This window comes from Amblyomma mixtum, chromosome 1, assembly GCF_055824585.1.
Source record: "Amblyomma mixtum isolate Tamu chromosome 1, ASM5582458v1, whole genome shotgun sequence".
Lineage (NCBI taxonomy): Eukaryota > Metazoa > Arthropoda > Arachnida > Ixodida > Ixodidae > Amblyomma > Amblyomma mixtum.
The window spans coordinates 93,663,188-93,733,572 of NC_143012.1; the positions used below are offsets into that span (position 1 = coordinate 93,663,188).

Genomic DNA, 70,385 nt, shown 5'->3' on the forward strand with positions numbered 1-70,385 from the left:
ATGGGGATAGATAGATGTGGAGCTTCTGTGGTCGGTCTTCCCTAGTCCAGGATCCCGTTGGCCTCCGCCGCCGCTGCCTTAGCCCTCGTCACCAGCATAAGCTGTGGGCTCGGGTCGGAGTCAGTCAGGAGGGCCTCCCACTGTTCTAGACTAGAGCTATTTGTCTTTGTTAAAAAATGGCTTTTTCCACAGCCCCAGGTGGCGTGGTGCGTTGTAGTGGGGTCGTGCGGGGACCCTGGGGCGTGCCCCGAATTCCTGTGTAAATAAAGTTTTTTTTCTCTCTCTCTTCTGGCGTAGCCCCCACACCACACGCACTCTTTCGCGTATCTGTTCGGCCACATTTTGTGATACATGGCTCTGCTTGGGTAAGTGTCTGTTTGTAGTCGTCTGAGCGTGGTGGCCTGCTCTCTGTTGAGGATATTTACCGGAGCCGAGTACTCCTTGCGCGCTCCCAACAACGCCTTCATTGCCACCCCGTAAGATTCTGGCGTGCTGAAGGGTTCTACCGGCAAACCCGCCCTCCGGTTCGTGAACCCTCGGACAACGGTGTTTACCATGAGATTTCCCTCAACCCAAGAACCCCAGGTGGGCCGTGTCTAAGATTGAGCAATCGAAGAAGAAAAAGAGAAACATCGAAAGCCGTGTCGAACGCCATCACGGCAGTTCAGAGTATCGTGTCAGGTTGTCAAAATGCGCGATGACCAAGCGGTGATGACTGGAAGACCGCAGAAAAGAGCATAGAAGGTCGATGCCTCCCTACTTTGATTGCTTGCTTGGGGGAATTAGAAAATCCGCGATGGTGTTGAAGCTTGGAACATTTAGTGTGAGGGGGAGGCGCAAAATCCTCCCGTCAGGCTCCCGCTACGAATGCAGCTCGCCGACTATATCGCAAAGTAAGCATGCCTCTGTATTTTTTACAGCTTACTAAGGTCACCTTCTAAACAAAAAAGTTGTTGGCTACATGGCACAAAGCTTTGAAAAGAGCGCGCCAGGTATCAAAGGGAATTACAAACAAAGTGGATTCGTAAAAGAAGCGAAGAATGTTTAACGCTGAGAACAATCGTTTCTCTTCTTTGAGGAGGCGCCTATTAGAAATTCCGTTTCACCAGCTGGGTGTGTCTGTGTCCACAGCGGTTGTTCTTTCCTTTGGCGCTAGTTCGCTTGGACGAAGCAACAGGAGTGCGCGCTGTGCTGTTCAAAAGTTTCTTCTAGAAACACAGCGACTCCCATGCTAATATTATTTAATTTATTTATTTCTCTTTTTGTTTTCATTTTTCTGATTATCAAACAGTTCATTTATAATTTATTTTTATTTTCTCTCTCTCTCTCAGTCAATACAGAATTGAACCATTCCATGTGTTGCATTCGAATTTGCACATAAAGCCGTCGTCCCATCTTCGATCTCCCAGCTAACAGGACCCCGGTCGTTGCGTTGTCCAACCTGTCAGCCTATACCCTATTTATTTATTTATTTATTTACAAAATACTGCAGCCCGAGGGCCAAGCAGAGTGGGCAATTTAACAACAGCCAAAGATCACACCAAACTACAAAAAAGAAAGAAAGAAAACAGACAAACACTACAAAACACCTGAATGATCAACATAAAGGCAGTCAAAAGTAAAAGGTTGCTGTATGAACAACATTGTCAAAAAGAAAAAAAAAAGCAGGAAGAAATATTATAAAACACCAGACGTAGGATTACAAACAGAACTCAGATGATAGGGGACAAGCGTTCTTCAAAATCATGAACATTACGCGCAGAAAAGACGAGAGCTGGCAAGCTGTTCCACTGAGCGATAGTGCGAACAAAAAAAGAGTTTTTAAAAAGGTTTGTACGGGCAAAGAACGGCGTAAGGCTGTGGTCATGAACGTTCCTAGTATGCCGGGTTAAGCGTGGGCGCAGGTAGTCCTTGGAAGAGAAATTGAACTGTTGGTGATAAAGTGAAAAAAGAAATTTTAACCTAGCGAGTGCTCTTCTTTTTTCCAAGGATGGAATATTATTTACAGACATGATGGCGGACGGTGAAGCATTCCGATGATAACTGTTGAAAATGAACCGGATTGCTTTTCTTTGTATCATCTCTAGTGAATGTATATCTTTTTTGAGAAATGGATCCCATGACACACTAGCATATTCAAGTTTAGGTCGAATGTACGTGTTGTATGCCAATAGCTTCACGGACTGTGGGGAAGACTTTAATTTGTGGCGGAGGAAGCCAAGTTTCCTTGCAGCAGCAGCGCAAATTTTGTCGACGTGACTGGTCCAACTAAGGTGCTTATTTAATGTTACGCCGAGGTACTTGTAGTTGTCAACTTGCAGTAGGTTTTCGTGGTTCAGTGTGTATGTAAACTGGAAGGGATTCTTCTTTTTCGTGACCCGTAGGAGAACAGTTTTATCAGTATTTACTTCCATTAACCATTCCGCGCACCAATCTGCAACTGCATTAAGGTTTATCTGTAAGCGTGCTTGATCCTGGTTACTATTAACAGACTTAAAGAGAATGCAGTCATCTGCGAATAACCTAATACTTATAGCTGCAGTGTCAATGGCCGAAACGATGTCATTGATGTAGATGAGAAAGAGAACCGGGCCAAGGACGCTACCCTGGGGCACTCCAGAGGACACCGGTAGAATGTGAGAGGAGCAGCCCTTTACGTGAACAAACTGCTGTCGGTTGGAAAGATAAGAACGAATCCAATTAACAAGATTATCGGGGAGGCCAATGTTTCGAAGCTTAAATATCAGTTTACTGTGACAAACGCGGTCGAACGCTTTACTAAAATCCATGAAAATTGCGTCAATCTGTTCGCCCTTATCTAGTGATGAAGCAAATTCATGAAGAGTGGTCACGAGCTGCGTGGTAGTTGATAAGCCTCTTCTGAAACCGTGTTGAAAGGGTGAAATAATTTTGTTTTCCTCAAGGTACGAGACGACGTAGTTTGATATGATATGTTCAATAAGTTTACATGTACTGGAAGTAAGTGAGATAGGTCTGTAGTTACCAATATTTAAACGGTCACCTTTTTTAAAGACCGGAACCACTCGAGCCACACGCCAGTCATTTGGAAGAATGCCTTCGGTGAATGACAAACGGAAAAGGTGGGTTAAAATGTGAGCGAGTGGTTCAGCGTAGCGGTGCAAGAACACATTAGGTATGTTGTCCGGGCCGACTGAGGATTTAGTTTTGAGTTTGAGTATCATGTTGAAAACGCCTTCATAAGTTATGAAATTGGCTTCAATGTCAGAGGACGAGTTTACATGCATTAAATCAGCAATCGGGAGAGAGAAGACAGATTGAAAGTAACGGTTGAAGTGCTCGGCCACGTCAGATACGTCGTCTACAACGGACCCGTTTATTGATATTTTATCTACCTCATCACTTGAGTCACTAAGGTAGCGCCAAAATTTATTAGGGTTACTTTTTAGGAACTGTGGAAGGGAATAACTAAAATACCTTGCCTTAGCTTCAGACAATTTAGATGCAAGCTCACATCTTAAGTGGGCTAGGTTTGAAGGATGTTTACCGCTTTTTCTAGCGCGTTTACGTCTTCGACGAATATGTATGATTTCCCTAGTCACCCATGGGTTGTTTTTGTTCACTCTAACGCGCTTATTAGGAACAAGTGTACTAATGCAATTATTAATGGTTGATTTCAGCATATTCCAAACTAAGTTGGTGGTTTTCGGAAGGTTGTCGCAAATGAACCAAAGACGGTCAAGAATGGATTGGTCGTCAGCTTTTGAATAATCCTTCACAGATTTGTAATGCTGATCCTTGTGCATTTTGGCGTTTCCGAGAAATAAGGACAGGTGAACACTCTTGTGATCAGAAATTCCGTCATGAATGGACACAGAATAACAAGACAAACTAGAACTGATGAAGAAAAGGTCAAGTATAGATCGGGTACTGTCCGTGATTCTGGTGAATTCTGTGACAGTCTGAGTTAAATCACACATTAACATGATATCGCCAAGAGGATTAGAAAGGTCATACACAGAACGTGGATCGCTCCAGTCAACACCAGGAAGATTAAAATCACCAGCCAGAATAATGTTACCATCCTTAAAAGAAAATAAGTGATCGTGTAATTTCAACAAAAAATCAGGAGTAGAAGATGGAGGCCTGTAGACCGCACATAAAGTGAATAAATGGCCCCAGCAGTTGACCTTAACGAACAAGCTTTCGTGTTCATCTAGTTGATTCAAAAGGGTTCCTTTAACTTAGGGGTTCCTTTAAAATGACAGCAACGCCACCACCCCGGGAAGGGCGGTCACGCCGAAATATCTCATAACCTGGAGGAATAAGAACTGAGTTGTTAATACCGTCATGCAGCCAGGTTTCCGTAATAACTGTTATGTGTGGATTATAGGCTAAGAGCAGGTATTCCATTTTATCGGTTTTATTTACAAGGCTCTGAGCGTTCACGTTCAGCAGTCTAAGCTCTTTTGGTGCGGTACGCAACTGAACAGAATGTCAAAAAGCACGCGTCGTCCTGGAAGGAAGTGCCACTCGTTCATTCTTTGCGTCATCCCATATAAATAATGTATCGTTAACCTTTAGCTTGTCATGAATTAAAGACACACGTTTCCTGTTATTCCTATCGGCCCTCGCACTTTCCCAGAGCAACTTTCGCTTGCGTAAAGTGGGTTGGCTGTAATCGTTTTGAACAAAAAAGTTAGTATCCTTCAATTTTCCAGAGTTCATCAAGACAGCCTGTTTTTCGTTGTAGTCCTGGAAGTAAGCAATGCAAGGCCGGCGGCTTCCCTGGCGGCCAAGGCGGTGAATGCGTGCAATGGACTTGCATTTGACGCCAAGACGCTTTTCAAAAACATTGCTAATGACGCTTTCCTTCAGGGAATCCTCAGTTTCATCAGGCGGCTCAGTAATGCCGTAAACTACGATGTTTGAGCGCCGACTGCGGTCTTCAAGATCAACTAATTTACTGCTATGTGACGCCATCACGCCATGAAGAGACTCTGTTGCCTTCATAATGGATGCTATTTGATGCGAAGAAGCGTTGGGCTGTTTAAAGAAGACTTCAAAGGAACGCAACCGAGAATCAATCTCAAGTAGGATTTTACGATCAATATTCCAACTTGCTTTAAGTTCAGCTACTTCTTTAATAATATCAGCCTGCCCATGGAGGAGAGCGTCAAGAATTTCAATGGTTGTGGGACCCGGATTTAGTTCAACATCGCCACAAACGAGCAGCCTACATACAAGGTAGCACTCGTAACAAATGCACAAAACACTATGTGGGCACGGCACAACAATCAAGAATATTTCTTTCCCAGACCTTATTTTGGAAACGGAAAGACTGAAAGACTGAAAGACGGAAAAACGGAAAGACGGAAAAAAATTAATACTCCTTTTCCTCTAAAACTGCTAATCATTCCAACAGTTCACCGCCTGTGTCTTGGCCACTCCCCCGTAGTGGGTATGTACCATTTTACTTGAGACCAACCAACCAACCAACAATCGTTTAGAAGGCAATCACATGGACGACGAAGACAACTCGTCTTGTCGAAACGTTGGCATGCTCCCTGAGACTTTCGACTCCCTTGTTCACTTTGGCATTGCAAGAATCCCCTGTTTACCCTCTGTTTATCATCGAATCGTTTAGAAGGGTGCTACGGTAAGAAAAGCTTCAATAATTCTACTGTTATTGCAGCTTTTCTTACCGCAATACCCCTCTAAATGAAGTGTAAATGTAAAACCTTTGTAGAAGATGATGTGATGTTATTTTAATGATGTGATGTTTCATTATGCGATGCCAAAGTGGTGGTATTTTAATGAGGGAAAAAAGTTGGGCGAGTTGGTACGTATTCATTGTTCACAACAGTGCAGGAAACACGGACAAAAGGGGAGAATAGACAAAACAAGCGCTATTTTACTTCGTTTACGTCATTATCTTTGTCTTTTTTCTTTTCGAAAGTAATACTTCCAGAATGTTTTCCGCGGCAGGCTTTTACAAGGTGATGAGCTGTTGCTCTAAAAGGGCACTTGTTAAGAAATAGTCATTCCATTTATTTATTTATTATTTATTTATTTATTTACCCTCAAGGCCTAGGAGGCGTTACAGAGGGGGTGGGTACAGGGGTTGAACAAAATTTCAGCAAAGCAATTTGGAGAAAAAAAAAAGAGAAAGCACACGCGTACAGGCACTCCTGCTTGGGCAGCACTGCTGCCTGCAGTATTTGAAAAAAAAATAAAAACTGAAGCATATGTTGCAGGGCTTACGAAAAGAAACAAAATGCTCCAGACACAGCAAACAAGTGACAAGAAAAAACATGAAATAAGCAGGCTAGACAGTCAAACAAATTTTTAGCGCGTTTTTGAATGCCACAGGGTCTTGAATATAGGCAATGGAGGGGGGAAGGTGGTTCCAGTCCGTTACAGTTTTTGGCAAGCAAGAGTCAGAAAACAGATTTGTACGGCAGTGTGGGGCGCGAACTTTATATGTGTGATCGACACGCGTTGATAGGTAAGTAGGTTCAGAAAAGAGTTCACTTTTAAGTAAAGGGTTATTGAAATAAATTTTATGAAACAGGCACAAACGGGAGATCTTCCTTCGAATATGTAAGTTCGGTAGACCTAGTTGTGATTTCATTAAGGAAACACTTGCAGTACGGGCATAATTAGATAGAATGAAGCGCACTGATCGATTTTGAATTGCTTCGATGTCGTCGGTTAGTGTCGAAAGAGCTGGGTCCCATATTGCGGAGGCATATTCTAGTTTCGGTCGAATTAATGTTTGATATAATATTACTTTGAGATGATTTGGTGCTTGAGAAAAGTTCCTACGCAGATAACCGAGAGTGCGATTAGCATTGCTGGTAATATATTTCACATGAACATGCCATGAAAAGTTGTTTGTTATGTAAACACCCAGATATTTGTAAGATGTGAGCAATTTTCGAGAGCTATGGAGTTAACTCTGTAGCTGTAAGGTATAGGCAGGTTGGTACGGCGGGATATTGTCATGATTTTGCATTTACTAGCATTTAAAGTCATAAGCCAATCGTTACACCAGTGTGAGATCGCGTCAAGGTCGGACTGCAGGAGTATGTTATCATTAGCGTTTGTGATTTCACAAAAAAGAACACAGTCATCGGCATAAAGCTTTATGGATGAGGAAACACAGTCAAGAAGGTCATTAATATATATTAGGAACAATAACGGGGCCAAAACAGAGCATTGTGGGACACCGGATTTTACAGAAGAAGTATATGAAGTAAAACTGTTAGCTGTAACAAACTGGGAGCGATTAGAGAGGAAACACTCAATCCATTTTATGATGCAGGGGTCAATGTTCAGGATGCTTAATTTTAGAAGGAGCAGATTATGGGGGACTTTGTCGAAGGCTTTTGCAAAATCGAGGAAAATGCAATCAATTATAGATCCATGGTCGAGAGAGGAGGCTATGCTGTTAGTAAGAGATAATAGCTGTGTTTCACACGAGTAGTGCTTGCGAAAACCGTGTTGGACAGGAGTAAAAAATGAGCTTAATTCGAGGAACGTTATGAGGTTAGAGTAAATTATATGCTCTAATAATTTGCACGGGATGCTCGTTAATGTGATTGGTCTATAATTAATTGCCCGTAGAACGAGGAAATTCTATTCACATTCCATCACCAGAAAAATACAATGGGGGGCCAGAATTGAGTCTTTAGTCGGCCGTTTCCCACCCATGGCTAACCGACGGCATAGCAAATGAAGGGGCAGTGACTCTGTACAATAATGCTGCGCTTCAGATTTTGAGCGATTGTGCATTATCGGCAAGCACGGAGACAGAAAAGCCCTACAGTAAAGCAACGTGTATCAGCGTGCCATCCATATTTCTTACTCAGTTAGCACCTAGTACATATCTATTAAGCTCTCCTTTCCCCGCGCTTTTTCACGTGACGTACGAATACAGAGATTAGCTCTGTAAGGATAAGAGTCATTGTGATCTCCGTATATTAGATAAGACCCCCCCTCTCTGCGGTGAAATTAAGAGGAAGAAATGGACTTCAGAAGCTCATGACATACTCGAAACAAACAACCAAGGGCCTCTTAGTTTGATAGCATGGACACCGAAGGAAAGGCAACCAATCGATCCAAAGGCGGCTGTGAGTAATGACGCAGCATTGATGAGGCTGAGAAGCTTCCTTGTAAAGAGTGTACAGCAGTTGGCGTAGAGTAGGAGTAATTGGAGTATCCTCACAAAAATCATTGTTCTTTATCGCAAAACTGGTAAAGGTACATCGCCAACATTTCAAAAATTAAATAAAGGACAATGTTTCATGACCCGGCGGCATTCCGTCGATTCCTAGACGATGTCATTGTTTTTCAATAGACGTAAGCTGCCTAGTTGATGATGATGGCACTCCTTTGCCTCATTCTATAGCCCACGGTTTCTAAAAATAATGTGCCGTCAGAGCGCTTTGCGCTGTTAGACTTCTCTAAGGACCACAGGTCGGAACCCTCCTTGTGACGTCACAAGTGCAGGCCCTCTGGTCTTGTGCGGTCCGGGGGAGGCGTTAACGCGCTTGTTAAAGCGGGAGGGAGCGGTACGAGCGAACCGTGGCGGAGAGGGTGGTGAGGACAGGCAAACAGGAGGCGCCGCGCGTGGTTCGAAATTGAACACAGAACGGCACACCGGGGGAGCTGAACCACGCGCTAGACCGAGCGACGTGAAGAGGAGGAATGATGCGGTTCTCGTCTCGCTGCGAAAGGCTCGCAGACACACAACGGGGGCAGCGAAGACGTGCGCGCCGGCTCGAATTCTGCTCGACCACCTCCACCCCCCCCCCCCCCCCCCGTCCTCCATGTCCCCTCTGCGCCAGCGCTGCATTTGCATACAAAGTGGAAACCCGGTCCGTACGCCTCGTCGAACTGTGAGCTTCGAGCGGAATGGCCCTCTGCATACGGCTGCCCTCTTCCTCTTTATTTCTCCTTTCTGGTGCATACTCCTTCATTCCTCCAAGCTCTCTCTTGAGCGCACGGTAAGCGTGCCCCCTCCGTCCAAACAGCGTGTCCTGAACCACTCTCCTCCGTTCCAGCTTGTACGGCCGGCCCTTGTAGTCCTCTGATTCAGGACATCGTGGTGGATGGCAGGAGTGTCTTCGAAATGGCGGCTCCCAACCCATCATCTGCGTCCGCTTCCAGAAGCCTAGTTTCTTGTCAGAAGCTCGGTTTTTGTCCTGTATGCGAGAGAGTTGCATTGAGTCTGGACTGCTTCATAAGTGCTTAAAAATACAGGAACAAAGAAGCAACGGACAGGTTTCGACGGGTGAAACGAGCGATCGTCCCATCACGATGCGTCCGCCTCATTGCTCACCTCGTTGAAAACGTTTACAGCCAGTCGAAAAAGAAAAGTGCATGCAAGAGAGAATGGCACAAGACGCGGACTCCATAACCGGATCGATTATCAGAAAAAAGGCGGTAATCTTACCTTCTACTGCAGCACATATGCCAGCATATGTACCTTATGTTTCAGTGCTGTTTCCAACCGGGGCCACGGAATTACACGGAAGGCACACACAATCTTCGCGGCCTTTACAGTGAAACGTGGGGCCTCTTGCATAAGTTTATCCTGTATGGCACTTACATTGGAAGTTATCGATTTTCTTCATTATCGTAAGCATGTTACCTCTCCTGACTTGGCTTAGCTTGGCTGTTACTCGGCGATTTGTTTTCAATAAAAACCTCGGTGATTAGACCAGCCTGTCTGCTGTGCTGTTGTCTGTTGAGTATACGCTTTTTTTTTTTGCCGGTAACAGTCCTTTTGAACATGCATTAAAAGCATTCCCACCATTCAGCCTTGCTACTTTCTCTCCACAGCTTTTCTTCTCAACTCTATCCTCTAAAGGTCGAAAAAACGCAGTAAATGCATGCAGGAACATTTTAATGAAGAGTTTAAAGTAGAATTTTACGAAAGAGTAGCTGAAAGAGGCTTAAACGGCATCTGAAAGGAGCTCTCAATAAAGTTGCGGTGTGCCTGGGATGTTAAAGAGCTCAGATTCACAAATATCCTCCAACAAGAATCTTTTTAATGCGTCTTGTGGAAGCTGAGTTTTGGGTCGTGAAAGTTTTAATTTCCGCATCTTTGGGCCTTTCTCTCTCCTCTCGTCAATTTTCTCACGGTGAAACTCCGTGCTTCTCCGCCCTCTCCGCCCCCCCTTTCTCGGCCCCTCCACACCTCCACCGGCTGCGGACACGCTCAAGAACTCCTTGTGGAGGGGGCTAGGAATCGGGGCGGAGGTTTCTGACCAGCCGCTGTGGTCGCGGCCATGGCAGCTGCCTGATACCTCGAATAGTTGGCGCGGCGAACCAATGATAACCCCCAGCTGCTGACGTCACTTACGCGATTGACGTCGTAGTCATGTCATTTCATGACGACATAAGGTTTCATACTAAAGCCCAGCATCGCTGTTCACCGCGGGGCGCGAAAAGGGAAATTTTGTGATATAAATGTATCCTAAAATGCATTCCAATTTTCTGCTCACTTTTGAGGTCTCGCTGCGGCATGAACGCTCGCACTTTATAGCCAGCCTTGAGCACCTTTTTTAAGGGACCCTTTAATTAGATGCGCTTCTCTCACAACGTACTGTGTCGCGAAAGCTAATTTTCTCATGAGCACGATTATGAAGTATCTTGGGGACTCCGGTGTTCTACATTATTAACCTAACTCATTTTAGCAGTGAAGTAAAGTTGGTCAGGTATACTGACGGCGCCAGCTGACGCCGCCGCCCGCGCGCTCTCTCACCGGACATTCGCCTCCGACCCTGGCGATCAGGAACTCGAATTTATTCCAGCTTACACCTTCAAAGACATCGTTTTGCTCTATCAATCTGGCCATGGTCTTTATCCCCGCCCGTGTAAAGGTCTGTCAAAGGCGGAGGAACGGCTTCTGCTCCGCCTGTATACTAATACTTTGCTGTGCCCGACAGCTCTGAAACACTTCGACCCTTCATTCTCGGGCAGCTGTCCGCACTGTGCGGACAAGTCTTCGGACATCTAGCACATAGTGTGGGCCTGCCCCTCCAACCCAGCTATCCTCCCTCACCCCAACCCAACCCGGGAGGACTGGGAGGCGACCCTGCTCGGCTGCTCTGACCTGCAGGCCCAACGGGCCTTGGTCGCGCGAGCCTGGGCGGCGGCCGATGCCACTGAGGTCCCGAACTAGGGACCTCCACCTAGTATTTGTAAGGGCTGGCCCCCTCTGGGTCAGCTCATGCATAACCTCCTGTATTGGCAGCAGCGGCAGCGACTCGAGTGCATCGGTAACGCGCTTCGCCCTTGTTGCAGATCGAGCTCCCCGTTCTCGAGTGATCCTGCTGCTAGGAACCGGCAACCGCTTCTGCTGTGCGCATCTTATGCCTACGCCAAAGCTACGCCTTTCTATCATCAAGCTCAACCATCCGACGCTTGGCACGCTTCGGAGACAATCTGCGCAGACGCCGACCGGAAGGCCCTGCAAGATAAACGCAAGCGATCGGACCAGCGGTCACTTGGCAGCAGCGGCAGCGACTCGAGTGCATCGGTAACGCGCTTCGCCCTTGTTGCAGGTTAGTGCAGCACTACGTAGAACTGTCATAGTTTTTGTGGTTCATGCCATTGTGTCCGCCGCTGCCACTGCTGCCATTGTATTTTGGAGAAGCGTGCTTTTATGTCGTTTGGTGAAGTGTCCGCCTACGAAAAGAAATGTCTAGTGTGTGTTCGTCCTGCGAGGGAACTATTCATGTCAATGTGCCGAGTGCGACATGTACGGAGTGCCAAAGCGCTTACCACTTCGGTAAATGTGCGGGAGTGACGGAGAAATCTTTCAAAGCAAAAAACAATGCTGCAAAAAAAGCGTGGCGCTGCCTCACATGCCGGGAAAATGGGTCGCACACGAGTAGTAGAGCAGACAGTGATTCAGACCTAGATGTTAAGCTAGCTCTTGCCTCTATACTAGAGAAACTTGAGAGCTTGCCAGAGCTAAAAAAAAAGGTGGCAGAAATGGAAGAATCTGTCCAACATATGTCTAAGAAATTTGATGAATTTGAAAGACATGTTTCCCGCCAGGACACTGAGATCAAGGTACTGAAGAAAAGAGTAGCAGAACTAGAAGAAAAAGATGACATGACGCAAGTTGTGCAAACACAACTTCAACAAGATGTTAATGATCTTGAGTACCGAAGCAGGAAACTTAATCTAGAGATACACGGTATTGCTGCTCTGCCCGATGAAAATCTGCTTACTTTGTTAAATGACATCGCCCCGAAGCTTGAGGTACCACCCCTGACGGCAGCAGACATTCAAACAATACACAGACTGCCTGCCCGACGGGATAAGACGCAAGGAATACTCGCTCGTTTCACCAGACAGACGACAAGAGATACGTGGCTGAACGCTAGAAGCAAAGTAAAAGATAATGAACCGAGCATTCTCATTCAGGAAAACCTGACACGGTATCACAGAGACTTGCTTCGAAGTGCGAAACAGAAGGCAAAAGATACAGGTTATCGTTTTGTCTGGTATACGAATGGGAAAATTCTCGTTCGCAAAGATCAAGGAATGACTGCCATACATATCAAAGGAGCAAGCGATCTGGACCAGCTTACGTAGCACTGCGCAAGCTCAGTACCAAAGGAAAATGAAAAAGAAAAATGGCACAGTGCCCGTATCACCTTCCGCATGACTTGAACCACATCGCTTCCTCTTTCTCATCCGCATCCGTTAAAGCTATACATGTCAACGCACGCTCAGTAAAAAATAAAATGGTCTTGCTAGATGAATTTTTTAGCGAATTCCGGTTTATGTTTTCAGTGATAATGCTGAGTGAAACATGGAGCACTAGCGCGCATAATGTTTTCAAAATGACCAATTACAAAACCTACTATCTCAACAGACCCGTCGGGCGTGGCGGGGGAGTGGCTTTACTTCTGAATGAAAATGTAACTGGTGAAATGCTAAACCCATACAGTGTGATTACGCCGGATTACGAGATATTATCATTATGCTCAAAGAAATGTATTTACTCTGTCTGTTACCGCCCACCCAGTGGAGACGTATCCGTTTTTCTTAAATTCTATGAACACTTTTTGTCTTTTGTAGCTGATGGAGGTTATACGCTTATTGCTGGAGGCGATTTCAACATCGACATGAGCAGTAACAATTATTCTACGAGAGAATTTAGGACTGTTTTGGCTTCAAATGGTTTCATTAGTGTAATAGAAATCGCTACCAGAGTAACAACAGGAAGTCAATCCACTTTAGACTTGTTCATTACCAATCTCGCCCATCCAAAAATTCAGGCCGGTGCCTTATCATGTCCTATCAGTGACCATCTCCCAGTGTTCTTGTGCATGAATGAGCCAACCCATACACTGAAAGAACCAGAAGGTATTAGGTACCAGCGTATAACCAGTGTTACACTGAAAGCTTTTCGCGATGCTCTTAAACAAGTTGACCTGGCCCACATAGCTGACCTCGATGATGCTAATGAAGTTTATAATGAGTTCCTTGATATTTTCAAACAACTATACCACTTGTACTTTCCCTCTACAACATATAAAGCCTCACGAAAAACTCGGAAACCATGGATCAACCTTGAGTTACGAAAAGAAATAAAAATGAAAAATAAACTGTATAGAACATTTCTAACCACACGTACAGTTGATGATTTGAGGTTATTTAAACAATTTCGAAATAGGTTAACAAAGAAATTTCGATCAGCACGAACAGAATACTACTCTGCATTTCTAGACGTCAAGAAGGGTCGTCATGATGTGGTTTGGACCCGTTTAAACTCATTGCTGCAACGTAACCAGTCACGTGGCCATGTGCGGAATCTTAAAATCAATGATAAAGAACTTTCAGGGACAGAGCTGGCAAATGCTTTCAACGACTTTTTCACGAAAAAGAGTACGGATGGGTCTGCAGGGAATGCATGCGATTACTTAGACCTTCATAACGATAATACAATATTTCTTGAACCTGTCACGACGGATGAAGTAGCATCGGTCATACTTAGCCTAAAAAATAGCAGTTGTCGAGATATTGACGACATCCAGATAAAGCCCATAAAATATGTGGCCGATATTATTGCTCCAGCTGTGGCACATATTTTTAATGTTTGTTTAGCTACATCAGTATTCCCAGAAAAAATGCAGATTGCTAAAATAACTGTTTTATTCAAAAAGGGCGACCGAAATGACTTGGGTAATTATAGACCCATCTCTGTACTGCCTGTTTTCTCTAAAGCATTGGAGAAAATTCTACACTCTAGACTGAATAAATTTTTAGATAAATACAACTTGCTCACACCATATCAGTTCGGATTCCGGAAAAACAAATCGACTGAACTAGCACTCTTAGAGCAAAAAGAATATATTCTGACACAGTTTGAACACAAAGAGCTCGTAATAGGAATATTCATAGACTTCTCGAAGGCCTTTGACTTGGTTAATCATAAGTTACTTCTAGAGAAACTATGGCACTACGGAATTCGGGGCCAGGCTGCAGAACTTATAAAATCATACTTGTCAAAAAGGAAACAAACTGTCAACATAGATAATACATATTCAGAAATAAAACCAATTTATTCTGGTGTCCCACAGGGAAGCATACTTGGGCCCCTACTTTTCAACATTTACCTTAATGATATTGTGAACATTAACCCAAATGTCAGGTTCATCATATATGCCGATGATACTAGCATTTTTTTCTCCGGAAGTAACATTCATGACCTGATACAAATGTGCAACACGACAATGATCACACTGGAAAGATGGTCCCAATCAAACTATATGCGCGTGAATGAAAAAAAGACTAAAGCTGTAATATTTCGACCAAGAAACAAACCGATCCCCCCACATGATAGTATAAACTTTAACTCTAGAGAAATAGAAATTGTTGATCACTTCAAATGCCTAGGTGTAGAATTTTCTTCGCACATGTCTTGGGAAGATCACGCAAATCATGTTGTCCGGCAGTTAGCCAGGGTAACAGGCACGATTGGCTGCATTAGATACATTCTTCCTAAATCAATTAAACTACTTCTATATAACACACTGTTCTATGCCCACATTAACTACTGCCAGCTTGTATGGGGCACTGCAACGTATTCCTCATTACAAAAAATTCATGTTCTGCAAAAAAAGTTTCTTCGCTACGTCTTTAATGCGGACTATGGAGCACCCAGCAAAGCGTTCTTTCGTGAAACTGGCATAATCAAAATCTTTGATTTATATCAATATCGACTGAGTGTTCGTTTTAAACTAGAAACCAAAAATAACATAAGTCATATTCGACGTCTGGCAAATCTGAAAGAAAAAGAAGCGAGTTACCCTTTTAGAGAGCCTGAAACCTGGTTGGTGCCTACACCACGCATAAATACTGGTAAACAGCGCCTGCAATATACACTTCCTTCTCTTCTAAACGCATACAAATCTGCCAATTTTAACTTATTTACCTGTACTCATCGTGAGCTGCGCTGCTTATACATAGACTGTGTTACAAAATGATTTTTTTTTTTCTTTAAACTGCACTAAGTGGTGTTTTTTGTTTTCTTTAATTTACATTGTTTGATTCATTGTGCTTTTGTTGTACTGCTAAAAGATGCTTAACTTATGCAATGATGTTTGGATGACCTTGTAAATTGCACACATGTACAAACTAGAGGTAACATTTTTTCTTGGTGTTAATAATGTGTTTTTCTCTGAATTGTTCTCTTTTGTTTTTTGTTATTTTTTTTTCTCGTCGCTTGTCACTGCTGCCCGGTATAGGGGGCTGCGGCTCAGTCAAGCTGTCTATGACAGCTTTTTCTGCAGCTCCTCTGTCACTTTTTGAGGCAGAAATAAAATTATTATTATTATTATTATTATTATTATTATTATTATTATTATTATTATTATTATTATTATTATACCTGTACATAAATGTTTTCCACCACCACCACCACTGCGCTTGTTACTGAATCAAACCCAGCTGACAAAATTAGACTCCAATCAAGCACTCTAGATTTATCGTACTGGAGTTCCCTAATTCACTGAATGTGAGTAAAAACAAAAGAAATGCGCTTACTTTAGACCAAGATATTGTAGAGTGGGCCACTACCACAAATCCCACTTAAAAGCTGAACGATCTATTAGTTCATGTTTTTCTTATATTTAAGCGGTCAATGAGGAAAAATAAAAGTTGGCCTATATCAGCAGAGTACCGTGTTCTAGTCAGAAATGTACACCTCTCATGCAAAAAAAAAACTATAAGGAGGAGGAGGAGGAGGAATAAGACGAAAGGCAGGGAGATTAACCAAAAGAATAATCGGTTTGCTATCCTACGCGTGGAGGGGGTGTGAGGGGGTAAAAAAATGAAAGAGAAAGGAGAGTAACAGAAAATTGAAGTCACATGAAAGCTAGCATTCGTGAAGTCACAGCAAACCAATCGCATCGTAAACAAATCCGGCCATAATTTCTCACTGAACGTTCAGAACGCTGTCTACAAATTTCAAGTTCACAATATTTTTTTCCCGCAGTTGCACGTTTATTTGTGTTCTTCTTTCTTGTTTTACAGCTTCCACGCACCACGCACATCATCTCATGAAAAAAAGTGGTATTGTCCTTGTTGTGTCTGCCCAACAAACGATCACAGAAAAGGCTGGACACACAATGGGTGCGAAAGTTCTTGACTGAGCTGTAGCTCAACCGAGCAGCACGTACAGGCAGCCAGTTCTTTAGCAGGCGTGCATCACGGCCGCGGATTCTGTGCTCTTGCAGCTTACGACGGAGCAAACTTGCGAAAATATTAAATCTAAGCACAGTATCACTAAGCCTGTGCTTACTCCTGAGCTTTCCGCAACTTTGCTTCGTCCTAAAGCGCAGGAGCGAAGAAAAAGCGGCCGTCGCGCACGCCACCTAGAGATTTGACCGCCTGTACATGCGCCACGTGCAACTTCCTACAGTTCCGAAGAACCGCGGGATACAACGAAGTTAGAGGCAAGCACTTCTTTCAGTCCTGGCAGTGCAGCGACTATCAGAGGTTGAGGCTGAGCCCGAGCTTCAAGAAGTCCTCGTATCCGAGGGTGATGAAGCCATCTCGGTCAGTGTCATAGCTCTGGAAAGCCGTCGTCAGTGTCTGGAGGTGGATGCAGCACAGGACGTAGTCGTCAAAGTTGATGGAACCCTTCCGATCCTTGTCGTACTTCATAACCATGGATTCCAGGGTTTGCTCACTGAGTCGGTAGCCGAAGCTGCCCAAGGCGTCACGCAGTTCACGTTTGTCGATGCTATTAGAGCGGTCCTTGTCGAAGCTTTGAAAGCACTTGAGCCAGTCGTTAATGTAGTTCCATAGGGCCACAAATTCGTCGAAGGTGATGGAACCAGTCCGGTTGCGGTCGAAAATGTTTATCATGAGTCGCACGGTGTCCGGATTGAATGGCTTCCAGGTTCCGTTGGACAGGGCGCTCTGAAGTTCGGTCGCGTTGATCTTACCGCTTCGGTTCTTGTCGAGGTTGTTGAATATTCCCCGGAGGTAGTTGGTGTCCGCTCTTGGACCTTGCTGCTGAGACTGGCCGTACTGGTACTGCCCGCCCTGGTACTGCCCGCCCTGGGACTGCCCGCCCTGGTACTGTCCGCCCTGGTACTGTCCGCCCTGGTACTGTCCGCCCTGGGGCTGCCCGCCCTGGTACGGCCCGCCCTGGGACTGGCCGTACATAGTGCAGCTGGTCTTCGTAAGCAGGGCACAATGTTGCGTGATGCCGCCCGTCCGCTGTCCAGAGTCTTGCTAGGAAGCCATAGTGGGGTTAAGTGCAGCGGAACACCAGCGGCAAGCTCGACACGCGAGCCCGAGCGCTGCGAACTGAAACGCCCTGCTGGCAGTGATGGCGGGTGCGTACTGTTTATGATGATGATTATGATGAAGATGAAGATGTCCGCAGGCTTAATGGCACGTGCCCATGGCGGGGGATTGGCCAGTGTGCATAGCGGATAAAAACGCATTCAAGTACAAGGAGTGGAAAATTTAGACAATTGTTTGTCTTAGACTAGAATTTCGATTAAGAAAAAAGCGGAAAAGAATAAGTAAAGAATTCTCGATCGTAGTGTCGACACTGCACGGACGAGAGAAAAAGAAGCGAGGTGCCGAAGATGCAGATTAGCATATACAGTGGAGGCTCCAGAATGGCAGGCTGGCATTGTGACAGAGACGCAAGACCTGCCAGAATTTACTTTCGCGAAAGTATGGAGATGTTTCTGGCCATTCAGAAAGCAGCTGCGGAGCCTCCGGAGTGGCTCTCAAGACTAGAGCCGCTCTGTACGTTGCGTGAATTTTAATTGGACGAAGCCAGATTTATGCTGGCTGACCACAAGTCGTGTGTACATAGTTATTGTCTTTTGTTGATTGTTTTTGTTGTCCGGTTTTTTGTGTCAAAGCCAGGCAATAAAGAAAAAAAAAAAAAAGATGCAGATTAGCATTCTCCGTATATGTACGTACCTACTCGTAGAATTGTAATTTGCTTATTTTTCATCAAGGAAATGTTATAATTTTCTCATCTTGGCCAAAATTTCCTTTTGTAGATTGTTGTACATGATTGCTGAGAGCAACCGCGAAGTAGAGGTTTCCTGTGTTGAAGAAGAATAGGGGCGCTGTTTATTTTTGCACCAAGAAAGACGACGTGCTTAGCTTAAGAGTATAGTTTGATACCGTTTCTGTATATTCAAAGGAAAGGTAGAGCTAAAAACACTCACACACACCACTCGTTAATAAGAACGAAAGAAGGGAAGAAAAAAATGTCATCACAGGGTGCTTCTGAGAAATAAAAAAGGTCATAAGTAGCAAAGATCGCATGATCACTTTAATATTTATTACACTTCTGGAAGTTTAGCTGATTCCAAAAAAGTACTGAAATGTCCTCGGTATCGTGGTTCTTCGTTTGCGGCTCCACTGAGGACAAAGAATTTCGCCTGCCGATTTTGAGCCGTTCCCTCACAGGGGCTGTCCACCCTTTCAATTGTGCGGCACAGCGCTATGACTAGCATGTATACAAGAAAGAAGCGACAAGCATGTTTGCCGACAACTAAACGTTTTAATGGCGAGATAGAGAGAAAAGAAGAAGGGATTATTACTCAGAGAACGGAGATAACTGGTTGCCACTTTTTCGTCTTTACGAAGGATCAAATGATTTTTCCACATTTTATGATGGATCACGTGTTTTTGGTATTTCAGTGCATTACACTGATAAAATATTGGCATTTCATACATTTTTGCACACCTTTTTGTTATTGTACTTACACTTGTGGGGTTGTGCCCACCATAGTGACTGAAAGCATTCCCACTGAGATGACCTTACGAAAACTTAGGTCTTTCTCTGCTTAGCCTGTGGTAATTCTGAGCGCCTCGTAATCGGCACTTCAATAGATTACAGTATGGTTCCCCTCCCTAAGCTATGCTGCAGCTCGCTGCGTTCGGTGCAACAACAACAGCGGATTTTCTGTTTTCAGTAGGCTGTTCCATACAGGCTTCCATGGAGCCTTATCCCTAAGGCAATGTCTGCTCAACCGTCGAGGAAGGTCTTTAAATAATACAACAGATTCTTTAGGCGACAGTGGTAAACGATTACCAATCCCAGTGGTGCCCACCCACCAGTCACGTGATCAAGGGGGCTGAACTGTGCTTAAAGGGATACTGAGGCGGTTTTCGAATCAGCTAATTTTTTAGGGTTTTGAAGTAGTATCATTGTTGATCACGTCTGTGAAATTATTTTTTCGATTTTGGCTAAAACAGTGGCGCAATCACCAATTAAAAACGCGATGTTCAAATCTCCCGCGTTCCGCGCGAGCGTAGGAGAGGAGAACAGCGGAGAGGGAAACCTCGTCCATGTCGGCCAACGTGACGTCACGTTGAGGAGCCGGGGATACTTCGGCGCACCCGAGCGAGCTTTCAGCGCGTGTTGTTTCTCGTGCTGCGTGCGTTGTGACGTGCAAAGCGTGTCAGCCGACCTTGAGAATCAGATTCAACACGAGGTACTACTCTGCGTTCGTGTCCATGAACAAATACGGCCGAGACTGTGTCGTCTTCCGCTGTTTTTCGCAAGATCATAAGCTCTCAGCGCAAGCGCTCGCTGCTGTGGCGAAGAATTCAAGCTGACCAAAGCAAGCCTACTCTGCTCGAAGCACTTTCGTAAGAGCGTCTACATGCAGAGCTTGTCCCTAATGTGACCTCTGGAGATTTGTGTCAAAAAGGCGCGGCTAAACCATGACACAGTTCATTCGATTTTCTCGCGCATGAGAGGCGTGTCACCATTCCGAAGAAGCGCCTCTTTTAAAAGTAGAAATATGCTCACTTAGCCCCTTAGGTGATGGCCAGACCACCTGAGGCGTGCTCAGCAAGGCTCGGTTAGTGATTTTATACTCGGTTCGACGTGTCCAAGCAAGCAAGCAACCAGGCAAGCAGAGCAAAGCACAATAAAGCAAAGCAAGCAAGCATCGAAGCTCTTCATATGCGGCATCTCGTTTAATCGTAGCTAAGCGATTAAAATGAATGTGTTCGACGTTGATTTCGGATGTAAATTTATGAGAGAAATGAATGCCAACCGAGTTTTTGCAAAAAAACACCGCAACCATACTCGGTTTCTTCATCAAGCTGTGGCAGCGGGCGAGTTGCAGCTAGTTTGGCTTTTAAGCACACATATAGTTGGCAACTACTTCACTGAACCTAAACTGCAAATCTAGGAAGGGCGAACGTTTCCGAGGCAGCGATTAATATTTTCTGGCATCTGCTGAACGCGCCACGAGTGAAGCAGCAGCCTTGTGCGCGTATTTGGCTTGGTTTCCAGCGCACAATGATTGCGTCACTATCCTGTGGTCACATGCCTCGCAGTGCTTGGCCACTGCGCTTCGCTAATTTTGACATCAACTTTGTGCTCCTTCATCGTTTCCTTGAAATACTTTGTTGCCTAAACCTGCAACGCCGGGCACTGAGAACAGGATTTTTTGTACACAGTGCTTTGGGCCTTTTCTTTAGGATGACGCTCTTCCGGGCGAGCCAGGAGGCGTCCGGTGGTGGTAATTGACTTGAGTATTGTTCGCACCCCTTCCTTTCCGAAAATACGAACCGAGGTTGTGCTGGCACCTTTTACGCATGGTCTGCATCGCGTCTTTGACGCTTGCGTATGCTTGTGCTAGCCGTAGAATTGTTTGCTTGTGTCTTTTTTGGTTTCAGGCGATACGTGGAATGAGCAAACTGTGGTATCCTTTTCTTCGGAGGTCAGTAAAAAAAAAATAGTCGCCGTATTCGCTTTTACAACGACACGGACAGCTGTGATCTGCACTCAACGCAGCGCCGGATCCGCATCGGCAGCTTCTCCAGTCCTCAAAATGACGTCACGACCTCTCTTGACCAATCACGGGCGGCGGCGCGCCGCGCGGCGTGCCCCGCGGCACAGGCCGCATATTTCGGCTAAACAAGGCAATTCGCGCTTGTTTTTGCCTTATTTGGATGCGATATTCCAGTATACAGCATGAAAAACTATAGGACGCCGCTGCCAGTCTGATTTTCAAAAAAAGTGCTTCAGTCTCCCTTTAAAGCACCCCACCACACCTCATATGTACGAGTCTTGCTCGTAATCTAGCGTGGATGTATATGACAGCGCTGACATCGTCTCCGCTTCGTTCATCTTGTGGAGTTCGTGGCAATTAACAACAAGACCTAGTGGGTTGCCCCGATGGCGACGCGATGCGGCGAGTCCTGCTCGCCATCGTCCAGAGAGCGCAGGTTCCACGCAGATTCTTCAGGAACTTGTTTACCCGCGTCGGAACCGGGAAATTAAGAGGAAGGCTTCTCTCCTTCTCCGGCAATTTCAACAGGGAACTGAACTGTACTTGAAACAGAGACAATGGCAACTTTTCTCTTTTCTGGTTTTGTGTCTTTGGCTAAGTCACAGGACTGCGCCACGAATTCGTCTCTTCAATTACTGTTCAGTGAGGCGCTTCGGGAAGGTGCTAACCACAGATCGAGGTCACGAGAGTGAAGTCACTAGGATAAGGATGGGGTGGAGCGCATTCGGCAGGTTGTCTCAGATCATGAAGGGCAGTTTGCAAATATCCTTCACGAGAAAAATATACAACAGCTCTCCGGTATTCACCTATGGGGCAGAAACGTGGAGGCTAACACAGAGGGTTCAGCTTAAGTTGAGGACAACGCAGTGAGATAGAGAAAGAAAAATGAAAAGTGTAACGTTAAGAGACGAGAAGAGGGAAGAGTGTGTGAGGAAACAAACGCGTGTTAATGACGTTCTAGTCGAAATCAAGAGGGCGAAATGGGCTTGGGCAGGGCGTGTAATGCGAAGGCAAGATAACCGATGGTCCTTAAGGGTAACGGAGTGGATTTCAAGAGAAGCCAAGCATAGCAGGGGGCGGCAGAAAGTTAGCTGGGCGCATGTGATTAAGAAGTTTGCGGGGATACAGTGGCCGCAGTTGGCAAAGGATAGGGTCAATTGTAGAGACATGGGAGGGGCCTTTTTCCGGCAGTGGGCATAGTCAGGCTGATGACGATGATGATGAGGCGCTTCGGTGGAGCAATTGCCCGCAGTTTAACTGGAAGGCTAACCCCACCTATTGACAAGAAAAACCGCAATCTCAACCTCGTTTTTTTAAGAACGTGTACTATTTATTTCAGTCATGCGGTAATTTATGTATTTGCGTGTGGAAAGCCAAGCCCTGTCAGACAGCAAGGAAAGCACCTCCCTCTTTTGTTTTAATTTTCCTTCGTGTTCTTAACCCTTCAGTGAAGCTCTTTAGATAATTAGTCATTCTTCTAATTATTGGACGCTAATAATTACGTGGAGGATAACAAAGAGGGTACAGCTTAAGTTAAGAACAACGTAGCGAGCTATGGAAAGGAAAATGATTGGTGTAACGTTAAGAGATCGGAAGAGGGTGGAGTGGGTGAGGGTACAAACGCGGGTTAATGCCATCTTAGTGAAATCAAGAGGAAGAAATGGGCTTGGGCAGGGCGTGTAATGCGAAGGCAAGATAACCGCTGGTCCTTAAGGGTAACGGAGTTAATTCCAAGAGAACGCAAATGTAGCAGAGGGCGGCAGAAAGTTAGGTGTGCGGATGAGATTAAGAATTTCGCGAGGATACAATGGCTGCAGCTGTCACAAGCCAGTGTTAATTCAGAGATATAGGTGAGTCCTTTGTGCTGCACTGGGCGTAGTCAAGCTGATAACGATGATGGTGAGGCGCTTCGGTTGATCATTTGCCCGGAGTCTAGCCGGAAGGCTAACCCCACCTGTTGATAACAAAATCCGCAATCTCAAACTCTCATCTTGCAGAAGCCTAAGCTATTATCGCAGTCGTGTCATAGTTTGTCTTTGCATGTACGTAGAAAGCGGAGGCCTTCCAGATGGTAGGAAAACCACCTCAGTATTTTTTTTTAATTTCCTTTCGCGTTCCTAACTATTCAGCGATGCTGTTTTGATAATTAATCACTCTTCTATTTGTTGGATACTAATTTTACCTGGCAGCTATGAATAACTACCCGGCGAAATTAGCGCAGAGGTTGTTATTAGCATGCCCGTTCTTAGGCAGCAACAGCACGGAGCTCAAAACATTCACGAGCCAAGCAGAAGAAGAAGAAAAGTGCCTGAGGCGGCGTAGCTTCGAGGTGCCAACAGCAGCTGCATATTTCACCTCCGTAGGCTATGATTCCAGATTCCACAGAAGCCATGGGCGTGCCAGCACCGGCAGCCACCGTGGCCAACGCCGGAACCACGCGAGACTTAACCTTCGACGAATGTCCCATTTCGCCGGGTACCGAGCCATCCACCACCTTCTCACCCAAGGAACCGCGGGCCAAGGCGGTGAGCCCGCGCTGTGCAACGCCGCGATGTTTTTTTTTTGTTTTGTTTCTTGTCCAGTGCAAAAACCAATGACGCGGTACATATAGCAAGTGCGGAATGCCTCAGTGCAATGAAGCACTGCCAGGATCTGGGGAAGTACTATATTGTAATGATTCAATTTACATTTCATTTCATTTAGTCGCGAATTGAACGGCATCGAGAGGAACGGCAGGCAGGGAAAAAACGACCAGCCACTAGCGAGGCAGACATTGTTGTGGCGCCACATGCCACCGGGACCTCAATGCCGGAGGTGCATTCAGTCTGGCTTAGTGACGTGGTCCACGCTGCGCCAGTTCATCGCACAATCACCACAGAGCTCTTTTTCCGGAACGGGATTAGTGCCGATAAAGATCCCGAAGCGCGTCAAAGACGTCGTCGAGCTCTGCTGTTCTTCGGCGTCACCACCGGTTCAGCACTGGCATTGGCGTCGAGAGCCTGACATCATAGGCTCACTGGTGGGTACGTGTGACGTGTTCTTCCAAGGCCCATGTCCCTGGAAGCAGCGACCAATTGCAGAGGATCGCATCGATTTTCCAAAAACGGTGTCAGAAAACAAATGCATTAATGGTATATTGAAGAAATGAAACCAGCAATCACTGAGAAAAGCAGAGAAACATAGCCCTAAGAACCAGCAATAATACAAAAATAGCTGCTCACACCTGGCGGTTTTTCCACAACCCGGTGGACAGGTAAACAGCCTTCCACAAAGCAAGCTTCAGAGAAACAAACAGACAAACAAATTGGTTGGTTGGTTTATGGGGTTTAACGTCCCAAAGCGACTAAGGCTATGAGAGACGCCGTAGTGGAGGGCTCCGGAAATTTCGACCACCTGGGGTTCTTTAACGTGCACTGACATCGCACAGTACACGGGCCTCTAGAATTTCTCCTCCAAAGAAATTCCAGCCGCCGCGGCCGGGATCGAACCCGCGTCTTTTGGGTCAGCAGCCGAGCACCGTAACCACTAAGACAGCGCTGCGGCACAAACAAATTGGAGGGGACGCTTAAGCTCCGTCTAAAAGGCTATGACGCGATAGCGTAATGGGTTATTCTCATATATGCAGAATGTCATTCTCTACTTTACATTCGTAGATCCCTGGGAGTCCTCGTACCCCTCCTGGCGCAGTGGTGCAGCGGTTAAGCGATGCGCCACTGCCCTGTGACGGGAGGTGATCCCAACGGTGGCCCTTGTGCGGCCCAGGTTACTCTTCGCGAGCGGCCAATCATTAATCCAATTGCCACCTGCCAAGGTGGTAAGTTTTCTTACTATCCGGTGGGCAGGTGGTCATGACGCCGAAAGGTCACGTGAGCTAGGTGGGCCACCTACGTCTTAAGTTACTTTCTGGGCACCGCCTGCCAGAGTCATGCTCGCGATTTTCGCTCATAACGCGAAGCCGACAACGCCTTCACCGGATTTTCTGGAGAACGGAGCCTTTAACTCCACCGCGTTAACAAACCAGCAAATACACCACGCCTAAATGCAAGGCATGAAACTACAAGTGCTATGGCACTAAAATTAGGGAGCTATCTGCCCATTTTGGCCGTGTTACGCTATATATGGGATAAATCGAGAAATTTGTAGACATTCATCCCGCATAGAATAAATATAGAGCTGCACGGCAAGTAAGTACATAGAGTGATGAGATTTCAGACGTCATACTGTGGTACCTTAGTGATTATGTGCCTGCCTGTACTCGGAATGGTGCTCGCCGATGCGCCCTGACCGGCGCTCCATCCACGCCACGGTGCAGGGTTCCGGCGCTCCGGTGCAGCACACTACGTCGGGTGCCAGCGGCGTCACCACGCACACCTTCGCCAAGAAAGCCGGCGACCCCTACTGGGTGCTCGTCGTCGCCCTCCTCGCCACGGTGCTCATCGCGGGCCTGGCCGCCACTTTCCCCTATGTGCCCAAGTAACTTTTCTTGCGCTATAGGCCTACGCTCCTGGCGGTTCGTATGTGGTGTCTGAGCGCGAAACCGTGGTGCTTCTTTACTAATGTCAGTTTTTGGCAGAGTTGGCGACTGAACAATATGAAGGAACGCACAGCAAAAGAAACGGCACACAAGAGAACAGACACACGTGAGGGTCCCTTACAAAAAAAGTTTTAGACAGTCTATAGAGTGTCTATAGACTTCTGTCTATAAAGTTGTTGAGGACTTTGCGGGGTCGCAGCGGAGCACCAGAGCAAGATGACCAGCGTGGCAGGCTTCTAGCTCCGAACTGCCCGTGCCGGGCGTGCGCTCCGAGCATGCGCTGTCCATCTTTATTTTCTTCTAGCGCGCGCTTTAACTCCAATCTCAGCGCCGGCGCTCTATAGCGTCGCCGGGCGCTATAGGGCCCCCCGCCTAGACGGAACGGCGAAATGCACGCGCCGACGGGGCAGAGATGGAGTAGACGCGGCGGCAAGCAGGTCTGCAGGTGGGCCGGCAACATCGGAGGGGAGCTCCTGGGGACGTGTCTCGAGGTACGTGGGTTTGAGTCGATCGACGGAGACGACCTCTTCACGACCATCGAGCAGGATTGTCGCTGACTTTGCCGTCCTGTTGAGGGCGCGGTACGGGCCGTCGTATGAGGGGCTAAGAGGAGCCTTTACAGCGTCTGGCCTGAGAAAAACATGCGTTGAGGAAGCAAGGTCTGGGTGCACAAAGACTTGACGGGCAGTTGAGCGAGGCGGCACTGGGCGCAGATGCTGAAGACAGTCCTGTAGGCGTTAAAGGTATTGCAGGGGCTGGGACGAGGGAGCCGAAGGTACGAACAAGTCACCGGGAAGTCGCAGGGAGGTACCGAAGACGAGTCCGGCCGCCGAACAGGCAAGGTCACGACGCAGGACGGCACGTAGGCCTAGGAGCACCATAGGGAGGTGGTCTACCCAGTGCTCGCGATCCAGGCGCGCAGTGAGGGCAGCCTTGAGCTGGCGATGGAGCCGATCGACCATGCCGTTGGCACAGGGATGGTATGATGTGGCGCGGCAGTGTTTAGTGCCGAGTAGCCGGGTGAGCGAAGTGAAAAGGGCGCATTCGTACTGGCGGACGCGATCCGTGGTAACAATGCCGGGGCAGCCGAAGCGGGAAAACCCACGTCGAAACGAAGGCTCTGGCAACTGTTTCCGCAGTAATGTCCGGAATGGGCACGGCTTCGGGCCAACGGGTGAAGCGGTCGACCATCGTCCCTGAGAGGGGGGAAGCGGTCCAACTTTTGACTGTCTATAGACAAATCCTAGAGAACAGTCTATAGGCAATATAAATGCTGTAGACAGTCTGTAGACAATCTATAGGTTTATGGCCATACACTTTTCGTAGACTTTTTTCTATAGACAGTCTCTATACTAGAATAGACAAAAGCAATATCGATAGGAAGTAAAAAGAGTCAATAAGAAGGCTATAGACTGTCTATACACCATTTTCATAAGGGGTGAACCAGCAACTTTCCAGTTGCTAATGAGGGCTCGTGTGTGCCTGTTTCCTTGTCACGTTCTTTTTCCGCTGTGTTTGTTCCTTCATAATGCGGTGCTTCTTGCGTCGATTTTCCGTGACGCGGTCAGCCGTCGATTATAATACTAGAGACTCGATCTCTCGCGCGCGGGGCTCCACATCAAATTCCAGAGCCGGCCTAAAGCTGGTACATATTCCGCTTTCTTTCCTCTATTGACGTCAAATATACCACCGTCGCATCTGCTTCAAGGGTCACAGCGCCGGTTGTAAGAAACATTTGGTTATCTACCCCACTGTCTCTTCCCATCTGTCCGTCCGTCTGTGTGCGTATGTATGTCCTTGTATCGTTTTCTTGGGTACTATTTGTGTGCAGGTTACCGGGTAACGATGGCGATTTCTGTCTCACCTTACAGCTTCTTGGATAAACTGAAAAGAATAAGGCAACACTTTCTGCAAACCTTCTCGGAAAAGTTACCATGCCTTCTGCCCTCAGTTTGTTCGTAAGCTGGAGATGGAAGGCATGCAAGGCTTTAAACACCACTATAATTCATTCTTTTTCGTCTCATTCTATTAAATGCTTGCCGCACGCCTGTCTTATCTCACTAATTCCAGTGACAGCGAAGGGGAAATGAAAGTGCAAGGAGCATCGAAGTGAAATGAAATTAGGATGAAATCATTATACCGCTCTCCCCTGTTCTGCTTAAGAAATTTCTGAAGATAAGGTGGTCGTACCCGCCAAAGGACAGGATGAAGTGGCTGGATTTGGGAGTGGCCTCTATCCCGCAGTAGGCGCAGCCAGGCTGATGATGATGACAGATTCTTCATGAACAGGGAAGCTAGGAAGCGATGTTTTCGGGAAGAGCTTTCAATACGGTCTCGTACAGGCCACCATCACGCGGCAGCAGATAGCTAGTGTAAGTGACGATCCAAGATCGGTGGGTGTGTTGGTTTGCTCGCAAGTGAAAGCCTCCCACACACAGCTGTAATAATGTTTCGTTTGCGCTATTCGCAGCACATTGCGCCAGCAGTGCCAGACGCGCTCCTGCCGTGCACTGTCGGCCGTCCTCCAGGACAGCATAGACTGGAGCATTTCACCGTGCGACAACTTCTACCAGCACGTCTGCAACGGATGGATGGCGAAGGCCCACAGGGTAGGAGGAGCCGGAATCGCAAATCCGCGAACCTTCTTTCGTGTTTTGTGAGCTCAGTGAAGTTGTGGTTTATTCGTTTTGAAATATTAAAGTGGATAGAGAGTAATGAGTTTGGTTTATTGGTTTATTGTGGTTTAACGTCCCAAAGCACAAAGCAACTCAGGCAATGAGCGATGCCGTAGTGAAGGGCTCTGGAAATTTCGACCACCTGGGGTTCTTTAACGCGCACTGACATCGCACAGTACACGGGCCTCTGGAATTTCGCCTCCATCGAAATTCGGCCCCCGCGGCAGGGATCGAAACCGCGTCCTTCGGGTCAGCAGCCGAGCGTCGTAACCATTCAGCCACCGCACCGCGGCAGGGCAGAATAATGTGCAGAAGGATGTGCCGAACTAAATTTGTGGTGCAGCCACTTCTCAATATTGCATATGATATGCAGCTGAACAGAACAGTTGCGAATGGCAGAAATATCGATTGTATAAAAAAAATTGCAGATGAAACGTCACCCCGCCTTAAAGGGTCCCTGAAAGGGGTGTCTGAGGTTGGCAAACAAATACTTGCATTATGTAGAGCGTAGGCCACTGAACGTTCATGCCGCGTACAATACATCAAAGGCGAGTGGATAATTTACAATACATTTTCAAAAACTACCTCTCCCGAGCCTCGCGGCGACCAGCGGCGGTGAACTTCCGCCCGAATCCGTACTCATTACGTCAGTTTGTACTCTTTACGTCACAAGTGCTGGGCTATGATTGGTTCGCGGTGCCAACGTGAAATCACGCATTTAACAAACTAGAAGCTCTAGATACTTCACACTCTTACTCTTTTCGGAAACATTTCGCATTTCAGCAAGCAGAGTTGTCGTTTATATGCATGTTTACGCAGTTATTGTGTGTTCGGTGTCAGAAATTAGTACTGCACTTCCGGTTTACAATGTTTTCGTCTGCTCGTGCCGCTTGTGTCACTCCGCCGGTGCCGCCGTCGAACCGAATCGAGGTGCGATTTGGAGTCACCGCACTACTGATTTCTGTCGCGACCTCCGTCGCATGCGCAATCAAAATGGACCGGCCGTGCTGTGTCGTTGGTTGCAAAGCCAGGGTTCGGCAAGATGTTGCCCTTCGGCACTGTCTGCCGAAAGATGGAAGTGAGCGAGCCGTCGTCGTCGTCAGGATTCAGCGCTCGATTTCTGAACGGCGTGTTCTTAAAAGCTTGGCCGACGCGCTGCACCGATCGTCGCTTGCGAACTGCCGCCCCACTACAAGCAGGGAGACACGGAGCGGTGAGCATCGCTGCGCCGCCCTACCCAAGCTCCGCTCACAACCGGTGTCGCACTTCGCCGCCGTGCAGCAATGCCTGAGCGCTGCTTGGGATGGTGTACAAATATCACAAGGCAAGATCGCCTTGTTATCAGAAATACTTCTCGAGCAGCGACAAAGCACGCCTGCTTATGTTGCGAGCTTTCGGCAATGGCACCGCTCGCGGGCGCTCAGGGCGACGAGCTCTGCTGCTGCCTGGCTGCCGTGGTCGTCGCTAGGCCTATTGCCTCTTTGGCATCGAAGCTGCAGCGGCCGGCGCTTCGGAAGTCGCCTGAGCTATAATACAAGGCTTACTCTACACATCGCTTTGCAGTCAACAGCATCATCTCACAATAAAATAATAGTATGGTCACTTTCCGCGACTCCTTCTGCAGCGAAGCGAGCGGGCGCCAGGCGAGCCGGACCCCGCGTCGGGCCAGCGGCAGCTGCGAGACGGTTGTGGCAAGAAATTTGCTCCTATCACAGTCGTTACCTTTACCAGCAGCTCAGTATTGGTCAGCGATCCTCAAAAATGACACATTTTTCACATTTCTTATCCCAGGGTTTATTGTTTACGTCAAGAACACACTTTAGCTCGCTTTTATGTCGCCGGCAGACGGGATCCAGGCTGGCCGGCCGGCATGCTCGGCGTACATCACGTTCGCACAAGAAAATGCAAAACAGCCATGATACCAGCGAGGATGCTTCCTAGATTCGAGCAACGAAAATATGTCTGTGCAAAAGTGGATCTTTCGGCAACGACACCGCCTGCGGCAACGCCGCGCGACCTACTGCGCGCTGGACCCAGGCTGCCCTAGTCGTCGCTAGGCCTATCTGGTTTCGCGTTGAAACCGCAGCTGACGGCGCTTCGGAAGTTGCCTGCGCTATAATAAAAGGCCTACTATTCACATCGCTTTACTGCGAACTCGTCCCATAATAAAAGATATGTTCGATTTCCACGATGCCTTCAGCAACGGAGCTAGCAGACGGTAGGCGAACCGCACCAAGTAGCAGCAGCACCAAATCGGCTGTTGGATGAAATTTGCTTGTATCGCAGTCATCACTTTTACCAGCAACTCGGTATTGGCCAACGATCGTCAGAAATTATGCATTTTTGACATGCATCTATCCAAGGGCTTGCTATGGACGAGAACAAACAATACTAGCGCGTTTTTCAGTCGCCGGTGGCCGGCATCAAGGCTGGCAGGCCGGTCCGGCGTGGCTCGGCCCCGAGCGCCCTGAGCAGCGCGCTGTACGGCATCATGACGCTGCCGCTCTCCGCTCTCCGCTTCCCGTCGTTGCGTTTTCCGCGCGCGGCTTGTCGTAGACATCCAGCAGGTTGGACGCAGGCGACGAGCTGCGATCGGTTGTTACGACGTCGTTCACAACGGCGCGCCGCAGCGAATCGCACACACTTTTCGCACATGTGTCCCCGCATTAAGGCTGAAATCCCATTTCGGCACTCATCCGCAAAAGTCGTTCCTTCAGCTCGGGGTACGAGAGAAGCCGCAGCGACGGTTGCGAGACACAGGTGAACATAGCAGACAGCGGGAAAGCGAGCGAGCGAGCGATCGAGCGAAAGAGTGTGTCAACCGGAAGTAAACAAACCGATCTCGTCGATGACGTATTTGTGGGCGGAGCATGGTCCCGGCCTGTAATCTTTATTTTTTTATGGTTCACTCCGGTGTACGAGTTGAGAGGGAAAAGGCTGGTGGTCATTTTTAATAGCCATTATCTCTGGTTCCGCACAAGGTAGATCAAAAATTTTTGCGGTAGGATGATGGATCGTTCAATGTCTATCAATACTTCGACTTCTCTTTGCCTACATGGACACCGTTTCAGGGACCCTTTAAGGGCATGGCGCGATAGCGTAGTGCGTTGGCCTCTCCATTCTGCGCAGTTTGACACCTTTGAACGCATTTTTCATTTTTTTTTTCAATTCTTTCACTTAACTAAACGATGAATTGCACACTCTAAATTTTCTTAATTAGCATCATCAAGCCTTGGCTTTTCGTTCTGAGCATTTGACACCTTTTTTTCACTTTTAACTTTTTCCATTTCATTAATTAATCAGAATGATTTCATTCACCCGTCATTTACACGACTCCCGGTGCTGACTACTATACGGCTTTTCGACCGAACGAGCTGTATACTCTATCGCATAAAAATCTTAGGTGACACTAACACCCCTCAATTCCCAGTTTTGCTGCTCAGTGTTTCTGATAATAACTAAGAATAAAACCTGAGCTTCAGCTTCATTTTTTATACGTTTCCGAATCGCTCCTCAACCACTCGTCAGCATTCAACCAGCCCCCTTCGATTACGCAGCCGAATCAGCGGATTAGGTCATAAGGTCACGCGACCTCTCAATCCGCGGGGGGGGTTGCCACATGCCACCGTGAGCACATTGTGATGACGACACTAGATTACGTAACCTAATCTCTCTCGACGAACGATGAATTCAATCCCCACATGCCACGGCGGGCAGGTTGCTCTCAATCCAGTGGCCGGTAACAACCTGCGATAGTGGGCAGGTTGTGATGAGGTCACAAGGTCAATGGACTTCTCAGTCAGTTGGGCCTGTTGTCACCTGCCCCGGTGGACAGGTAATGATGACGTCATAAAGCCATGTGACCTCTCTCGACGAATCAGGGAATTTTGTCTGGGGCATGAATGGCGTCTTTGTGTGACATCAACTCTAATGCTTTCGCATTAATGTACCATAAACAGATGTTGCGCCAGGCGAATTAAATCGCCATAAAAAATAAGCAGCATTTTGTTCTGAAGTGTGTTTTTCAATTTATTTCTATTTTCTGGTTGGTTGCTTGCTATTGTATAACGATGTTAAAATAACCATCTTCTACTTGCCTTTTTTTCGCATCCCAGTTATGTAACCCCCCTCACGTAATACTCCAGTCGGGGCCCGTGAGGTATTTGAATAAATAAATAAATAAACAAGGAGTAGAAATGCAAACGGATTGTGAAGGAAGAAAGAAATCAGTGAACTTAAGGCAACAAGAAATACGGTGATAAGCGGGTTATTACTTTCAAAACATGAAACTACTTGTTTTTTTCCTGCTACTAGCGTGGTCTTCTTTCACTGGCAACCGAGTGCAAGTTCTAGCCAATGGCTGTGGACACAACTAAATTTTCCGCAGAGATTCGCGAGCACATGCGTGTTGTTCGGTGCCATTTAGGTGCCCATTTCTACGCAGCAGCATCCGGGGCTATCAGCGATCATCACACCCTGTACTGGCTTCAACGTAGGATAGAAGCTATGGGACGCAAGCACTCCGACGCAGGCTGCCAATCCCGAGCCCCAGTCGACGCAGTGGAAAAAAGTCGTCGATGATGACGTCGTCTTTGGAGCCATCAGAATGACGAGTTTCGCCCAATAGCTACGCTCGGGCACTTAGTTCCAGACAACGCCTTATCCAGTGCATGGAAAGCTAGGCTACTTGACCATCTGAAGCTTTCATAGATTAGTAATCTTCAATCTTCATATTGCCAGCAGAATGAATTCCTCATAGATAACTTCACTCGCCACGATCGAACATCTGCATTCTTTTCTCTCTCACGAAGACGTGCACCCCTAATCCATAATGCTCTAAGCTCTCCTTGGAGCGTTGCCTTCTTCAGAATTGCGAATGACAGTCATTTTGGATACGGCCATTGACGAGCGGACGTGCCGCTGTCGCTTTCGATCTTCAATCCGAGCTTCCCAGGAAAGGAACGCCTTCATCTCCTTCGTAAAGCCCTCGGGCCCTAAGAGTAGTGAATATTTTTTTTTTACTTCTGTGAAGCTTCAATGTGCAGTCTTGGCGTACGTCCACTGTAGAACCGTGGAACTACTACAACGACTTTCTTTAGAACTCTTCTTAAGTCCTACGCAGCTGTGCACCCTCTGTACTTTCAACACAGTAAGGTCGCTCTGGTCTCGAGCTATGCTATGAATTAAGAGTGCAGCCGCATTACTGCAAAGTTTGAAAGATAATGAACCTACCGCTGTAAATATACCAAGCCTGGTAACCTCCGCCGCCACCCTCCTTAAAAGGGTGCCATTACGATCCAATAAAATACGTTCTTGCATTGAGCCACCGCAATCACTGACTGCAATCACCGCAGGGGCTGAGCGTGTTCGACGAGAACGCCTACCACCTCCGCGTCCGCATCGGCCACGACGCGCTCGAAGCGGCTGCCAAGCTATCGCCGGGACAGCGTGGAGACCCCGTAAGCCCCTCCGTGGAGACCGCAGGCGACAAGGCGGCGCTCTTCTACCGTAGCTGCGTACTGGCGCCGGCGCACGCCGACCGCGAGCTGGGCTACCTGCACGACGTGCGTCGAGAGATGGGCCTCTCGTGGCCCTTCCTCTACCCAGTGCGTCGGCAGCGCCGCCAGACCGATGACGCGGCGGCCGACGGACCGCGGCTGGTCCTCGAGGTGCTTGTCAACGCATCCGCGCGCTGGGGCTTCCCGCTCTGGTTCGACGTGGCGGTGAACCTCTCCAAGCCAAGGTGGGGCTTCTGTGTCCTTGCCCTAATTTCTCCGTTTAGTTTTTCACAGCAATTTTCCGCGGCGAACTGCTATGAGAGACACGAACAGGATTCTTAGAAAAACACACTGCCGCCGTGGTGGCTCAGTGGTTATGGTGCTCGGCTGCTGACCCGAAAGACGCGGGTTCGATCCCTGCCGTGGAAGTCGAATTTCGATGGAGGCGAAATTCTAGAGGCCTGTGTACTGAGCGATGTCAGTGCACGTTAACGAACCCCAGGTGGTCGAAATTTCCGGAGCCCTCCACTACGGCGTCCCTCATAGCCTGAGTCGCTTTGGGACGTTAAACCCCCATAATCCAAACCAAACCATCTTAGAAAACACAAAATGAACAAGGGGCGGGAGGTGTGCCTCACTTGGCTAGCTCACATTTCGTCACCAAGACTTGTCTTCATCTGGGTCCGCTTGAGAGACAAGTTATCTCGTCCAAAGGTTGGCAAGCGCAGAAAGGCTCTTCTCCCACTGCTTGTTGGTTTTTTGTTTTCTGTGAACCCCATCTTCCTTGCCCTCTTTCTACCGCGGACGAACTGGACTTTAAAAAGTTTAAAAACAAGAAGCGATGCAGCTCCCTGCATTCTGGCTGTTACCCTAAACTCAGCTGTATTGCAGCCGGCTCGACCACATCGCTGTCCACATGATGGTAATCCTGAGGGTCTCTCTGGACAATGTGCTTTTTGGCTTCAGCCAAGCCACCACATTGCAGTCTTTGCTTGGTGAAAACAACGACGGCAGATCTGACCGCGTTCATCCCAGAACGAAGTAAAATGCACACTGGCGCGGCAGAGTGTCGCACGAAATGACGAGCTTAGCAAATTTGCTTATACCAGGGGCATGCCGCCGGTGTAAACACAACGGAATAGATATCTTTGGGACGGGTTTTGTCCCTGCAGTAGCCTCAATAGCCGGAGCCGGATCCGGAGCGTGTCTCTTCTCTTCTGTTGAGTTTATTTAGGCTGTGTTCCTACATAATCTTCAGTGACCAACTCGTCCAAAAACATACAATCGGGGGCCAAAGTCTGTAAACCACGTGTTCCTCAAGCAAATCCGATAGCTCAGCTAATAGCAGACGGCTGGAGCCCACACTTCTGGTGGAAATGAAGGTCAAAATTTTGCTCTTTCATCTCCACAAGTGTGGTCTCCAGCCGCCGGCTAATAGCATAGCGATTGGGTTCGGTTGAGTAACATTTGCTTCACCGAATTTTGTCCCCGACTGTACCTTAATGCAGCCTGGACTAGGCTGGTGACAGTGACCGTGCCAGTGTAGATGGCAGCAATGAAACTTCGGGAGTATTTTTGAGGGTCGCCTGGAGCAAACAGCCACATTTTTTTCCAGTTTGACGGCATTTACACTGTCGTCATCCAATAAATTTTCGGTCTCTGTATCACGTAATTTCCTGGTTGGTCAAGAGGATCAAAACGTCATCAGCACTGCCACATTTGAGAATCCGAGGACTAGAATGTTGGAGTACCTTTCATTGGATTATCATATGCGATCATACTAACCCGGCTGGCCCACTCTTCCATTTTAGACATCCATTAAGGCCCACTAACTGCCATAAGCCACCCACTGAACCACTAATACTCCTTAATCCACCCAATAATACCCAGCGATACACTTTAATTCTCTCTCTAATTCCCAATAATTCACATTTATCCGTTTTCTGTGGTAGGCATGCTTCCAAAATGTTGGATGTCCTTTGGAATTTTCGCCAGTGGGCTAACTTCCTAATGCTACCTCGTTTTCTTCTCGAAGAATCACATTACAAAGGTCTTACGTTACGTCACGGAGGCCCATACTATGATTTTCAATTCCGCAATTTCTACAACAGACTGTTACGTAACGGCAAGCCGATGAATATAGTACGACATGACAGACGGCTACGGCGTGATTTAATGGCGGGAGGCCTGGCGCGAGAGCTCCCGGCCACGCCACTGGCTACCTCGTCGTTTTCTAGTCCGTGACAATAGTGTGGCTTTTTGATACGATAGGTGCGTTTGCTTTGACAGCCTCTATGCGAAAACGTCCAGGTGATCTCCACCAGGGAATAGTGTGGTAAGTAAAACAGTAAGCTCGCGAACATTCACGTCAGCTTGCAACAATGCGAAGGTACCGGCTTGAGAGAGAAAAGGGCTTTAAATGCCACAGAATGACTAAACACTAAGAAAATAGATAACTGCGCAGCGCTGGTCTAAATCATCCGCCGCCAGCTGATATATTCGTTACCACCCCAACTAAGGGTTCAGTGTTAGAACATTTCAGACAGAAGCACTGTACGTCATCACGTGGTCTTGCAGAAATCACGTCAAAGAACGGTATGGAATAATATAGCGATCAGTTTTGTTGCTCCATAAATTAACGACCAATGCTCTTGGTCGGGGCAGAAGTTATATTCCGCGTAGCACGGTGGTACCCGCCGCGGTGGCTCAATAGTTAAGGCGCTCGTCTACCGAGCCGGAATAGCCGGGTTCGAACCCAACCGCGGCTGCCGCGTTTGGACGGAGGCGGAACGCAAAAGGCGGCCGTGTGTGCTGTGCGACGTCAGTGCACGTTAAAGATCCCCAGGTGGTCGAAATTATTCCAGAGGCCTCCGCTATGGCACCTCTTTCTCTCTTTCTTCTTTCACTCCTACCTTCCTCCCTTCCCTTACGGCGCGGTTCAGGTGTCCACCGAGATATGTGAGACAGATACTGCGCCATTTCCTTTCCTCAAAAACCAATTTACCAATTTATTTTACCAGTACATTAAATTCGAAGTAATTTTATTAAATATCATTTTCTCTTGATGGTACCGGCCCATAATGTGAGTTTCATGTCCGCAATTTCTACAACATATTGCGACTTTTTGATACAGATAGGCACGTTTGCTTAGACAGCCTCTATGCGAAAAGGTTCACTGTATCTCCACCCAGAGTAAACCTTGGTAACGCATATAACAAGCACGCGAAATTTAAAGGCAGCTTCCAACCATGCGACGGCACTGGCTTGAGTGAAAGAGAACAGTACTTTACTACCTGGCAGACTAAACGCCGAGAACATAGTCTCCACGGAGAACCAAGGCGTGCTGGTCGGTAAGGTGATCAGGCGCAGGCTGATAACTTCGTTACCACGCTAACTAAGTGTTCAGTGTTAAGGTTATCCGACGTAGGCTGAAAACTTCATTACCACTCCAACATTTCAGACAGATGCGCTGCAAGTCGTCACGTGGTCGTACAGGAACACGTCCGTCGAAACAACGGGATGAAATAGCATAGCGATCAGTATCTTTGTTCCACAAGTTAACTCTTCGTCGTGGCAGAAGTTTTATTCTGTGAGCACGGTGCTATTTTGAGGTGCAATGCACTTAGCGCGCCACGTCTTCTACCTCTCCTTGTATCCAGGTCTGTGCTGATCGAGACGCTCCCCAGCTTCCCGCACCCGATACAGAATGCAGCATCGGCACGGGTGCACGGGTTGCGTGCTCACTTCGAAAAGCTGGTGCGAGCCATGTACAAGCTCTTCACCAACAGCGACGTCATATACGACACCATCGAACCCTTCCTCAGGTCGCACTGGTAAGGCACTCTCCAGATGTATGCGCATTTACAGAACTGGCAGTGCTATCGGTATTAAAATAACCAAGGGACGACCAAAGGACATCCTGGACCACACTTACTGACAACAGTTTCCGGCGCCCCCTCTTTGCGGCCCCATCGTGTCTTGTGTATTTTCACGCAGACAAAATATATTGGCGATTTTCACTAGCTATAAGCTGCGCCGTAGTCGAGCCAAGATGACAACCGCAAAGAGGACTCCGTCTCTGACCAGTCGGGCCGAAATCCCGTTTTCTTGATTGCACAACTGAGTCACCTTTTTTTCATATAAGGTGAGTACCTAGTTTCAGCTAAACACTTTGTATTAGTCGGTGTAAAGCACAGAACCGATGGGAAACTGGAGATCGCCGTGCCATATCTGCAAACGTCCGCCGTGAAAACGTAACCACACACGGTCGTCGCCCCCTTCAGGACGTTTGCAGCGACGTCAAGAGCGCCAGTGCTTAGTTTTCGTACAAGGCGGCAGCCAGAAAAATAAAAGCACGTCATGGTTTTACTGTTGCATTGTTAAGGTAAGCAGGGCTTATCGGAGTTATTTCATAACGATGTGAACTAGAATGTTTCTTAATGGTTTTGCTTTCGACCGTCGTGTTCTTCGAATTCAATTCAGCAAGATGAACCCTAACTACATTTTCTTGTGGCCAATAGTTCATTTGAGCAAGCAAAGTCCTTGAGTGTACATTTTTGAGAAGACTTGCATAGAGCGGTGTGCTTTGGAACAAAATCTAGAGCGAAAGTGCTGTTTGAAGGGCAATGTGCTCGTTCCTTGATTTTTATTTCGACGAAGCTTCGCTTCAGCACGAGCATTGGCAGTGAAACGCAGCGCCTGCTGTAAGACTTCGTTGCGTTCTGCACACGACCGCTCGAGCACTGCGATGCAAGCCTGCTAACGTCTGTAGGTTGCGGCGTGAACTTGATACGGTCGAGTCGGTGTGCACGCTCGGCGATCCGATGGCGCGGGTAGCGCACGTCTCTTTTGAGGATTTCTTTTCCACACTATTGGACATAAGTATTTAGAATTCACTGACACCAATACAATAATAAAAACCACAGAGAGGAAAAAATACAACTCCGGCACTTTAATTGCATGTTCGGTTACGACGAGGTACAATTCAGCGAGCATTACGGTTGCTTCACGGCAGCAATTAAAACGACCAGCCACGATTATCACCCTAGTCGTTCAATTCAAACAGAAGAAAGCTATAATGGCACCGAGTTCTCACTTGGAAAAAGGTACTCGTCAACATGGAAATGCGACGAACACACGACCGTCGACGCTCTAACTGCCTTGCCAATCCGCACTTTCTGCACCCAAAGCTTCCTTCTCTGCTAGCAGTTTAAGCAATGGAACGATACCTCCTGGTTTTTTCATCTCCTTTACGTACAAAAAAGGCATGAAGCAGCGCTGCAGATCTTTCTTCTTGTCTCGACGTTGGGGCAGATTCACGTTGAACGCAGCGAGAATTTGTCAGGCTGGTTCTCCATGGACGGAATAGTGTCACGGCCGTAATGTAGCTATGATGTCGTGAAAATTACCAATACGTCACAGAAAAACTATGGCAGCAAAAATTTTAATTCGGCAACGAAGCACTTGTAAAAAAAAGCAAAGAAATTCTGCCGCGGGCTTCAGATCCTACTATCCTACTACCGATCCTAGTTCGCGGCACAATACTTGTAAAGGATTCAAGTCGCTCCTCGAAAAGTGTTTTTAGGCTGAAGAAGTAAGGACAAACGCACCGGAAAAAAATGGACTCCCGGACCATGGCTTGCGCGAGCGCCCCATCTCTCAGTCATTGAAAAAATATATATATAATGTCTCTTACCTTCCGCTGATTACACACTTGTCTTTTGATGTCGCGGCAATGCAGCATCTATGATATAGGGCGTTTTACCCAACGCGACAATGGCGTCGTCGGTGTCGCCGTCAACGTCGTCGGCAGCGTTGTGAGACAAGCACGTGGCCCACCTGCCACTTAAATCATGTGACCTTGTGACGTCATCAAAACCTGTCCACTGGGGCAGGTGACAACCTGCCCAACCTGCCCAGTGGATTGTGAGCAAACTGCCCATCCTGGCAGGTGTAGTTAATGATTAGCCGTGACAGGTTGCTCGGGAAGAGTGCTCGGCTGCTGTATACAACGAATTTTTAATTTATGCAAGATAAACGCCTCTTCAGTGTTTTTACCAGCTGTGTAAAACCTCGCCACATTGAAGCAGATAAAAGAATAAGTTGTATGGCGGAGATACCAAGCTTCAAAAGAGGAAAAAAAAGCAGGGCTTGTTTTCATTTGTATATCTTAATGAATGCCTGTTTCAATTACATGGGTATACCTACTGCGCGCCTGAATATTCTGCGAGTGCAGTTTGAAGACAATTATGCCCTGCAAATTATGCCACTTTTGCTTTTTCTACCGCTTCTCCGGAGCCCTTCACTACGGCGTCCCTCATAGCCTGAGTTGCTCCGGGACGTTAAACCCCAATAAATCAAATCAAATGTACCGCATTTCTTTCTGTAATCATGGCCTGATTACTGATCAACAGGAAAGAGCACGTGCACGGTACCAGTTTCCAACGCACAGAGCATCTGTAAAATGTGCTGTCGAAACAAGCATAACTTAACCATTGAAGATCCTTACGTTCATAGTATGTTAAGGGTAGGACAATTATTTGTGTGGCGGTGAGCGCTGCGATGAATCTCTCAAACAACCGCAAATACGATAAGCTCTCGAACAATCTTTCACAACCCTCTGAAGTCGAAAATATTTATTTGATATCACTCCGACTCAACATTTAGCCAGGTGTGCTTAGTGTTCACTAAGCGTCGCAGATTCAGAAGCGCTCTTTTCGACAAATACAGCAGTAAGCCTTTGTGCCACCTCTCACAGTGAAAGATACCAAAGGCTTTCTGATCGATAAGACTGTCAATGCTTTGAGATACTTTCGCTTCGCCGCTGGCATTCAGTTTTTGGTGAAGGACAGACTCAAAGTTAGCTCCACAAACGTGGCCATTAAGTGGCGTCAGATGGTGCTATTCCATGTCCAAGGTTACTGCTCAGTGAAAGTTTGGTTGCGCAGGTATATACAGAGCTTTCTCAGAGAGGCCAACAAGGCCCGCGACACGCTGCAGTTTGACAACCTGAAAGCCTTTGCGGCCAACCTGACCAGCAACATCAAAGCTCAAGCTTGGGCAGATATCTTGTCCGCGGCCTTCGAGCTGCCCGTCACCGTGGACGACACGCCCGTGGTGGTCATCGGAGCCCCGTTCATGCCGACCCTGAACACCATGCTTCTCGAGCTGAACACCGACGCCTTGCTCCTACACCTTGGTTGGGACTTCGAGCTGTCCATGGGTCAGGTGTTGTCCCGAGAAGGCAAGGAGGATTTTTGCCTCGCTTTCAGCTGGGTGGCACCGCGGTGGCTAGGGATTTTGCTTATCAGATGCTTATCAGATGCTTATCTCAAGGTCATGGGTTTGAGTCCGGCCACGGTGGCCATATTAAAATCGAGGCGAAATAGAAAAATTCCCTTTTCCGGTGCGATGTCAGCGCACTTTTAAAAAACCCACGTGGTCTTAGTCAATCCGGAGCCTTCCGCTTCGGCGTTCCTCATCAACTATGTCTCTCTTCGGGACGCTAAATTTCTGTGACCACAAAATTTAGTTCAGGGGCTTTGGCACTCGCCTGCTGGTACCAAGGTCAGAGAATCGAATCCCGCCACTGCGGCCGTATTCTGATTGGGGCGAAAGGCAAAAATGACCTGGTGCTCTGCGTTGTTGGCGCACTTTGAAGAATCCCAGGTGTTCTAAATTCATCCAGAGTTGTCAACTACGGCGTCCCCCACACACGCTCTGTACTTCGATATGCTAAACCCTGGAATTTGCACTTTTGCACCTCGGCGATAGCTTTAACAGCAGAATTCCATAAGGGTATGCCTCCCACACCAAAACCATCCTACAGATAGGTTCAACATAGTGACTTCTGCTACCCGGCCACCATATTTTCAGAGCTCGTTCGATATTTCTCCCGAATCGAGAGAATGTTACCTGGTTAAAGCGGCTCAGCACATTGATATCATCACGACATTAGAAAAGGACCTTTTAGCGGGCTAGTTAGTTCATGGCTGTATAGATAAGAAAAACCTGTTTATACTTGCGCCTCCGTTTGCCCTTTTTTTTTGTGAAAATTTTCTAACCTACCTGTCCGTACCTCGGGACAGTAATGACGGAACGAAGTGATTTAGTGATTTAGCCAGTTTTTCTAGCGTTTACCGCTACAGCAAGTGCCGCAGTCTCAGAAACGCTGTTTTCGACAAATACAGTAGTAAGCCTTTCAACAAATACAGCCTTAGGACATACTTTCCAACTCCGGCACCTCCTGAGATCCTCGCCAAAAATTGGTGTCGACGCATGCATATTACTTGCGAAATCGCCCGCCGATGGCGAAACCTGTTTTTCCTTTTTTTGGCCTTTTCTTGCTTTAAAAGCACCTTTTTTGGTAAGAGTGGGATTTTTGGGATCAGATCTGGTAGACTAACAATACAAGCCGACTTTTGTTTGTCTTCAGTCTCTCTTTTAATTGTGCGTTTCCCAATTGTACGGTGTCGGCGTTGCCGTAAGTTCGCGCACTGGTTGGTCAGCATTCAGTGACTTCCTGCAAGACGTTGCTGCAATGCGATTTACTGAGTGGTCTGAGTACAGCGTTGTCAGTAGTAGCATAGAATATCCCTCCAGAGAAAAGTGTACAACAGCTGTATCTTCCTGGTATTCACCTACGGGGCAGAAACGTGGAGGCTAACAAAGAGGGTTCAGCTTAAGTTGAGGAGAACGCAGCGAGCTGCGGAAAGAAAAATGATAGGTGTAACGTTAAGAGGTCGGAAGCGGGCGGAGTAGGTGAGGGAACAAACGCGGGTTAATGGCATCTTAGTCGCAATCAAGAGGAAAAAATGGACTCGGGCAGGGCATGTAATGCGAAGGCAAGATAACCGCTGGTCCTTAAGGGTAACGGAGTGGATTCCGGGAGAAGGCAAGCGTAGCAGGGGTCGGCAGAAAGTTAGGTGGGCGGATGGGATTAAGAAATTTGCGGGGACACAGTGGCCGCAACTGGCCAAGGACAGGGTTAATTGGAGAGACATGGGAGAGGCCTTTGCCTTGCAGTGGGCTTAGTCAGGCTGATGATGATGGTGATGATGAGTAACATGCAAGAAAAATAATGGTGAGGGAAAGAAACTATATTTGCCTCGGCGGGCAGCTGTCCAGCTGTCACTGAGTTCTCGCAACGTAGTATAATAACAATCCTGCGTTCTTTTTTTCGCATTTTTTTATCAGTGAGCACAACCCCTGGTTTGGAACCAATAGGGTATAATGTTGCAGCTCCTTCCCTTTCAGCGAAAATTCGCAATGTACGGATGGAAAAGGGAGGTCAGATGGTGGCGCTCTCAGTATACGCTCACTTTCAGAGCCACTTAGGGCGTGGCTTTGGAAGGTTTTGAGTAAACTCCTCGTGGAAGATAACATGCTGACAGTACCCCTGGTTTTTAGCAAGCGAACGTGGCGCTCTGGATGTTCACGTGTTCTTATCGGCAGAAGTGCTTGCTTTTGGGCTAGTTGCTTCATGATAGATTTGAATGGCGCAAGGGAACAAGCACGGGAAGACAGAAGCATAGAACGAGCGCTTAATACAAGCTAAATTTATTAAATTAATAAATTTATTCCTTTATTTCTTATCTGCTTTCTTCCGTCACTGGGCCTCCGGCAGTGGCCGCCGCGATCCACGGCTGGGCCAACCCGGAGGAGGATATGGCCGACTACTGCTTCCAGCTTACGGAGCACCTGCTGGGATTCGCGCTCACCACGCCGGTGCTGAGGGAGAGCTTAGACGACGACCGGAAGCGCGCCGTGGAAGCCGTGTACGCCTCCAGCAGAAGCCACATCCGCCGCGCCCTGTCAGAGTCTTCCTGGTTGGACGAGGCAGCTAAAGAGCGTGCCTTTCAGCGCCTCGACGACCTTCAGGTGACGGCACTGATGTAGACATCTTAAGGCGCCTCGCAGTTCTCGAGGCTGTCAAAAGCGGAAATAGTAGCTGATTACACGCATACAGCTCTTACTTCAGTGGAGTTACTCTTGGGCTAGTTGGTATTCTTGGTTTAAGCTCATAGTTTTTCAGCGCAGCGGCACACGGCCAAAGAAGAGAAGCAGAAAGTGAAGAAGGGCGAACACAGCGCTGTGTTCGTCCTTCTTTTTTTCTTGCTTTCTTTCTTTGGCCGTGTGCCGTTGCGCTGAAAAACTATGAGCTCTTACTTCCACAAACTGTGCAATCTATGAAGGCACCCACTGCTCGCTCCAAAGCAATGACGGGTAAAATATGATTAAATGTTCTAGAGTGCAACACCGTAACTCTCTGCGGCTCTTTTAGTCCTTTTTGAGTTAGAGTTCAGTGTCATCTTGGCACAGGCCAAACTGGCTTACTTAACCACAACGCCGTAGTTAGGTTACCACACAGTCACTCTTTGCTCAAGGTGTCACCACATAAGCACATCACTTAGTGGGTCAGTTTCGGTTAAACTTGGGACGTAATTGGCCCCGAATGCCTGGAGAATGCTTTTGTAGCTCTCTACGACAAGGCGTACAGAACTGTACTTACTACGTACGTCGCTATGCATGAAGGTGACGCTGGTTAACACACTCAAGGTTCTGTAACGCGCAAAAACATACCTCCAAAAGGAGAAGATTGGGCAGCCATGGCCGTAGCTCAGCGAAATTCGGAGGTAGTGGGTTCGGATCACACCGGCAGCATGGTTGTAATTTTTCTTGTGCTTTATAATTAATTGTATTTAAGTGACAAACAATAACATTGTTATTCTCCCATTAATCAACATCAAAAATTAATTTTTTCAATAGCAACACACTCTTGTGTCTTGCTTTCGGCGGCTGTTGACTTCCTTCAAAAGAACCGTGTAAAGTCAAACATGCAACATGTACGCAAAATAATGTTTTTAAAACTGACTCACCCGCCTTTCATAGCAGCTCTGGCATGGCCCTGGTGAGAGCTTGCTTGCGGTTGCCTCTTTTTCTAACTTGAGCGCTTCGAAAGTGACAAAACGTTCACATTTATTTACACCATAACTTGTTGCTGCAGTTAAAAGAAAAGTAGAAGTGAGATCCTGGAACCTGTTTTTCATGACATGGGCATCCGAAGACCCGTACAAGTCGTATATGTAATCATTTGGAATGGTCTCAATTTTTTACTTGCAATAATCTCACCTTCCTTAAATAAATCCGAATTTTGTCAAGTATTATCGCCATGCAAATAATAATTTGTGATTCACTGAGTTATACCAAGAATGCAGAAATTCAGTGCTCAAGCCGGGACAAAGAAAGAAGACAAGATACTCAAAGCCCGGAACTCTTAATCACTCAAAAGCATGAAAGTTATACGCCAGATAAACATGAAGAAAGGTTCTTAGCTGGCTCATTAATTCAACAAGCGTTGAAATCTGTTTTACGAGATCGTTATTTTGCTTCTGAGCGCCATGCTAAAATAAATGTCATCGACGACTAATCCGATTCATGAGGCATCAGTGTTCCCCCCTATAGTCAGTGTTAGCATAAGGTTTGCATTAATGTTCCCCCCAATGGTGGCGATCGATGAGCTCAAGGTCATCAACCATCGTGTGACATGCCGCACACCCTCTCCACTCCCCCAGTCCAATTCAGCAATCACAGCATTCCACGCAGTGCCCCCTTGCCACTCTCACCGCCCCTGGATTTCGATTGGTGACCGCGGTTTTCTTCTTACCCTCGTCGCCTCCCACTAGCTCACCCACTCCCCACTTCCCCCTGCCGTCTCTCTTCTCACTTTTTCCCAGTTTGGACCGCTCTCCCCGGTGCTTCACATGCCGCCAACCCCTGACTCTTTTTGCATTAATGTGGGTTCTAATGCTAACGTATTCTAAAATTTCATGGTGATCACACAACTCGTGATGAAGAAAATCAGTGCTGGCAAATCAGTTACCTGCCCCCCTCTCCCCCCCCCCCCCCTGAACGCGCAATGACTACGAACACAAATATGGCTTGACTGCGAACCTTCGCTCTGTTTATTTTGGGAGAGTGAGGTCGAGGCACTGCACGTGGTGGACGCGTCCACCCTGTCCCTCTGCCTGCACGTCTTTGCGGACGCTTTTCTACTACTGTTACCACAAATGTCACAATGTCTACAAGCATGCTTTCTCTGGAAACCATCGCAATAGCAGATGGCGCTGTAAAACAATCCAGAAACGTTGTAAGTTATATGTAGAAGATTAGTGTTACCTCATTAGTACGCCTTTAGCTTCGTTCGCATAATAAGGGAGGTCCGCTACCATTAGGCGAAGCATAATCTCAGCCGTCTCGTTTTTTTTTTTATCTGATGTGTGACGTGGCGCGCAGTTGTCTTGCGCGTGTCTTTTTCATTTCATTAGTGTTATTTTATTTCTCGAGCGTGGTTGTCTTCCTTCAGTGCATGTTTTTCCTCATCTATTAGTTGTGTGATTGTATTTCTGTTATTATGTGTACTTTCGGCCAAATGAGCAGAAGTTATTGTGTTTCCCCCCCTGCAATAATGCCCTTGGGCGCTGCAGGTATCTGTAATAAATAAATAAATAAAGGATGAGGAGAAGGTTAGCTTGGAAGTTCTCCCGCTGCTTATATTCTTGAGTAGAGTATGAACTCAACGTTGTGGGCTACAAAGGTGTCCAACTCATACGTCGGGCGGGTAAAGGGGGGACACGTTGGCAGAGAGGGCGCACAACTATCATTGTCATTCTAAGCCTTGGAGAAGAGAGAAGAGGTATGGAATTGTGAATTATTTAAATTACTAGTAAAAACCTTAATTGTCTCAGCGGTAGGGTGAGCAGTTCAGATCAGCTGTGCTCCGACGTAATCACTGAAGCCTATTTCAAACCAATCCGAGAGTGCAATGCTTCGGCGATGTGGTAGATATAAGGCTACTAGGTAGCATTCGACGGGGGTTACAAGAATACAAGACTCACCGAGTGTTAATTTTTAATTTTAATTGTTTTAATTACTAGTGAAAACCTTAATGGTTTCAACTGTAGGGCGAACCACTGATACAGCTGTGCTCCGGCGTAATCAGTGACGCCTATATCGAACCAATCCGAGGGTCAAATGTTTCGGCCATGTGGTTGCTATAAGGGTAGTAGATAGCATTCCACATGGTTTATAAAAATACGAGACTCCGCGAGTGCATTAAGCTCCACAGAAGAGCTACAGCGCATTCCAGGAGTCATATGCAGAGTTTCTAGCTTATGAGAGAAGAAAAATGCCTACAGCACAGTGTCGTAATTAGGTCTGCTGTTTCTTTTTTTTAGAGAAAGGGTTGAGTGAATGAACTGCGGAAGTTCTTCGGCTGTAACAACCCACCCTGACGCTTCAGTTTCTTAACCATTATCCTGTTCCTTACACTCCGGCTTTCAGCTGACGTGGACGGTGAGCGACCTGGTGCCCGTTGACCAGCTCTACTCAGTCGTTCCACCGATGGAGCAAGACTCATTTGTCACCAACTGGAAGAGGCTCGCGCAGACAAGGAGGGTCGTCCGTTCGACCATTCTCTCCACTAACGCTCGCTACTATGTGCTCAGCGAGGACGGTCGCCTAAACTTGGACACTCGCCGACTGACCGTTCCTGTGGCCCGGCTGCAGCCGCCTTTGTTCGACGGACTGCAAGAGCCTAGCGTCGCCGTAGCTCTTCTGGGCTCCTGGTTCGCTAGAAAGGTCTGAACTGTTGTGCAGTGTTGGACAACCTATTTCTTCGGGAAACGTCGGGACACAAACTGAGCTAGCATATAACTGGGTGGCATAATTACCGAGAAAAGCGCTATGTAGATAGTATGAATAAGTAGACACACAGCACAGGCTTTCAATCGCAGCTTACGTTTTATTGCAGAGAAGGGAAATAGAAACCAGGGAAACTACCCCTGTCGTGGTGTGCAAATCGAGCGACATTTCGCTGTCCCAATTTTCCGTTTCCGCAGTGTAGAATCAGGTTAAAAACGCCTGTCTGCTTACCTTCTTTGTGGCCTATCATTAATTTCTGTACCAAAAGGTGTTCGGCGCCGCTCTATCCAGTCATTGCGAATCTGAAGTAGGAATCCTGGCATTAGTTAAAAATTTTAGGGGACACTTAAGCTCCGCGTTAAAGGTTTGACGCGAAAACGTAATAGGTTAATTCCATATATGCAGAAGGTCGTTCTTTACAACCATTGATCCCTGAGAGTCCTCATACATCTCCTGGCGCAGTGATGCAGCGGTTAATCGATGCACCACTGCCCTGCGATGGCAGGTGCTCCCAGCGGTGGGCCTTGTGCCGCCAGGGTGCTCTTCCCAAACGACCATTCGTTAATTGAGCTGCCACCTGCCACGTTGGGAAGTTTGTTCACTATCCTGTGCGTAGGTTGTGCTGACGTCGCAAGGTCGCGTGACCTAGGTGGCTATACCTTCCTCCTAGGTTGCTCTCTGGGGACCACCTGCCAGAGCCATGCCCGTGGTTTTGCGCTCATAACGTCGACTCCGGATTTTCTTGAGAACGGGGCCTTTAACGCTATCGTATTAAAAGCTGTTGTGTTCCTTGACAAAAAAACTCGGGCATCATTCACTGACTCGGGGAAATTTGAGTCATTTCATTTTTACAGTCCATAAAACTGACTCCACAAAGCATTTTGGCTCCACCTTTATAATTGATCAAAAATTTTCACTGTTTATAGGGCCCTCCTTCCTTCCAACAGCCTTCGACTTATTTCCTTGTGCATACGTGGTATACGGACATAATTCTCCATGTGGAACAAAATAACTAATTGATTCATTCATCATGACGGTCGAAATTTCCGGAGCCCTCCACTACGGTGTCTCTCATACCCTTAGTCGCTTTGGGACGTTAAACCCCATAAAACCAAACCAAACCAAACCATCATGACGGCACCTTCTAATCAATAAGGCTGTCACAAAGCTGGCCATTAGATATCTTCCATCTGTGTTAACGTTATGTCTTTTGTGCGCCTGAGCATGTGCGCTTTTTAAGAAGAGGGAGGGATGGCACTGGTACTACCGCCATTTGGTTATGCTGCGGGAACTCAAGAAATCGTTTAGTCGCTTTCGTGTCAGACGTGCGCACAGGCCTGTTATTGCATTCTGCGTAAAGTGTAAGTACGCAAGCACTGCGTGGGATAATCTTCGAGTGAATGAGGACTTTTAGCTGTCATGGAATCGGCCGGCGCTTGGCAGTAACATTTGCTAATCGGGGCTAGTACAGCATTTGGTCTTGGGCACTGTGGCTACTGAAGATCACAAAAGAAGATAATAAAGCCGCGAAAATGTCTGTGAAGACTCTTGGCACCGCAGATGTTTAGAGGCAGTGGAAGATAAATAAAATGTTGTCAATGTAAAAAAAAAACTAGTAATTCTGAAGAACTTGGCCATCGAACCAACGCATACCTCAACAAGAGGCAGCCCTAGTAGCGTCAAGGCACAACGTCACGTGGTAGATAAAGATTTTATACGCCTACAGATAATTGCCACTGCCAGCGGTGCAGTTGCGTACCGCACTAAAACCAAGGCTTCAACATAGGCAATGGTGGTCGAACAGGCTAGTTGGTCATTCACATTTGGAAAAACAGCGCACCCTAAAGACATGGACTGAGCAGATAGGACCACACAGCGCTGTGTCGTCCTATGTTCCTGAGTCCGTGTCTTAATTCTGAACATAAAATAGGCCTCCCGGCATTGAGAAAGAAAAGCTCGAGACGAAGCATTACGTGCCGGCTTGGAAGCTTCGTCATAAAAAATGAGCGGGAGTAGGAGGAATGAACTTCATTCATTGGAAGAAAAAAATGACCAGCACTTGCACCCCGGGTAGTCTCTTAAAAGTCCTGGAGCCCTCACTTCCCTGGTTGCGCTTCTCCCGAGTGACCATGCGAATAAAAGGGAGAAAATTGCCCTGTTGTGACAGCCAGTGGAGTGTTTTATTGGCACAGTCCAACAATAGGCGCTACGAAGAACTGACTTTGTTGTGCCCGTCAAGAGAAAAAGTGAAATCAGCAACTTGAAGAGTTTTGCTTGCGGAAGCCTTCCGCATGACATAACGCTCTCCCCTTAGTTCATTTTCCTCCGTGCAAGCAGGCATACCTAGAATTCGGCGTCTTGCTTTGGTAACGCGAGCAGACGTATCTTCAGTGCTATCGCCATGCAGCAAAACTAGCTTTCCTGGACTTTTCGCGGGCACAAACACTGAAATGCGCATCCTCTTCACGTGCGCTTATCGATCGTAATAAGCGCATTGAGTGGTTCTCCATTCCTGCTTCTGTCATTGAAGACGACCTGCACTTTAATCTTGATAGCCCGACTTTTTCAGCGCTCCTGAAATATAGAATTGAAACAAATGCAACTTAAAGGAGTATAGACTCCGTACTTCTGGGTGCGTGCTTTCTTCTTTTTAACGAGGTGTAAGGAATCATTAGACACGGATAAACACGTAGTGTTCTCCTACGACCGTTAATAATTTTATAATCGATTTTCTTTCTCGTGCTCTTTCAGTTTTGGTTTCAACATCCGAACGAAAACTGAGACATCAGAGTGCTTGTAGGTTATGTGAGACAAGAAAAACTTCAACATAACCAGTACTTCTAAAATAGTCGTCATTCCGTCTCTTGAGGGAGGCTGGCCTCAGCACTGTAGTGAATTAAAACGATGAAGCAGCGATTATATTGTGGTTTCTCTATGTCTCATATGACTTATAGCTATACTTTGACGTCGCAGCCATCGTTCAGCTGTTGAACCCGAACCGAACCAGCATCACAGAAAAATTCTATTATAAATTATTTAACTGTAGTAGACGAATGCCACATGGTGATTCATGAATAGCAGTGTTTTCCACAATCTTGTAGAGAAAGATATATGCCACAAAAATTAGGTGTCTATACTCCTTTAAATGTGCTTACTGAAACATAGCTCACCGAAATATTATCGAATAATTTAGAGAACGATGGTGTCGTTATTTGAAACATTCGATCTCTTTCCGCAGGTCGCCCGGTACTTGCTCCACGGCCATTGGCTCACGTCTGAGAAAGCCAGAGAGAGGCACGATAGCCTCCAGGCTTGCTTAGGGCCAGACGTCGAGAGCAACTCGATGTCCAGGTATGTGTCCAACGAAAGACACCAAGCTGCTTACCTCTGTTTAAAACTGCGGCCTGCTGCTCAACTTTGTGTACTGAAGCATGCATTAGTACAAGTGCTGCATGCATTGGCAGAGGTTGAAGTGATGCATGCTATAAGCTGGTTGCCTACCACTGACGTGTTCGGACCACAAGGGGCCCTCCACGGTTTTCTCGGTTTAGGCGGCTCCTGCTTTGCTCTGTGCGAAGATTGTGGTGGAGTAGTGGGGGATACCTTTCCCGACCAGCGCACGCCTTCCAACTTTCAATACGGATCTTACAGTAGACAGCCTGCGACCTGTGGAGAGTCGCCTGAGTACGCTTTCCTTCTCATTACCACCGGCCAGTTAGAACAAACGTCAGAACCGTGTCGAAAATACGCAAAATATTTTGTAGTTTTGTCATAGGGCAGATTTGTCCATTGTTTTCTGTAGTACTGCAGTTTCTTTTTGTAGTATTTTTCTGTAGTCCGCCGTTCGGCACTTCTTTCCTGTGGTAACTGCAGGAAATTCTTTTTTGCTACAAGCTTTCAGTCGAAAACATTAAACAAAAAATGTGGTCACGACAGAGACTTTTCTTCTGGGTTTTTAATTGACTGGAAAGGACGATGCATTCAAGACGGTCAAGTCTAAATGACATAGACATTGACACCACAGGCTTCCTGAGCCGACCCTCTGCCACCCGCCAAACACCACCCTGTTTTCACAGCGACGGATTCAAAGACGCTGAAGGCTAGCTCGAGACCTTCGATCTGTTCACCCGCTTCATTGACTGGAGTGACGTTCCTAAGCTCAATGGCATCTGCTTTACCCTTAAAGATTCTGCCCGGACACGGTTTTCAAACCCCGACGGCGCCTTTCCAACCTGAGAGCCATTTTGTCGCAATCTTCTGGGCACATTCCCCAGCATCGACTACCGAGTGGAAGCAGCAGCTGCACAGCTGCGAAAGCGTGCGCATTTACTTTGAATATATGAGCCCCCTTTTCAAGCTCGCACACCCCAAGATAGCGGAAGAAAACAGCTTCACCATCTCAGTCTTGGGCTTAAGCAGGAACTGGTCGTGGGTTTCGTGCACAGCCCACCGCGAACTGTTGTTAAATTCTTCCTGGGAACGGCTACCGCGGAGACGACGCAGAAAAACGAGGCCACCTATAGAATCTGGATTTGGCAGCCTGACGTCCGATCCTTTTTCGTCATCCCTCGGCAGCAGTGCGGACACTTTGCGAACTTAACGGGTCCGTTGTACTGAAGGAACTCCAACGGTTCCGTCTTCTCCAGGTTGCGCGTCTTACATAGCTGGCCGAAGTCCTCAGGGATGAGGAGCATCAAGCTACGCAAAAACACCGTCTCCATTGCGCCGCCATGGTTCGACGGCAGACCCACGTACGCAACCGTAGTACGCGAGACGCATGGCTGCGGTCCTTTAACCCTATCGTGAGCCATACCGGTTCCTATCACGCGCCTGTCTAGCTGTGTCTTTATTTATTACAACAGCTACAGCGTCCGTGGGCATTGAGGGGGGACACAAAAAAAAACAATAAATAACGCGTCATTCCTCGGAAGTCTGATTTGTGTAGTACGACAAACGAGAGGCCCTACTGCAACCTCTATAGGGAGGTGAGTTTCCTCTACAGGGCATGTTTGTACCGTCGAGTGGATCTTCGCGTTTACGGACCCGATGCTACAAGTTCCCGGTAAGGAGGTGGCCCCATGAGATTGAACAGCATCTATGGGAGCGCCAGAACTCTGTCTCCTCCTGACGCCCCGAGTCACACTCGCCTTCGCCACTCGGCTACCGTAACTTGGCCCCGGCCACGCAGCAAGCTCCGCAAGCTCCCGTTCACCGAGCCCACGCCGGGAAAACTGACACCAGCGATCTCATCAGGCAAGGCCGCTGACGTCGGCACTTCTCAAGATCCTCCATCGCAAAACCCGCACGCTGATAGCCCCCGGACAGAGTCCAGCAGCGACAGTATTCAGTACACTGCATCCAATTTGTGTGCTACAACTGGCAGCGCTGAAGTGACCGCGGCATTAGATATCGGGGCTGATTATTTCGTAATAAGTAGTACATTTGCATGAGAACTTAAAAACATTCTTACACAGTGGACAGGGACCAAAAATTTCGCTGCTGCTACTGCCTAATTCCCATACCCGAAATTGTCGCACTTCTTGAGAGTTCCACAGGCTTGATCCTGGGAATCTAATTTCTACAGGGCAACGGCAGTGGGTTAATTTCTAGGACACACGTTAGATGTTCTAGCCTAAATGGACCGTGGCTCACTTTGATGCCCGAGATCCCTGCAGCACGCTCTGCGCATCAAGGACGACGTCACGGTGGCACGACAGTGAAGAGTCCTGGTACTCGTGAGCATCGACTTATTCCACAACTACGATGGCATGGCAGACAGCGATATCCCGCTGTTTCTTGAGAGAGGACTGGCAGTTGCCAGAAGACTTATTCAACGACGTGACAGCTGCACCAACGTCCTCCTTACAACCTTTGCAGATGAATTTCAGAACCTCGTCAGAGGCACGGCTTTCGCCTTCCTCCACGCCGTTGCTGAGTTTCCATCTTCGTGTTTTGTAGGAAGAACCCTTCAGAATGGTCCTGGCCCACGTCACGTCCTTCAGTTTGTCAAAATACACCCGGACTTGCCATCGGTTCCGAAGTGTTTTTTGTCTGACATCTTAGCAGACTTTCCGGACTGATTTGCAGCGTACTGCAAGATGGACCGAACTCCAGTCGCCAGGCATCGTATTACCACCGATGAGGCTGCGCCAGCAGGCGGAACGCCCAGAAATGAAGAATCAGGTCGCCGGGATGTTTTCCGACGATGTTATTCAGCCGTAAAAATAGCCCTTTGGCATTGCCACCGGTTCTCTTTAAAAAGATGGCGAATAGTACGCATTTCTATGTTAAATACAGTAAACTTAAAAAAGTGACCAAAAGGGACAACAAACATGAAGCATGAAAGTCCGCTGATTTGCGTACCGCAATAAAACAAACGCTACTCATTTTATCACGGCGCTCGAGCGTCAGAGAAGTGGGCCGTGTTCATTCTCCAACCAAATTCTCCAAATTTACAAAGCCTGTCACAGAGAAGAATCATTTCAAGATTAAAGATTTTGTTCCAACTTCTTCACCGTCACTTCAAAATAGCCAATTCACAATACTTACACCCGCCATACAAACACTCGTCTAGAACTAACCATAGTAAAGCACTTCGCAAATAGTCAGCCGTGCAAATATCCACAAGTACTCCCTGTTTCCAGATGCTATATCATATCGGAATAAATTCCCTGAAGATGTGGTGAAGTGTACGGCCGTGGAACTATTTCTTAATTATATCGAAAAAATTGACTCTTCTGTTTAATTCTCTCCTACTCTTTTTGTGTTTGGGTCAGAGAACATCTCTGTATTTTTGAATTTTTGTTTTTACTCTGTTTGATCAGTGATGCATCGTAAGCATTCCTGCATGGGCCCGAAAAGGGCCAACAGTATCTTTAAATAAATTAAATAAATAAATAAAACAAGAAGTTGATAGCTTCGCACAGAAGATATCACGCCGTGGCCGCTACTGCTCATGCAGGTTAAACTGGCTTTGCACTGCCACTGAGCTCAAGGCTGAACTCAAGGTGATGTCGAAAACCCATTTCCCAAGCATTTCACCCTAAAGAAGCCGTGCACCAGATATAGGAGTGCTTGTACCCATTGTATCACCACCCGCCATGGTGGCTAAGTGGTTACGGCGCTCGGCTGCTGACCCGAAAGACGCGGGTTCGATCCTGGCCGCGGCGGCTGAATTTCGATGAAGGCGAAATTCTAGAGGCCCGTGTACTGTGCGATGTCAGTGCACGTCAAAGATCCCGAGGTGGTCGAAATTTCGGGAGCCCTTCACTACGGCGTCCCTCATAGCCTGAGTTGCTTCGGGACGTTAAACCCCAATGAACCATTGTATCATCGGTAGGTACCCGGTGGCACTGGAGACCGAACTCACACCTCCTGCATGCGGGGCGAATGCTCAAACCGCCAGGCCATCGCAGTGGTGATAAATGCAAAAGCAAAATGGATTTCTAGGCAAATACCTTGTCAAAAATTGTTCTGTATTTCATAAAGGCTGAAAGACTGCGTGTTCAAGCAAGACTTTTTGAATCTAATCATCGAACTTGGAATACCTGCCTTCTGGCAAGTGCCGATTTTTTTTTTAATTTTGTACGTTCAGGAAGAGTAATTCAATTCCTAGTTCCTTGTGTGAAGTTCTGGCAACAGACGGTGAGAAATCCACAGGGTTGAAAGACTGCTTTTTACAGCCACATTAGCTTTCTTTAATGATCTGCTGGTACTTCGTTACCGATAGCCGTTCCATCACGTTCGAAAATTGCGTTTACGGGATGGCACACGGATTTCCTCTCACGGCAGTCCAACTTCCACCGAGGTGTCTTCTTCTGCATTGCTAATTCAAATTACAGAAATAGAGCAAAGGCGCATGAACGAACAAACGATTACTTACCAGGCTTTTCAGAGCGTTCTGTTTACACTAACTGGGATTTGTTCAAGGATATCGTTGAACATCTCATTAACACTTTTGTACCATTAAGATCTCTGAAGTGCGATCGGGAATCACCCTGGTTTAATAATGTTTTAAAAAGACTCTGCAATAAAAAGAAGCGCTTGTTCCGCTCTGCGAAGTTGTTGAATTCTAAACAACGATGGGAGGCCTACTTTTCCGCAGCTGCAGAGTACAAAGGTGCGCTAAAAAACGCAAAGGACACATTTTTTAACCACACCCTGCCTGCTATGCTGGTCAATAATCCTAAACAATTTTTGAATGTAGTTAACAAGAAAGACGCTTCCACAATTCTACTTACTTCTTCTGATGGTGTTGCCTTTCGTCCATACGAATGTGCTTCTGTTCTAAACAATACATTTGCTGCGGCATTTTCTAGCAATGTTTCTCTTGTTCATCGCGTGTGCCCTGTTTTTGATGCTCTTCCTATGGATCCAGTTGTATTCGACGCGTCAGGCATCCAGTGCATCATAGAAAATCTTAAGGTTTCCTCTTCCTGCGGTGTTGACAACATTAATTCGAAGTTTTTTAATTAATACAAAGTTCTATTGTTCCATAATTCTTACTAGATTGGCCGCCGCGGTGGCTCAGTGGCTATGGTGCTCGGCTGCTGTCCCAAAAGACGCGGGTTCGATCCCGGCCGCGGCGGCTGGAATTTCTTTGGAGGAGAAATTCTAGAGGCCCGTGTACTGTGCGATGTCAGTGCACGTTAAAGAACCCCAGGTGGTCGAAATTTCCGGAGCCCTTCACTACGGCGTCTCTCATAGCCTCAGTCGCTTTGGGACGTTAAACCCCATAAACCAAACCAAACTTACTAGATTGTTTGAACAGTCTCTTGTAACAGGTTGTATTCCCAATGATTGGAAAATTGGGACGGTGGTTCCACTGCATAAGTCCGGAAATAAACATTCTCCTGATAACTTTAGACCTATATCGCTCACTAGTATTCCTTGCAAGGTCATGGAACACGTCATATATTCTCATCTCATCTCTTTTTTAGAATCTAACTCCTTTTTCAGCATTGCCCAGCATGGTTTTCGTAAGTCTTTTTCATGCGAAACTCAGCTAATATGTTTCACACATGACCTTCATTGCATCCTTGACCACGGGTCTCAGGCAGACTGCATATTTTTGGACTTCTCGAAAGCGTTTGACACTGTTTCGCATGAGCTTCTCTTTCTTAAATTAAGCAATCTTAACATAGACCCTAATGTCCTTGCATGGCTACAATGCTTTCTTTCTAACCGTTCACAATTCGTAACAGCGAACAATATAAACTCGCATTCTTTGCCTGTCCGTTCCGGAGTGCCTCAGGGGTCAGTTCTTGGGCCCCTCCTCTTTCTAATCTATATAAATGACTTACCGGCTAACATTTCTTCTTCAATTAATCTTTTTGCCGATGATTGTGTTATTTACCGCGAAATTAAAGATGATAATGATGTCTCTTGTCTTCAATCCGATATTAACAAGATTCTTGACTGGTGTTTTATTTGGAACATGCAACTAAACATTAATAAGTGTAAACATGTACGCATTTCTCGTCTCTCTAATGCCCCTTCCTCTTATTACATTAACAACGTGTCTCTCGAAACAGTGACATGTTATAAATATCTGGGTGTTTACGTTTCTTGTAACCTGTCTTGGAAAACTCACGTTGAATACATAATAAATAACGCTGATCGCATGCTTGGGTACCTTCGCAGAAATTTCTCACGTTCATCTAGTTCAATAAAATTATTACTTTATAAAACATTGGTACGGTCCAAGTTAGAATATGCTGCATCTGTCTGGAGCCCTGGCGTCGATTCACTTGTTTCAGATTTGGAAGCTGTGCAGAACCGCGCATGCCGTTTTATTCTTTCTAATTATCACCGAACAAGCAGTGTAACCGCCATGAAATCAAGTTTGTCCCTACCACTTCTTTCCCACCGCAGATCAATAGCCTCGTTGTGTCTTTTTCATAAAATTTACCACAACAGCTTTCTCAATCCTAAGTTACTGTCAAGACCATGTTACATATCAGCACGCGTTGATCACCGTCATAAAGTTGGAATCCCATCTTGTCACACCAAATGTTTTCATGACTCATTCATACCTCGAACTTGTGCCAGCTGGAATCGCCTTCCCCACGACATCGCAGGTATTTCTGATAACAATGCATTTCGTCAAGTCCTTAATGTTTCTTTCTGAGTATGTGTCGTTTATTACTGTATAAAAATTGCCTTTCACTGTCTACACACTGTTTTAATATATCCCTACTGCATTCTAATCTTATTGCCTTCCTGTGTTTTCAATTTGTCATGTATTCCTGGTTTATTTTTGTTTTCTCTTGTTGTTGCTGTTTAGACTGAAAATTTTATGTATTCCCACTCCCCTCTGTAAGGCCTTCGGGCCCTGAGGGTACAATAAATAAATAAATAAATAAATAAGGGCTATTTGTGACTATGTCGGAGTAATAAAAAAGTGGCAGTTGAGACTTGGGTAGCAGAAAACCTAATAAACTGGTGTCGTTTAACACACATAGGAGAAATAAATGGCACACTCAGCTATGGACGTCGACGGCTGCGTAGTGCAGCAATTATAAATGTAATTTTATTGCTCTTTGTCTCAAGAGCACCTTACTAAAACTGCGCATACGAGGACAAGGGATGTAGAAAATGAGGGCGTCATCGAGATATCCGTGACACCTACAGTGATATTTCCTTTTAGCCATCCACAGTGGTGCGTTTCCAATGTAGAGCGCATCTTTGGCGTGTCTTCTTTGTGGGATGTGGTAATCTCTGAAGGAAGCAATTGCGCATATATTAATACTTCAAGGAATAATTGTTGCAAATCTGTATGATAAGCGAGAAGACCTGTATGCAACGGAACGGCGGGTGTTGCTTTATATGTCAGCTCACTCTGAAACCAAAAACTTCCCAAAGCATGAAAATTCATGTTGAATGATTGAATCACTCGTGATTAGGCACTCGATGAAAGTGTGAACGGTTAGCTTTGTGCTTACTGCTGATTTGCATCTTCATGAGTCTTTCTGATGTAATGGGCAAGCAAAAAGCCATGTCAAGAAATACTAAAATTGGTTTTAAGAGCAGAGAGACAGCACTCGAAGGAACGAAGTTGACAGGACAGAGCGCTCTGTCCTGTCCACTTCTTTGCTTCCTGTGCTGTCTTTCTGCACCAACTATATAGCCTGCAAAAACATCCTGACTAGATATAAATGAAACCCACTGCCCCAATAAGAACTCTAATACAGTCGGAGACAACTCAGGCACGAAGTTGCAAATGTATCTTAAAGGAGACCCTCCAAACAAAAGCCCGACCTATTTTCACGAGGACGCTGCCTTGGAAATATTATCGTGGCACTGCCGGTGACTACCAGGCAAAAAAAAAATGGAAAAAAATTGTGGGACGATCAGACATCTGACGCGACAATGCTCTGAAAGCAGTTGGATTTACAAACGATGATGATTTTGAACCGTTTGACTCTAAGCCGAGGCTTCACATCAGTTAAGGAATTTTTTTATGGTCGCTCAAAGGCTGATGTGGACAAAGGTTGACGATGGGTGGGTATGCAGCCCCCTAGCGAGAGGATGGGGTGGCGACGTGGCTTGTGAGTAGTGCTTCTGATGGACAGCTGTCCTCTAGTGGTTGTAGGCTATGTGAAGAGTGATGGTAGGTAGTTGGTGGTAGGCAGCGCTCCAGAGGGATAGCGTCAGGTGGTGGTTCGGGGATGGCGCTTCGGGAGAGTGGAAGTCGGCGGGGGTAGGAGGCGAATAAACAGCCCACTAGCTAGTGGGGTGCGGTGGGGAGATGGCTGGTGTATACAGCTTCTGGAGGTTGTAACCTTTAATCTTTAAAGCTACCAATAGAAAAAAACGGTGATTTTTCACATGGAGGCACCAGTACTGCTTCGCAGTGTAAAGTGATTGGCCGCAGCCATAGATTGGCGCCATTGACAGCAGCGATTTATTTAAAGGAGCATTTGTCCTTCCATGCTTCAAAAAAAAAAAACCTAATTCGCGTTCTTGCAGCGACACCATGGCTTCGATCGCCCAGCTAGACCCGATGCGCCATGCGTTCCTCGCTGCCAACACCTCAGTTCCGGACGTGTCGAGTGCAGAGATGCGGTTGCCGGGACTCGCTACGCTGCAGGGCGAGCAAATATTCTTCACGGCGTTCTGTTTCGCACTGTGCGGGAGCCAGGTAGCCGAAGGCGTTTCTCCAGGACGTTCCGCCAGCGGCGAACGCCTGTGCAACGTTCCTCTGATGCACAGCGAAAGCTTCGCCGCTGCCTTCAAATGTCCTCCGAGGGCGCCCATGAACCCTGAGGTTAAATGCAGCTTCTGGTGAAGAAAGACCGCCCCATCCATGCCAAGTTTTCAAGCGTTTGCCGTCCCTTAACCCCGTTTTTTTTAATCACCGAACATTATATTCCCTCACTCATAATTTCGTGTAAATCTGTAACGTTTTGGTTTCTTGCTTTCTTTCAGAAAGACCTGGTTTTTTTTTGTTTAACACTTTATATCTAATACTTTTGTAACTGCTGTCAGTTCTTCGCAACTAGCAAGCAGTAGTTACGTGCGAAAAAACATGACATGTAACCCGCTGCTTGTCAAGAAAGGGCAATGCAGGCGGCCTGAGAATCAATATTTGCCTTAGTGGGCTGCCTTACGCATGGCAGCCACATTTTAGTTAACGAATCTCTCTAGGAATGCAGAATAAATTTATGCCATTTGTAAGACCTCATTTGCTACTTTCCTTTTGTCGTAGACTCTGCCCGCCAAAGAAAACAGGTGTCTTTAAACTGAGAACCTAATAAAGTGAGCACTTAAAGACGCGCAGTGTGCTCAGAAAAGCAAGGAAGAGAACCCGCTGAGCAACGAAAGGCAGGGAAAGGTGATATCGAATGGTGCAGAGGCGGATAGTCCTCCTCCTGCGGAACTGACAGTACACTGTCAGCGCGAACGCTGAGCTTGCGGTCGCCATGCAAGCTTCGTATTCTTTCCTTCCATCACACCACCAAATGATATTAATTCGAGCTGCACAATAACTCGCTCAAATTAATAAGACGAAAATTTTTGCATTCCCCTTCGAAAACGGAACGTCTATCGCTGCGCATTTCTCTCGATTTCCACAACACACGGGAGACACTTTTCTAGTTTCAAGAAGTGCATATTGTGATAGGGCGACGCTGGTTTTGACGTCATTGCGGTCTTGAGGACCATGATTCCGTGTAACGTTATCACGACGCTCGAGCCTATATATTGCTGCGCGCTTTCCAATAAACGTTCTTCGTTCGTCGTCTACGTCTGGCGTCAGTCATATCACATGTATACCGTGGTGTTTAGTGAAGCATGTTACTTTTCTCTTTTGTATCCAGTTTCAGCTCCTTGCTGCACACTACGGATAGATCTCTCAGAAAAAAAAATTAATCTCTGACTTTGAAACATGTGCAGCCTCAATGGTACATGCGGCTCCTCGTAAAAGGAACGGAGTGTCGCCTAACAAGTAGATACACCACAGCAGAGACACGCAGGCTTACTTATAAACCGAGACTGTTTATCTTTCAAACCTTTGCCATTAAACAAGGTCGGCAGCGTTGCACCCTCATCCTGGAAAGATGGCCATACTTTCAAAACAGTGCGCACCGCTATATTTGAAAGCTACAGTGTACCTTTTAAGCTTAGAGGTTACACCGTACCCTTCATTTATGCCGTAGGGAGCTAGAAGTTTAAAAGTTATGTTGTAACCTTTATTTCAATCGTCAGTTATTAGGAGCTTAGAAATTACAATGTAGCGTTTCTTTTTTACCGCACATGACGTCTCGTGTAACAGGCACGCTCCGACGTGTTACTGCAGCGTGTGCACACATTCCGGCTAACCGTTGCTAGAGATGCACATTTTCAGAATTTAGTTGACAGCTATTTTTGGGTAGTACTGTATAGCTTATACTGCTCGCGCTGCCTAGACTCGATATTTACGGTCTATTACACGGAGTTAAGCAGTCAAGCTGCAACCATCGTTTTATTCGTTGCCTGTGGGTGGTTTACTGATTACGCTGTGCCCTTCATCTTTTACCTTTCGCGACGGCTCGCGAACCATTGTTCTCCGACATGCTTGGGGCACCGGGCTGGTGCCACATTTCAGAGCGCCACTGGATTGCCACACCCGGGCTCTGCGGCTGCAGCGGTGACTCCTGTCCATTGGTGTTTATCGCACTCCAAAGGCAGCAAGATGGGTCGCGTTGTTCTTGTTAGCACCCTTTTCGCCTTGATCACGAGGCCAGCTCGAGGAACTTTCGTTTGCTTTCAAGGCGGAAAGCTGGGCTAGTTGGTGCGTCATAATTAATTAAAAGACTAGCGCATAAAACTAGGACAAAGACAGAGAAGGAGACAGGACGAGCGCTAAACATCACCTGAAGGTTTACTAGAACAAACACGTACATAAAAACACTTCAGTGGCACATGCGCACACTGCGTTACAAAGAGTTCAAACTAATCAAGAAGTGGCAAACTGTTTCGAAGATACATGGTTTCTTTCCTGGTCAGGGCAAGTGACGTCGTGCTGACACACTTGTCACCTTCCCTGTTAATGTGATAAGCCTCACAAATCTCACGACCTAACCTTGCGCCTCCCCTACCAAGCACACACGTGGCATCAAACGCCGGCACGCACCCGCACCGCTTACAATGCGTAGCCAAATGGCTGCCCCCCGCCAATGAATCCACCAGCGTGCGATGCTCTCGTAGCCGTTCATTTAGGCAGCGTCCAGACTGTCCCACGTAACATCTACCGCAGGAGAGGGGTATGCGGTATACAATGCCAGCAGTGCTAAGGAATTTCTGCTAAGAAATGCTAAGAAATTTCCCGCACAACAAGGCAGGTTACTGTCGACCGACACATGCTAAGTGGGTAGACCTCACGGCTTCTTAGTCACTGACCGAATGTGCCTACTTTTATCATTCATGTTCCTACGGTGCCCCAAGTGGAAGAACATTAAGCTACTGAAGTTGAAAGACTGATTTAATAGCCTGCGGGTCCTGCGTGAGTGCTCCGCCCAGCGCCACTGCCTCTTGCTCTTTTCCTGATTTGAGGTAACGATGGGAATGACGAGATGATGAGCACGGGCAGGAAACGATGGAACAGGGTAAATAGCTTGCCGCCCCGAGGCATGATGAGACTGCCCAAGGGGATGTAGACCCACAGCGCTTCAGGCTTAGACCTCGTAGTATACGCTCAAGCCATGCCTGCGCACTCCATCCGTGATGTCACATATCTTGATCGAACAGCGCGGCAAAGCACTTGCAAGCCTGGCTCGCGCAGTGCATGAAAGTGCACTCACCATGTGCACCGCCCGAGAGCACGAAACGTTTGCGCTTTAATAATCAGCGGCTTTAACCGCGATGCAATAAACAAAACTAGCCAGTGTACGACGGCAGGTTTTCATTTTTTAACAGCAAAAGAAGGCAGCCATAAGAATAACAATAAACAATGTTTTTTTATCAGCACCGTTACTGATGGCTGTTGATTGTGGATTATTTGAAAGTTTGCAGTTTTCATAGTTTTTCATTCAGACGTTCGTGGCAGCCCACAAGACTTTGCAAACCACGGTCTGCGGGTGACGACCGTTGGCGCAAACATTCCAATCTTCGCTCTCCTTCAATCGATGGTTCGACAAGCTGAGGAGCAACTCTCTGCAACGGAGTTTTGGATGAAATCGTGCGGCATTTTCTTTCGTAGTCAATATTTCTAGCACAGTTTGAATGTGCTGAACGGCGCTGACAACGACTGCTGCAGCGGAAACTTGAGCGCTCCTCTTTTCAGTCCCCTGATTAAATATATCGTGTCCTCCTGAATATCCATGTCCTCTCGTGTGAGGTTTCAAGGCACAAGCTTCGCAAGGAAGTTTCTTCAGTGCAGCATCGGCGCAAATACCTGCTATTTAAACTATTGGCGGTTAACCTTCTTGTTTTAATTTAGTGTCATCGCATGTAACCTCAGTTTTACCCTAATGTTTCAATTCACATGTATCCTATGAGAGGCTTCTTGACTAAGCAAGTTCTTTCATATAAGGGAATACAAGTAAAGGCTGAAGGCTCAGGTTGTTGTCGCACTCAAACTTCTGCTGAACCAGAATAGGATACTTGGATACAGCAAGGCAGCGATAGCATCCAAACCTGTTTTCCAAGCTCTCTGACATTTGCAGAGCAAGACATTGAAAAATAAGCTTGTCAAGACAGCTCTTGCTTAATCCAGTCATTGAATATGACGTTAGCCGGATTGCCCCATGTGTTTCCGCTGTCAAAGCGCCCGAACGGCGGTTCCCATCTTTACGTTGTCCTATGAATCGAGCCGGTCCACAAAACCACTAAGAAACTGCAGCTGTTAGACACTCACACTTCTCAAAGGCTCCTGGAGAAATTCGAGGTATGTACCCTTTGATGGTGTTGAAAGCACGAGACAAAGCAACTAAAACGAATGGCCAGGGAAAGCAAAGACACGTACCAGCGCTGAATTAACAACTGGCTGTTTAGTCATGTAGTGGCTAAATATTAACAGTTTTTGTACGATTAAACAGCCAGTGGTTAGTTCAGCGCTTGTAGGTGTCTTTTTTTTTCCTTGCCATTCAAATTGTTTTGTTCTGCCAAGATACAATACCAACTCGCCAAGTATGCCATCTTGACGGTCTTCTCGTGTTAAAAATGCACCACCACTTTTGCGTTAACTCAAAGGAGTCCGCGGTGTCTGAAGAGCAGACTAAACCCGGTTTTCTGTTGAGTCCACAGGGCTAGTGCACCAAATGGGGAGATTAGTTTCAGGGCAACTCTCAGGTTTCGGCGTTTAGTGTTTGGGGGGTGCAGTGCAAACTTGGAGACGTTATGTGCCTCTAACGTATCTAGGCCCCGAAGCCTCTCGAACGGAGCTTTCTGAATTTCGGCCATTGAACCTGTGCTTTTAAACTTTGAATAAATAACACAAGATTATAGATTTCCTTTATTTAGCAGTTGTTCCCGGTGAATTTTGACAACCGCACAGGATCTAGTGGAAAAATCGGTCAGTTAATTGCGAGCACAATAAGTAACTTGTTTTCTTTTTGGAAAGGAACGACATACTATACTGTTTATTCCATTACTATCGCTTATGACAGCAATAACCTTGAGCCGTGCATTTCCGAAGTCTAAAATAACCACCTTGACGGCTTCATGCACACTAATCAGCACGGTACCGTACGCAGTAGCAGCCGCGACATTTTTCCTACCACATCTCGCGCATGTTTCATGCACAGGCTTTCCTCCTCGAGGCCAATTTCTAACACAGATTTCCTTCTTTCTCTCGGCGCTACTTACTCCCTTCATCCCAAACGCACCTCATCTTCGCCTCGCTTAGTTTATTCGTCTTTTTCCTCGCGTTTCTCGGGCCTCCGCTGTCATGTAGCGCCGATTACGGACGAAAGCCCAATTTTCGCTGTCGCGCAGGTCCCGGGTCTTTGCCGTTCGTGCATGCTGCCACAGTGGAGAGCGACTAGCAGCACAACGATAACGCTTCACTTCGCCACTGCTCCCTAACGGAGGCCCCAAAATTTGCATGCCGCAAAACGTGACGCCCGTCACCCCGGCAGCACAAAGCCGCCAGGACTGCACAAATTTTGTCCGTTTTGCTCCACTATTTCTTCGTTTCGCGGTCTCGCCTCCCGCTCTAACGCGCCAAGAGGACCCCATGCGGAACGCGCGGGAAAAACAGGGGGGAGGGGGGGGCTTAAATGTCTGCCCCGCTTATGAGAGATTACATAGAGCGAACGGGTGAGGCGGTACAATTTTTCAGTTCGTCGCCGAGCCTTTGATCCCGGGCGTCGAGCGGGCGCTTTGCCTTCCTGACGTGACGTGGGCTCAGCGGAAAGCGCAGTTTGCAGCTGGCGTTTGGCATTCTCCTCCGTTAGTGCGAAACGACCTTTCACTGTTTTGCTTCTTTCTTCTTTCTATTCTCAACCACTGAGCGCAGCAAACATGTCTGGCGCTTTGCCAATTAAGATAATGCTTCCGAAAAGGGGCTAAAAATACGCATAAATGAACCGCAACAACTTACGAGCGGAGGCTTAGCGTTGCAGTCAAATGGACGAGTCTCGCGAAAAAGGCGCTCGATACGGACATGCTGCCTGTCGCAGAGTCGCGCTTAAGCGCTCAGCCGTTAGATGTTCGCATCGCATGGGAGCTGACCTTCTAACTGCATGCGATATAGCGAGAATCTACACAAAAAAAATATTGCTGCGCACTTTTGCAGCGTAATTCCGCATCTCGCGATGCGTAACAGCGTATCGTGTATATACGAAGCCTGTCCGCAGCCTCGAATTCAGACTGAACAGCGCGTTGCATTAATTGCCCAAGGATTTTCACCTTTTATTTTTTTTTTTGTATCGCCTCATGCAACCTCACAACACGGACCACGAAACTAACACAGAACTGCTGCCCATTCTGAACCTATGTCCTTTGAATTTGAAGTTAACCGCACGAAGCGAATGTGAAGCACGGTCCTTGGAACTTTCTTTGAGTCAAAAATTGATCCCAGCCTGTGTACTCAGTTTGAACCTCCTTTCTTTGAACTTTCTGGTTAGTTGGTTTATGGAGTTTGACGTCCCAAAGCGACTCAGACTATGAGAGACGCCGTAGTGAAGGTCTCCGGAAATTTTGACGACCTGGGATACTTTAACGTGCCCTGATATCGCACACTACACGGGTCTTTAGAATTTCTCCTTCAAAGAAATTCAGCCGCCGCGGCTGGGATCGAACCCGCGTCTTTCGGGTCAGCAGCCGAGTACCATAACCACTGAGCCACCGTTTTCATCAATTTCCTGATAATTTCTCACTAATAAGGCTTAAATAAATATTTTCACAACAAAAACAAATTTTTACAAATTTTGGTTAATAAAATAAAAGTTACATGAGAGCCAGTAGAGAGTGAGAGAGAGCAAACCATTAATCAACGAATAGAGAGAATGAGACGGCGCAAATAGTCAATGCCGGCATCTTCTTATTCTGCGTCCCTAGTCCGGGATGCCGCAAGATCCCGCCGCCTCGCGAGCCAGGAGTAAAACCGTGTAAACATAAGAAATCTGACCGGCGACATTTTGTACTACAATTTCAACAGCGCAAAGTGGACATCTGAACTATTTGGTGCATAATACAGGAAACAGAGCAGAATAGAGAAGCGCGGAATAATTTCTAGGAGACGGGCGCTGTTTATTTTAAGGTGTTGGTTCACTGCCTACGCGCCACTTCTTTCTTTCGCAGTTTTTTTCGCAGTTTTTCGTTTAGGATATGGACTAATACGGCGCCCTTGCACTCATTTTACGCACTACATACGAAGCCTGCGATAGAGCCAGCTGTGCATATTTAGTTGTTGATGATGATGATGTCCTCAGGCTGAATGGCACATACCCACGGCGGGGGATTGGCCAGGGTGCATTCACCTCTTTCTTTCTTTCTTTCTTTCTTTCTTTCTTTCTTTCTTTCTTTCTTTCTTTCTTTCTTTCTTTCTTTCTTTCTTTCTTTCTTTCTTTCTTTCTTTCTTTCTTTCTTTCTTTCTTTCTTTCTTTCTTTCTTTCTTTCTTTCTTTCTTTCTCTCTTTCTTCCTTTCTTTCTTTCTTCCTTTATTTCTTTCTTTCTTTCTTTCTTTCTTTATGGTTTCCTCAGACACAGTCCAAAAGGGGGCCGAGGCTAAAGGCGACAGAGCGCCTGACAAGGGCCTCGGCCCCCTTGCACAATGTGCATAAAACAAAACTAGCGTAACAAAGTTCGGTCAAGCAGTCGTCCTGGGATCAGTCAATGGGAAAACAAAAGGTGGCTATTTCCTGTCAGAATCACACAGCATTAGAGACAATGTCATTTTCTATACAGCAGAGTGACGATACAAAATAAAACAGTAATTGAGTGGTACATCGGGAGCATAGTGAATACAGCACTCAACCAATGCATGCTTTACACATCACATTTTATTGTGTGTCTTCTTCCGTATATTTCCGTTTAAGGCTGAAAATAACGGCATGTGATTTGCGCTTCTGCGTAGTCACTTATTTGTCAGTAAAGCACCTCTCCGTTTTTTTGAGGACACAGGCAGGGAGGATATGTATTTCCTGCTACATGGGCCTATACAGTACATTCAAACTAAACTTGTTCGAGTGCGAAAAAGTCTATACAAAGAGGAAGTGGAAAGGCAGAAGGTAACGCGTAAAAAAGAAACTCGGTGAGCTTTACTACTTACCAATGGACAAAAGACGGAAGAGTTTTCCTATAAAGAAGGATGAATAGTTGGGCGAGTTTGTAACAGTAGGAAGTTTTCCTATAACCTTTTTCGAGAGGCTAAACCGAACTACTTTGATTCGCAAGAAAGGCGTAAACAAAGCCGAACAATCAGGTTAAAATAAAAAAGTCTTTGCCTGCTTTTTGTTACTTCAAAAACAACAGAAGTAAGATACGTTGGGAGAAGTCAGATCAAAGGGAGCGCTTTCTGTTAGAAATAATGAAAAAAATAAGCAATGTAAGCTCAAAGTTAACTTCCAACTGTGAGAACAAAAATAAAAAATTATGAAAGTTGTTCCACGAAACATAAAAGAAAAACAGAGGAAGATGAAAAGCAAAATTTGTCTTCCATAAAGGCGTTTTTTTTTTTTTAAGCCCGGAAACACTTTTCTCCTTTGGGATGTTCTCGACGGCATTTCACAAAGCAATGCAATCCTTTGCCTTCAGGTTTGCAAAGTTATGATGAATAATAGTAAAAATTCTTAAAATGCCGGAGGAAATAACTGCATACCGCTTCACATCAAAGAACTTCTTTGTGTTTAGCTGGGAACGTCAGCTCCAGCAGAACTATGAGTAAAATCTGAATGTAGGGTTAGCGCACTACACTCTGCCTCTGCTCATGCTGAGTCAACTACTGCCTGCGTCGAAACCTTGACATTACATACATGAAAGTATCAAAGAATCGCAAAAACTGGACGAATTCACATTTCTTTCTGGCGAAAAACTTCACGCTGGGCACGTTGCTGGAAACTTATCCTTGGAAACAGAGCATCAAAAACCTAATGCGATTGAGAGGACCGCATCGAACTTGTACTCAGTGCATAAACAGAATGAGTGGTAAGTAATACTTTTTTAGTAATAGCTCACTGGCATTAAGAAAAACTCTGTCTAGCCACTATGGAGAAACCAAGACAAATTTAATCATGGCAACGCAGCAAAAATTAAAAATCCAGCTACGGCTCTGTTTTTGAATTTGTTAAATGAATGGCAAGGATAAAAAAAAATTTCTACAGCTTAACTCGGAGTCAAAGTTTCTGTAATTACGTGTATTCAACCTGAGATCCCTGTGTAAGATCTGACTGCTCAAACCGCTCTACAATAGTAACTGTTTCTTCATTGACCGTGATACTGTAGAAGAGAGATAAGAGGTAAAAATTTGGTAAACTTTGACTGGCATTGCGAGCAGTGTAGTGTTGTTGAAATTCTTAGAAAGGCATGAAGAATTTCATGCTAGCTGGCCAGCCATTCCAATCTCTGGTCGTCTAGATTCATCGTCCTGCTTTGTCATCCTCACTTTTACACAATCCCACAAATCAAGAATAACTATGGGTTCATAATGCTCAGGTCCATCTCACCCGTTTACTAAAGACATCCTTGTCTGATAACATTTGTAGTATGTGACTGCAGTCTACTCGTTTCCTCTCTATATGAATGCGCTCTTAAGTGAAAAATTGTTCTCTTTTTGCGGAGAATCTGCACGCTCGATGTGCTGATTGTCGAGTATGATGATGTAGTCTTCTTTTTGTTTCTCTCTCTCTCTCTCTTTGGGTTAGTAACAGGGATTACATGAGCCAATCGCCTTTATATTCCGTCACGCCGAGTTTTGTACATTGTTACTGTAATCTCTACTCCTGATTGCTTGTAGCTGAATCATTTTATTTCTTGCTGCCAATACTCAGGTGAGGCTTGTGAAACAGTGGTGCAGCACTGCTTTTTTCTTGCCGTCCTCAGTTTTTTACATTAGTCCAAAAACTGAAATAAAGAAATTAAATCAAATGAAATCATTTATTGCGCATCCTTCGAATTTTTGTTAAAGATTATCCCCTCACAGCTTACAGAAGATTCAATAATCGATGACTTCAGTGGTCACTTGCCTTTCTACATAATCATAAAGAATAAAACAACTCGAATGACAAGGAAAGATAGCATAGTTCAAGACATTTGAAGTTCTATCTTCTTGAAGTTCAGAGAAGCGATAGGAAGGCTAACGTGGCAACTTGTGCATCATCAAATCGGTTGTAAAATGGCATACGAAACACAATTGCATGACTTTTCGAAAGTATTATTACGCTATTTTCCTAACAAAACACTAAGCAGACATATAAATGCCGTAAACACTAGATCAACAAGGACATAGCTCTTAAGATATATATTAAAGAGACTGTCTTTCGAGAAATTTATTCAAACAGGTTTATAGTGTTTTTTAAGATTTCCACCGCCGAAAATGCAGGCTTGTTAGTGTATAAAGAAAGGCTAAAAAGGCATACTATTTTGAGTTATTTTCTGACGACGTGCAACGTACTGACCTAACCTGGAAGAAGATAATCAGAGTAATGAGGTGGTCGCGAGAAACCAAAAGAGCGGAGGCTATCCCACTGAACAGGTGTGACAGTATCAGGCAAGGCATTAGCAAACCTCTTTACTGATTTTTTCCTCAAGC

General features: G+C 46.6%; 2 protein-coding genes and 1 pseudogene across 2 annotated transcripts; 2 read left to right on the top strand and 1 right to left on the bottom strand.

The window, feature by feature from the left end:
* Positions 1 to 16,991: 16,991 nt before the first annotated feature.
* LOC149367233 (programmed cell death protein 6 pseudogene) lies at positions 16,992 to 17,820 on the bottom strand (annotated as a pseudogene).
* Positions 17,821 to 23,671: 5,851 nt separating this feature from the next.
* On the top strand, positions 23,672 to 43,909 carry LOC149367234 (endothelin-converting enzyme 1-like). The gene is made up of 7 exons (XM_089573376.1): positions 23,672 to 23,830; positions 25,618 to 25,778; positions 28,310 to 28,448; positions 33,869 to 34,257; positions 37,672 to 37,845; positions 40,960 to 41,255; positions 43,638 to 43,909. The coding sequence occupies exons 1-7, from the start codon at positions 23,672 to 23,674 to the stop codon at positions 43,907 to 43,909; spliced, it is 1,590 nt and encodes a 529-aa protein (XP_089429502.1).
* A 3,487-nt stretch (positions 43,910 to 47,396) lies between these two features.
* LOC149367235 (neprilysin-11-like) lies at positions 47,397 to 60,002 on the top strand. Its single transcript, XM_089566838.1, has 3 exons — positions 47,397 to 47,650; positions 50,952 to 51,064; positions 59,684 to 60,002. The coding sequence occupies exons 1-3, from the start codon at positions 47,414 to 47,416 to the stop codon at positions 60,000 to 60,002; spliced, it is 669 nt and encodes a 222-aa protein (XP_089422964.1). The 5' UTR covers positions 47,397 to 47,413.
* Positions 60,003 to 70,385: the final 10,383 nt, after the last annotated feature.

What these genes read in the sequence shown, in the direction of transcription:
- LOC149367234 (XM_089573376.1), top strand. Translation starts at nt 23,672, where the DNA reads ATGATTCCAGATTCCACAGAAGCCATGGGCGTGCCAGCACCGGCAGCC. An exon ending in CCCTTCCTCAGGTCGCACTG is followed by an intron (nt 37,846 to 40,959) that starts GTAAGGCACTCT and finishes TTGGTTGCGCAG; the next exon opens with GTATATACAGAGCTTTCTCA. An exon ending in TCAGGTGTTGTCCCGAGAAG is followed by an intron (nt 41,256 to 43,637) that starts GCAAGGAGGATT and finishes GGCCTCCGGCAG; the next exon opens with TGGCCGCCGCGATCCACGGC.
- LOC149367235 (XM_089566838.1), top strand. Translation starts at nt 47,414, where the DNA reads ATGGAGCAAGACTCATTTGTCACCAACTGGAAGAGGCTCGCGCAGACA. An exon ending in GCTCCTGGTTCGCTAGAAAG is followed by an intron (nt 47,651 to 50,951) that starts GTCTGAACTGTT and finishes CTCTTTCCGCAG; the next exon opens with GTCGCCCGGTACTTGCTCCA. An exon ending in GAGAGCAACTCGATGTCCAG is followed by an intron (nt 51,065 to 59,683) that starts GTATGTGTCCAA and finishes GCGTTCTTGCAG; the next exon opens with CGACACCATGGCTTCGATCG.